The sequence below is a fragment of the Zingiber officinale genome, chromosome 1A (genome assembly GCF_018446385.1).
Source record: "Zingiber officinale cultivar Zhangliang chromosome 1A, Zo_v1.1, whole genome shotgun sequence".
NCBI classification, from domain to species: Eukaryota; Viridiplantae; Streptophyta; class Magnoliopsida; order Zingiberales; family Zingiberaceae; genus Zingiber; species Zingiber officinale.
Genome location: NC_055987.1, coordinates 165,445,737 through 165,517,825, shown reverse-complemented (window position 1 = coordinate 165,517,825; position 72,089 = coordinate 165,445,737). Strand labels below are relative to the sequence as shown.

The 72,089-nt window shown below is 43.0% G+C and overlaps 3 protein-coding genes across 4 annotated transcripts; 2 read left to right on the top strand and 1 right to left on the bottom strand.

Annotated features, from left to right (window-relative positions):
• The first annotated feature begins 51,884 nt into the window (after nt 1-51,884).
• Nucleotides 51,885-58,314, top strand: LOC122038287 (DNA cross-link repair protein pso2/snm1-like). Of its 2 annotated transcripts, none has more exons than XM_042597946.1 (10): nt 51,885-52,756; nt 53,354-53,512; nt 54,001-54,339; nt 55,529-55,592; nt 56,441-56,658; nt 56,751-56,864; nt 56,938-57,043; nt 57,108-57,319; nt 57,465-57,568; nt 57,819-58,314. In XM_042597946.1, the coding sequence occupies exons 1-10, from the start codon at nt 51,926-51,928 to the stop codon at nt 57,970-57,972; spliced, it is 2,301 nt and encodes a 766-aa protein (XP_042453880.1). In that variant the 5' UTR covers nt 51,885-51,925; the 3' UTR covers nt 57,973-58,314. The 2 variants fall into 2 exon arrangements, with proteins under 2 accessions (XP_042453880.1, XP_042453879.1); XM_042597945.1 differs by having other exon boundaries at nt 51,885-52,771.
• Nucleotides 58,315-60,096: 1,782 nt separating this feature from the next.
• On the top strand, nt 60,097-62,093 carry LOC122038286. The gene is made up of 4 exons (XM_042597944.1): nt 60,097-60,742; nt 60,823-61,660; nt 61,741-61,824; nt 61,912-62,093. The coding sequence occupies exons 1-4, from the start codon at nt 60,278-60,280 to the stop codon at nt 62,004-62,006; spliced, it is 1,482 nt and encodes a 493-aa protein (XP_042453878.1). The 5' UTR covers nt 60,097-60,277; the 3' UTR covers nt 62,007-62,093.
• A 234-nt stretch (nt 62,094-62,327) lies between these two features.
• Nucleotides 62,328-64,108, bottom strand: LOC122038284 (pectinesterase-like). Its single transcript, XM_042597943.1, has 3 exons — nt 63,240-64,108; nt 62,920-63,164; nt 62,328-62,832 (listed from the first exon to the last, which is right to left on the bottom strand). The coding sequence occupies exons 1-3, from the start codon at nt 64,075-64,077 to the stop codon at nt 62,377-62,379; spliced, it is 1,539 nt and encodes a 512-aa protein (XP_042453877.1). The 5' UTR covers nt 64,078-64,108; the 3' UTR covers nt 62,328-62,376.
• Nucleotides 64,109-72,089: the final 7,981 nt, after the last annotated feature.

Below are 72,089 nucleotides of genomic sequence, written 5' to 3'. Positions count from 1 at the left end.
ATACAATATGTATTAAAGATAAACAACTACATAGAGTGTTTAGCATCACTCAATTTTACAATGGATCATGAGTTAAGTATTGACTTAATTCCACATAGTTTACTGAAAAGTCATTCACAATTTATGATGAACTATCGGATGAATAATTTAGAATCGACCATTCCCGAGATGATTAAAGTCTTCTATTAAAGATGAATAGAAAATTATGATGTTAGTAAACTCCTCGAAGAAAGGTTATAAGAGGAAACAAAAATATCAAGCTAAAGGGAAAAGCAAAAAGGTAAAGACAATAGAACTGACACAAAAGGGCTCATGCTGTCATTGTGGCAAGATGGGACACTAGAGAAAAAACTGTAAGATCCATCTTGAGTCCTTGAAGAAGAATAAGGCATCCAATGTTCCATCCTCTTTAGGTATTTTTGTTATTGATTGTCATGCTATTTCCTCAGACTCTTGGATATTGGATATTGGGTGTGACTCACATATATGTAATGGCATACAGGGGCTAAGGAATAGCAGAAGACTTGTCAAGGGAGAAATAAGTCTGCGAGTTGGCAATGGAGCAAAGGTTGTTGCAGTCACCATCGGAACATATTTATTACAGCTTCCTAGTGGACTTGTCTTAGAACTACATAACTGTTATTTTGTTTCCGCATTAATAAAGAACATTATTACTATTTCTTGCTTAAATAGAAAAGGTTTTCATTTGACTTTCAATAACAATTGTTGTTATATAATGTTGAATGATGTTCTTTATGATACTGGAACTTTATGCAATGATATCTACGTGTTAGATATATCTAGTGACTCATTTAATATCAATACGAGTAATAAACGTGTCCGATTAAATAATCAATTAACCTCTTACTCGTGGCATTGTCACCTTGGCTATATAAGCAAGAAATGCATGTCCAAATTGCAAAAGATTACAGTTCTCGAATCATTTGAATTATATACATTTGATACATGCGATTTATGTTTAAAAGGCAAGATGACAAAGTTACCTTTTTTGGAAAGGGTGAACGAGTTGATAAGTTACTTGGGCTCGTACATACTGATGTATGTGGACCAATGTCAACTCATGCACCAGGAGATTATAGTTACTTCATTATTTTCATTGATGATTACTCTCGTTATGAATATGTGTATCTAATGAAACACAAGTCTGAAGTCTTTGAAATGTTTAGAGAATTCAAAAATAAAGTAGATAAACAACTTGGTAAAAATATCAAGATACTTCGATCCGATTGAGATGATGAGTATTTAAGCTAAGAGTTTCAAGATTATCTAAGGGACAATAGTATATTGTCTTAATGGGCTCCGCCATATATGCCACAACATAATAGTGTATCGGAAAGGTGTAACCAAATCTTATTGGACATGATTAGGTCAATGATGGATTATGCAAATCTTCCTAAAACCTTTTGGGGTTATACACTCATGATAGTTGTTTCTTGTTAAATAGAGTCCCGACGAAGGCAATCTCACCTACTCCATATGAGGTATGGACTAGTAAGAAACCCCTCGTATCTTATTTGAAGATATGGGGATTAGAGCCATCAATTTGGATTGGGTCCGTCAGGTTGGCCCACCCTGCCAAACAATTTAAGCGGGTTGGGTTGAAATTTTATCAACCCAAGTCCGCCGCGGGCTGACCCGCCTAGGCCCGCGACCCGCGCGGGTCGGCCCGCGATGGGCTTGGGTTGGCCTGCGGGTTGAGAAACACATGTAAACAGTTTAGATCAATAGTCAATGCTGCAACTGCGAGAGTACCAGGTGTTAAATTGTAGCATTTCATTATCTTCTTCGTAAAGAGGAATACTAATTAGGAAAAACTCATACTTGTGAAGTTGAGTATGATAGACAAAAGTTATAGAAATATATATGCACACTTTAAAGTGGATTAATCTAAAAGTAGATGACCTTCTTATTTGATTCATTTTGTTTATAGGATAAATCTGAAACATACATTATGCACAATGAAGAGCTTGGTGTGTGTACCCAAACTAGATGACCTTCTTAAAAGTAGATGACCTTCTTATTTGATTTGTTTATGCACGCATAGCCAGGGTATCACTGATCTACTCTGCTCGACGCATAGTCAGAAGTCCTAATTACTATTCCTCTTCATTGCATAATTTTATGTCAATTTATTATCTTTCTTTGTTATAATTTTAAAATAAAAATAGTACTTTTGATCCAATATAAGTACTTGTTTGTGTCCATTTATATTTAAAATACATGTTTATGAATACATTTGATTGATGAAACATTTCCGAAGTAAAATATTGAAGATATGAACTATTTTTTTAATTTAAAAAAAAATTGATAGGCCCGTGGGTTGGCCCACCAAACCCGCGACCCGCCTTGGATTGGGTTGGGTTGGAAATTTCTCAACCCGCCAAGTTGACGGGTTGGCCTACCCCGCCCCACTAAATGGTTGGCCCGCCAGGGCTAACCCGCTCCGCCATGGGTTGGCCCGTCTGACAGCTCTAATGGGGATGTCTTGCTTATACAAAGAGGACTATATCAGACAAGTTGGACGCTAAGTCTGATAAATGTTTATTTATTGGATACCCTAAGAAAACTAAGGGTTACCAATTCTATCACCTTTTGGAACAAAAGGTGTTTGTTTCAAGTATGCTACCTTCCTAGAGAAAGAATTTCTCTTACAAGGAGCAATTGGGAGTATGGTTGAACTTGATGAAGTTCAAGAGACTCCAATAAACACCAACGAGATACCTAGTCAAGAACCACAACCAATTATGACAACCTCCTAGTAGATCAGGTAGGACACGTAATATTCCTGAGAGATATGGATCTCTTGTAAGAGAATCGAATAATGTGTTACTCTTTAATGAGTTTGGAATTTGGTGGATCCACTTGAGGGCATTACGCCTATAGGGTGCAAGTGGGTTTTTAAGAAAAAAACCGACATGGGTGATAATGTAATTACCTACAATGCAAGGTTGGTAGCAAAAGACTATCATCAAAGGTAAGACATTGACTATGAATAACTTTTTCACATGTAGTCATGCTTAAATCCATTCGGATACTCCTGGCCATATCAGCTCATCATGATTATGAGACATGACAAATGGATGTAAAAATAACTTGCCTTAATGGAAATCTGCTCGAGGACGTATATATGATATAGCTCGAAGGTTTCACATCTATTGACAAAAATAAAATATGCAAACTTCAACGGTTCATTTATGGACTAAAGCAAGCATCCAGAAGTTGGAATATCTATTTTAATGAGGCAATTAAAGAATTTAATTTCTCACAAAATCCAGACGATCCTTGTGTGTATTAAAAGGTTAGTGGGAGTGTGGTCGTATTCCTGATATTATATGTTGATGACATATTGTTTATAGGAAACGATGTGTCAGTTCTACGTCAGTTAAAGTTTGGTTGTCCAAAACATTCTCCATGAAAGACATGGGAGAAGCAACTTACATCCTTGGGATGAAAATCTATAGAGATAGATCGAAAAGGTTATTTGGTCTTTCACAGTCGACATATATAGACAGAGTGCTAAAACGGTTTAGCATGTCTGAATCCAAGAAAGGTTTCATACCTATGAGGCATGGAATTCACCTTTCGAAGTCTATGTGCCCACGCACAGAAGACGAGAGGATTTTCATGGATAAGATACCTTATGCCTCCGCAATGGTATGCTATATTATTAACAAGACACGATGTATTGTATGCTCTGAGTGTTAAGAGCAGATACTAGTCTGATCCAGAAATGATCACTGGATGACTGTCAAGATGATCCTTAAGTATTTGAGAAGAACTAAGGATATGTTCTTGGTATATGGAGATTATGATATGATCATACGTGGATATACAGATGCAAGTTTCTAGACAGACAAGGATGACTCCAAGTCCCAGTCTATATTCATATTCATATTAAATGGAGGCACAGTTAGTTAGAAAAGTTCCAAGTAAGATAATATTACAGATTCTACCTGTGAGGTGGAATACATTGTAGCTTCGGAAGCAACAAAGGAAGAAATTTGGATCAAGAAGTTCGTTGCCGAACTTGGAGTAGTTTCGTCCGCTGTTGAAGCATTACTTGTTTACTGCGACAACACCGGAGCTATTGCGCAAGCAAAGAAACCTAGGTCTCATCAGTGATCAAAACACGTGCTTTGCCGCTATCATCTGATCAGGGAGATCATTAATAGGAAAGAAATACAGCTGAAGAAAATTTCCACTGAAAGGAACCTAGAGGATCCTTTGACAAAGACTCTACCACAAAGTAAATTTGAGAGTCACGTCCATGCTTACGGTTTAGGATACCGTGGTGATTAGTATTAGACCAAATGAGAGTGTTAAATTTTTAGAGATGTTCTAAGGCAATCATCGTACAGTTTTTACTAAATATAGATTTACTATTTGAGTGTATATTATATGTTCAATTGTCTTATACTCATTTACTGAATGTTTGCAATACAATTCATAGAATAAGAGAAATTGTGATTGGATCACAACTGGTGATTATCTCTACATGTGTAATTATGAACGTATTGAAATTTTCCTAGTCGTCGAATTGATGCATTCGAGCATCATCAATTCTGTAAGACTAGCATGGGTTATACTCCTTGGTTCGCCAAGTAGCTGTTTTCTCACTAGCTAGAGACATTAGAATGACGAGAGTTAAACGTGGATGCTAGTTATGGTAACTAGTTCATTGGAGTAACTCATTGTAAGATTTCATATGGTTATCTATATATATGGATATGTCTGTGAAGCTCTTACTGCAACTCAAGTGCAAGTTTCCTTCGATTTGAGGTATACAAGTCATCTTGGTTATAAAGACTTATACTTTAACATCTTAAGCAGACACCTATTGAGGAGTGAATCGGGATGATTGGGTATAAGTCGAAATGCCCGAAGATGTTTAGATAGCCCACAGAGGATTCATCGCTCCTTGCGAGGAGATGTATACCCTATGACCACTCGTTAGGATTATTACCTAAAGTCTTTGGCCAAAGCATCACATGTTAAGAGAATGAGACTCTTATACACATGTACGAGTAATTTGAATTCGTAGAACGAGGAAATATTACTTTGGTTAGGTGTGACATAGTCAATCTAGTGGGGGCAGACACATAGACCATGTCCTAAACCAAGTGGGTATAAAACGAGTGAAAGGAATAAGACAAGACTCATTGTAGTTGCTGAAGGATTTAGAATTAGTTCTAAAATCAACTATGATTTTCGGCTAATTGGGGATCATGATGTACTACTATAAGCTACTCATGATCGTTCTATAATTAAGTAATTAATTATGGACGACCAAAATAAATCAGGAACCTATTGGGTCACACGCACTAACAAGTCTCTAAAAGACGTAAAACAATTTAAAGAATAGAATTTTTAGATCAAGGGATAAATGTTTGGTTGGACCATACATAAGACAAATATAGAAATATTTGTCATGATGGAAACGCGGATGGGCTACATCTCTTATGGTAGAGTTGAACCATATTTAATTTAATCATGAATTAGTCATGAGCCAACTTGGTTTAGTTGTGAACAAACCAAGGGGTTAATGGACTAATTTTTGGTTAAGGGATAATGGATTGGATTTGAGTTTTCTAATCCAACTCATTAAAGAGGATTATATATAGATGTAATTAGGAGAGAATTAGACACAAGTTTTATTATTTGGTTAATTGGCTTTTGGAAATTCAATCCTCCTCTCCCTCCTATCTCTCTCCCGCCGCCAACAAGAGGGTGCTCCCTCTTGTTACCGTGACCACAACAAGGGAGAAAAACTCTCCCCTATATGTTTCTCTTCTTCTTCCTCTTGATCCCTCTTCTTCACTCGTGGTTAGTAACTTCCGAATGAGAGGCTTGTTCTCAAAGAGTTGTCTTGAAAAGCTCGGCGTGGATACGAATAGAGGTGAGGTTCGACAACGTCACTATGGTTGATGCTCTTCTCGTTACAGGTCATCCGTAAGATATACCTAGCGTAAATTTAGTTTTCGTAAAATTTTAGTTATGTGATCATGTTTGACATGTTATATCTTTGTATGCGTGTAGTGTGTGTGATGTAATAATTAAGAATTATTATTATTTTATTTTTTGCTGCGCATGTTTACGAACGTGTTCTAACATGCACCTGCATCAGGCATATCCCAACAGGACTTGGCTGCTAGCATCATCGACCAAGCTTTACGTCCGATCAAAGCAAGATAACCGCGGACAATCAGAAAGCAAGGAAAGAGACAAGTCGACATACCCTGAGAATACTGCCGAGGGAGGTAGCACAGCCGAGCGGACCCCAATCGACTGCGTATGCCCCCATCAAGTATCTTGTCATATCCTTTTGAGAGTTTGTGTCGCTGACAACAGGACATGTCAGCAGGCAATCGTATGTTAGAAGCTTCTAGACTGTCACATCAAAGGATTGCATGACTGCTTAAGGAATAGTATCAGAGACACTTTTTTACTTGTCTCTTCCTAGGACACCTAGGAAAATTTGTCTATACCTTGAGATGCGTGCACAAGCACCATGTTGATACTATAAAAGGCGTTCCTAGCTACAGGAAAAGGTATGTGCAACTTCATCTTCTATATTTACTTACTACAGTTCTCTATTTTTTGAGATCATCGGACACTAACTTAAGTGTTGGAGGGTCAACACTGAAAATCCCTTCCCGATCATGTATTGACGTTTTTTTCTTTTAAAACTATACGGAGTCTCCATCGATCAACTGCACACTCTATCACAAATTTACCATCTTTATTAATTTTAATTTTGGACAGGATCATGTCGATTAAGAACAACAAATTTTAAAGAAGGAAGCATGAACAAGATGCACGCACATCAGACCAATGGATAGTAATCATGAAAATAAAATATTCGTCGATCATTAAATATAATGGTCACTAAATATATGTGTATTCTGTAGCCTCAATGTATCCATACAAGATACGTGCCACAGCAACAAAGGAATTTCTCTCTGCTGTTAGCCTTAAAGTTATGCATAAAATTAAACAAGTTACATTTATAAAATTTTGAAGGACATGGAGAATATCTATAAAATATATGGAAAGAGATGCTAAGAGAGAATATTTAGAATGCATATTAGCGAAGAATATACTTTAATCGGTAATCTAACTTGTGATCTCTTTATAGATATGTTTGGATTCGCCACCGTTACTATATAATGTACATAGGTCTCTTGTTCATGCTCACAGTGAGTCCTATTTGAATCTCAGATAGTTTATACGAGTGCTATTTGATTCAAGTAGAAAAAAAAAATTCAATCATAATTTGAATTTTATATGTAATTCTCATTAATAAAAAATTTTATTTCAACTCTCTATAGGTAAAGTTTTATTTACTTCAACTCCCTCATACAAATATTATTACCTAATTACCCTTCGAATTTTTTAGATATAAAAGGTCCAAAAATGAATATAATTTCTCTTAAAGTCAATCATTTTATATTAGAATTGAGTATATTTAATATTAAATTGAGCATGGTTTCTTTCCTATTTTAATATAATTCCTCCTAAATTCAATACTATTTAAAGAAAAACTAGTATATTTTCTATCCAATTAAGTATCATTTAAAAAAAATCTAATAGATTTTCTATTCAATTGAGTATCATTTAAAGAAAATCTATTATATTCAAGTATATTTTCTATTAAAATTATCCTTCAGATTTTTTAGATATAAATATTAGTATAATTCCTATTAAATTCAGCACTTTAAACTAGAATCGAGTATATTTTCTATTTAATTGAGTACGACTTTTTTCCTAATTAATATAATTCCTCCTAAATCCAGCATCATTTAAAGAAAATCTAGTATATTTTCCATCCAATTGAGTATCATGTAAAGAAAATCTAGTATATTTTCCATTCAATTGAGATGGAAAAAGAATCATGCTCAATTTGATAGAAAATATATTAGATTATAGTTTAATATACTAAATTTAAAATGAATTATACTCATTTTTAAACTTTTTATACTTAAAACATCAGGGGTAATTAAGTAAATATATTTGACTAGGAAGTGGAAATAAAGATTTATTCCAATGAAGACTATATGTAAAATTATGTTTATCAATGAGGATTACATACAAATTTTTTTTTATTTAATTAAAGTAAAAAAAAATCTAGCTTGAATTTTACATGCAAATTTTTTAACATCAAGCCCTGAAGGTTTAAATAATAATTTGCCAGAAAAATCAAATAATAAAATAGTTTTAGCGAGAGCATTAATTATACAAGTGCACCGTGGATTTGTAAGCTTCTTTAATTAATTGGAAGATAGTGGCCAAAAGATGTATTAAAAAAACTGTGGAAATCATTTTTTAATAAAAGGTCCTACCGGGATTCGAACCGAGGTCGCTGGATTCAAAGTCCAAAGTGAAAACCACTACATCATAGAACCAACAATATACACCATAACTATTACGATATTTCAAAATTTGCTACAATAAAAGTGTACCTGTGCATTGAGCTGAGTAGAAGTAGAGAAGCTTGCAGGACGACGTACGACGAGTATGAGACACTATGCATGGCGAAGGTAATACTTCCGGACCATGCATGACCATAACAACTGATTCGGTCCGGAAGCTAAGTCAGACGGACTGTCGAGTGAGGTGACGAGAATATTGATGAAGTCACGACGTTCCGGAGGGGGTGTGCTGAGATGGCTCCCGTGTCGACCAAGTCTTCAAAAGTCCTCTGGTCAACGCTACCTGCAGCCAGTGACCGGGTTGACCCGACCCCTGGTACCCCGATACTCGAGGCAGATCCAACGAATATATGAGTACAAGACTAAGCCATGAAATAATGAAAATGCATATGAAATATGAACGAGGAGCGTACCCTGACTCAGGGGGGCGCCCTCGGATGGGACGCGGCTCGAGTTGTCGCGACCTGAAAGAGTGGATGACTCCGATCAGGATGGAGAGCTGGATTTGACGACGAGAAGCTGGACGTGGCACGGGGCCGGAAGACAAGTTGCAGGTCGGGGTAAGGCACCGGCACGTAGCCCGGGAGATATTAGCGGCACGCAGGCCGGGACACTAGGTCGGCACGCAGGCCGGGACATGATATCGGCACGCAGGCCGAGACATAGGTCGGCACGTAGGTCGGGAAACTAGATCGGCACATAGGCCGGGACATGAGATCGGCACGCAGGCCGAGACACTAGGTCGGCACGTGGACCGGGAAACTAGATCGGCACGCAGGCCGGGACACTAGGTCGGCACGTAAGCCGGGAAACTAGATCGGCACGCAGGCCGGGACACGACACACAGGCAGGATAAGCGCGCAGGACGGAATACAATACACAAGCCAGATCGGTACAAAAGCCAAAACACGATAAAACGGCACGAAGGCCGGGAACAACCACGGCTCACAAGCTGGAGATAGTCTAAATCAAAGGGTCATAGCGGAATGTTGGATCGTCGTCAGACGGATACGATCAGATGGATCGAAGAGGTATGCGCTAAGGAAGACGGTCCGGAGGACATCGCCATCCCCTGGAGACGGTGACGCCCGGCTGTGGACTTCGTTGACCGTCTGGGGCGACCTCAACCAGCTGTGGGCGGCGTCAACTGCAGAAGAAAATGCTGGCCGGCAGTGATATGAGGAGGTAGAAGGCGTACGGGCTGCCGACGAGTGTGAGAGATAGAGAGGGAGGCGGCGCTAAACAGGGGAGGGGCGGCGACAGCTGCTGTTGTCGCTGGCGGTACGCTCGAAGCTGGAGAAAACAGCGGCGATAATTGAGGCGAGGGTCGCACGGATGAGGAAGAGGGATGACCGAAGGCATTTTCCGGCGAGAGGAGGAGTCGGCGGTGATTTGCCCGGCGACGGCGCAGTGAGGAGGAGGAATAGCAGTGTTCGTCTTCGGTGTTGCGGGGAGAAGAAAGAGAGGAGCGAGGGTGATGGCCGGAAGCCGGCACCAGCGAGGCGCTCATGAGAAAGAGGAAGAAAGGGAAGTTGGCGGCGGAAGCAGCTCCACGAACGAACCCCCTCCTCTCGTTTCTGTGAACAGTGCCCTAAAAGGGCTTCTTCCATCCCCTTCACCAAAGTACCCCTCCCCTCTCCTCATAATTACCACTTTGCCATCAGGATTTAACCGTATCACAAGCCTCCCCTTCAAGTCTAGTCGAAGGAGACGCAAGTCCGACTGACTAGACCAAGCCCAAAACATAATCGCTACCGAATGCGGAATCAGATCGTTGGATTCGTCTTATTACGTCGAACGAGTAATTGTGGCGGTGCTGAGTAAGGGACCCAAATAGAATCGAGCGAGCGATGAAAAATCACAACCGGGCAATAGAGAGACTGATTGACGAGCGAAGCCGTGAGCGCAACCTGAAAAATGACGACCGAGCGGCCAAAAAGGTCAAGCGAGTCGAAAGATGATGGACGAGCGGGGTCGAGCGCGTGCTCGGACGAAAATAAATCACGACCGGGTGACCGAAAAGTGTCAACCGGGAAACCGAGAGAATGCCTATATGGCAAAATAAGACCGAGCGAGGATGTCGAGTGCGTAACCAAGGAAAAACATTAAGTGATAAGCTGACCGGCATAAAACGAGTAGCCTGTTGGTTGCTACTCGGAAAGCCTAGAGGTTCCACTGTACAAAAATTTTGTACAAAGGTCTGAACCTTTTCCTAGCTACCAGGTGTTCTTTTAAATTAAATTTTGGATCGCCTGCGGAACTTAACACGTTTGATCCAAAACTTAATCTATTCGTTCTTTTAGGTTTTGACTTGGGTCTCCTGCGGAACTTAACACGTTCGACCCAAATCACCTTAAGTTATTAATTCCATTAAATATTAATTTCCATAATTGGTTCCCAGTACTGACGTGGCGAGGCACACGGCCTTCTTGGATATGGGAGCAACCACCACCGACTAGACAAAACCTTTTATGGAAAGCTAATATTTAATTTCCTAAAATAACTTTAGGTTAACCGAAAAGAACAATCAAATCACAAGGGAAAGAAAAACAAAAGAACACTATATCGAAAACAAATTCGAAACTCTAGAATCGTATGCCTCTTGTATTTAGTATTATTTCCAAAAATAACTAGTATGATGCGGAAAGAAAAATTACTAGTTATACCTTTTAGAAAGACCTCTTGATCTTCTACCATATTCCTCTGCTAACCTCGGGACGTTGTGTGGGCAACGATCTTCGAGATGAGAACCACCAAGCACCTTCTTCTTCCTTGCAAGTTTCGCCATCAAAACTTCTTCTAGGATGAAGAGATTTGGCCACCACCACCACGCTCCAGGGATGCTAGAAAAGAGGCTTCTTTTCTCTCCTTCTTCTCCTTCTTGATCCGCCCACCAAAGCTAACTCCACCATGAGAAAGTTTCGGCCACACAAAGGAGAGGAAAGAAAAGAAAGGGCCGGCCACACCCAAAGAAGAAAAGAGGGAGAAAAATAAATAGAGACATTCACCTCTCTACCCCTCTTTTATAATCCTCGGTCTTGCAAATAAGGAAAATTTAAAACTTCTTAATTCTTTTGCCATTAAAAGGAAAATTTATTTAATTAAAATAATTTTTCTTTTCTATTTGTAATGGTGCCACCTTAATCCTTTTAATCAAGGAAATTTAATTCACACAAGAATTAAAACTTCCTAATTTGCTTTCGAAATTTATAAAAATTTCTCAAATAATTTTTCCTTCATGGTGGTTAATAAAAGGAAATTTAATAAATTAAAATCTTTCTTTTAAACATGTGGATAAAAGAAAGTTATCTCTAAAAATTAAAATCTCTTAATCTACAAATAAGGAAAGATATCAAATCTTTTCTTAATCTTTGTAGAAACTAATAAAAGAGAATTATTAATTTTAAACTTTTTTAAATCATGAACATGGTTAAAAGGAAAGTTTTCTTAAAATTTAAAATCCTCCTTTAATCAACAAATAAGGAAAGATTTCAAATTTTAAACTCTCTTTTAAACATGTAGATGATTTACAAATAAGGAAAGTTTACTAAAAATTAAAACCATCCTTTTAAACTACAAATAAGGAAAGAGATTAATCTCTTCTCTTAATCTTTGTAGAAAGCTATAAAAGGAAATTTTTAATTTTAAACTCTTTAAAACCATGATATCCACATAAGAAATAATTTTAATAAAAATCCTTTTAATATTCTAGTGGTCCCACCAAGCTTGGGACCCATGCTTCGCTACCATCTATACGGCTCATCCACTTGGTCTCGCCTACCTAGCTTGGGTTCCAAGCTAGCCACACCCACTGACGGGTAAGAAGGGGTATGCGGTGGGTATAAATCTCTATATACTAGAGGCTACGATAGGACCGAGAGGAGGAATTGGTTTTGTCTCCCGATTAAGCATCCCGTGTTCGCCCGAACACACAACTTAATTTCATCAATAATAATTCATTCCACTAAAGAACTATTATCGAACTATCGCACCAATCCCAAATTACATTTTGGGCTCCTTCTTATTATGAGTGTGTTAGTCTCCCTGTGTTTAAGATAACAAATGTCCACTAATTAAGTAAGTTACTGACAACTCACTTAATTAATATCTAGCTCCAAGAGTAGTACCACTCAACTTCATTGTCATGCCGGACTAAGTCCACCTGCAGGGTTTACATGACAATCCTTATGAGCTCCTCTTGGGGACATTCTCAACCTAGATTACTAGGACACGCTTCTTCTATAATCAACAACACACACTATAAGTGATATCATTTCCCAACTTATCGGGCTTATTGATTCATCGAACTAAATCTTACCCATTGATAAATTAAAGAAATAAATATCAAATATACGTGTTATTATATTAGGATTAAGAGCACACACTTCCATAATAACCGAGGTCTTTGCTTCTTTATAGTCAAGATAAAAGAAACGACCTTTAATGGTCCCACTCAATACACTCTAAGTGTACTAGTGTAATTATATAGTTAAGATAAACTAATACATAATTACACTACGACCTTCCAATGGTTTGTTCCTTTCCATTATGGTCGTGAGCTACCGTTTATAATTTATAAAGCACCGATAACATGATCCTCTGTGTGTGACACCACACACCATGTTATCTACAATATAAATTAATTGAACAACTACATGTATCATAAATGTAGACATTTGACCAACGTGATTCTTATTTCTAGATAAATGTTTATACCAAAAGCTAGGCTTTTAGTATACACTCTAACAATCTCCCACTTATACTAAAAGACTAAGTCATATATACTGCCATACATCCGATTCCCAACCCTTCAACATGTCCATCAAAAGCTCTCGCCTTAAGGACCTTAGTGAAAAGATCTATAGGTCATCATCCGATGCATTCTAGGCAAGAACAACTTCTCCTCGCTTATACAATTTCTCGTATTGGGTGGCTATCAGGTTTATCATTTTATGACTTATGGTTTCTTCGAGTTTGCTATCGTATCAACATTATTACAATAAATTGTAATAATCTTCGGACAAACCATAAATCATATCTAAGTCTATCTTGAGGTTATTGAGTCTTTCAACTTTTACGGCCTCCGAGGCTTACCATATACTAAGCTTCTATGATAGAGTCCAGAAAGACACATATGCTTATCACTCTTCCATAGTTATGACTTTACCTCCTAAAGTAAATACAAAACCCCGAGGTTGACTTATTATTGATTGGAAATCAAAATCCATGCAACCCACAGGGACCAAATTTGTAAGGCCAAAAGTAGCTATAGGGTCGGTATGAATATGCTTTCGCAATCGCTCCGTCTTTTCGTTACTTGATATTGCTAACTACGCCTGCAAAACAGATTGATCTCGCATAGTATACATTAGGCTTCCAACAATTGAATCATAAAGAATCGCCTTTAATTCCTTTATCTCCTTTGATGTCTACAGAGACATATCTTTAGATAAAGTTACTCCATCCCGAAAAGGTAAGAAACCTTTCTTGGAGTTTTCACGCTTAAAACGAGCAAGGATTTTTCTAATATATGAAGCTTGGGATAAGTAAAATTTCTTGCGATCACTTATTACTTTGATCTCAAGAATATATACATTCTCCCAAGTCCTTTATATCGAATTGTTTGGACAACCATACCTTACTTCCGACAACATTTCGATATTGTTTCCAACTACCAAAAATGTTATCTACGATAGTACAAGAAATACTACCACGCTTCCATCACACCTTTGTATACACAAGACTTATCCTGTTACTAAATAAATCCATCTGGATTACTTTGATAAATCGGATGTTCCAAGACCTGAAGCTTTGCCTCTCACCATGACCGATTGAGCTCAGACACAAGATGCTCTTACCTTCGCAACGAACCCTTCCGTTGCTTTATACGGATGCTTTCAAGACTTCCATTAAGGAACGTTGTCTTGACATCCACTTGCCAAATAGATAAAAGAATCGATAGACTTAAGCATGGCTACCTGTAAAAATTCCTTTTTCATCAAGCCTCGCTTTGAAAGTTACTACCTTCCTCTATCCTCTTTTCCTATTATAGACCTTTTACACCCAATGCTTTTACACTATTTGGTGATTCTACAAGCTTCCAGATTTTATTAGAATACATATATTCTAATTCTGTTATTCATTACTCTTTGCCAAGATGTTGCATCTTTATCTTGGAGTGCTTCATCATATGACAAGAGATCAGGTTCATGTCCTCCAGGGATCGAGTCCAAAAACTCTCCCAAAACATGAACCTATTTAGGTTGCCTAACAACCCTCCCACTACGACAAGGCACTTTCTGCAATTATGTATTATTTGTGATACGTGTTGCATTTTTCTTGTGGTATCTCATCTTGTACAGTTGGTACTAGGTTAGACATGTCCTTTATTATTTTCTTATGGGCACGTGGTTTATTACATAGTCCTTTTCTAAAAATCGGTCATTGATGCTAACAATGACCTTCTGATTTTTAAGACTATAAACCTACTTTCATTTCTCTAGGATAACCCACAAACAAGTGAATTCCTGTCCAACTTATCATTGTCTCTCTTCAACATATGTGCTGGACTACCCGAATCCGAATATGCTTCAAAATAGGCTTACGATATTCAAAGAATTTATATGAGTAGAGAGTTCGATTGAAGGTACTATGTTCACTCCGCTTCCAGAGTATATCCTTAAAATGAATTTGTGAAATAACTCATCATCAATCTACTTATTTCCACAAGAGTCCTATACCTTCTTCTACTACACCATTCCGTAGGTGTAGGTGTAGTTAGTTTGGATTTAATCCCTACTCGATAAGTGACTCCTAAATTCTCCCAAGAGGTACTGCCACTATGATCTCACCATAGTGTCTTTTACTTTGTCGTTTCTCCACATCCTAGTACTCTTTCAACTAATCAAAGTACTTAGTCTTGTGGCACATTAAGTAAATTTATTTGTATCTTGAATAGTTGTCTATAAAATAGATGAAATATTCAATACTACCTCTTATCCGGATAGTCATCACAAATCAGAATGAACCAATTTCAACATATCTTCGACTCCATACCTCTTAGACTTAAAAGCTTCTGGTTATTTTTCCTTCCAAGTAAAACTCGCAGGTTGAAAGATTTCCACCACTAATGAACCCAAAAGTTCATCACCTACCAATGAATCATACTTAAGTTAATATAACCTAGCCTTAGATGCCAAAGATATAATTGGTTCATTTCGAAAGTTACTTTCAAAGTTAAGATGTGTTACTAATTTTCTATTTGTTGTATCGAGAGTTATCGATTTATAAATTGCCAACCAACGTACTGCACAGATAACTTCCCTCTTTTCTTAATAACAACTTTGTTATTAAAAGAGGCGTAATATCAAGTTCTTTGAATAGTTTAGAAACCAAAACTAGTTCTTTCTAAACTTGGTGCGTAAAGACAATTACTCAAAATCCATGTTTTATTCTTATCAAAAGATAAACATCTCCCACCGCAACAGCTACCATTTTTACAAGAAGTGCCCATGTGGACGGTGTTTTAATTTCATTTAGTTGCGGGTTTCCTGGAACCCTACAATGAATTGCGGACATGATTGATGACATCTGTATCTACACTCCAGGTTCTAGTAGATAACACCACTAAACATGTTTCAACTAATGAATTAAATACACCTATATTGTTCTTATTTCTAAGAAGACATCTACCTTAATGTCCAAGTCCTATTTCCAATCATTACAATTGGGACTACTAAGTCTTTCTATAGTATGACTATTAGGGATCGACAAACATCCTAAGAATCACAAAAATATTTGGTCAAGATCAACTCCTTAAAATTTCCATGAATTTTGTGTATACAAAATCGAAGAGGAGATTTTATTCATTAATTTTATTATCTCGTCAACTTTACTTTACGATTTAATAAAATTAATAGTTGATCCGCTCGATCAAATATTCGTCAAAACTTTGAATTTTAAAATATTGATTCTCAAACAATATTATTTAAATTCACCAACGCCAAACACCGTGAATTTTGCATGCCACGTTAGTGGACGATACAAAGTCAACATTTGTAAAAGGAGGATTTTAACCCATCGACTATCTTGTCAATATAACTTTTGACAAATAAAATTACCTCAAACACCATAAATCTTGTATGCCACGTTAGTGTGGACAAATTCAAACATTTGTAAGAGGGGTTTATTAATTTTATTATATTGCCAATCTAGTTTTATGACAAATCAATAGTTGGTTTCCTTTAGTCACACAAGTGATAGTAGTGACTCCGTTGGGGAGGATACTATTAAATGTGTATACCATTACTCGACACTAAGTCCATTAATAAGATTATGCCCCTTCCGCTGGGGAAGATCACACGCCTAATTAACTTCCTATAGTCATCCAAAATGGAAGTGCTCTAGTGATCCACAAACAAGCTCATCCGCTATGGAGGAAGGCACTCGAGCCAACGCAAGCTTGTTGCATCACTTACAAACCAAGAATGGAGACCATGGATTTACTTAAAATCCTCTCCCACTTAGTTATTTATAAATGAGGAATTTTAACTACGCTAGCCTACTAAACTCACACACAGGACAATATAAAAGCAATAAATAAAATCTAATTTTCAACTATTATGGCTTTTATCTTGTCTCTTCGTAGGTTGTCATCCCAAGTTTGCCATATTTGGCCACCGCCATCGGGTCTAGCCGTCGCATCCATCTTGCTCCTAGTCCCGCTTCCGGTCCTTAGAAGGTTCCATGCTTGCAAGATTCGATCCATGACATAAATAGAATTTTACATTTTGATCCTATATTCCTCGAAGGAATGTACGTATCTAGATCAAAAATAAAATCTAATAAAACTAAATACAGTCCTGCTATATTTTAATACAATCACGCACACATATATAAATGCCCTTGATGTCCAAGGGTCCAATCACACACATAAAACTATAAGCCATAATAGTTGGATCCTGCATCCACAAAGTTAAGACATCCTACTATTATCCCGCCTAAATTATGTATTTACGTGCATAATTAAACTAATACCAAATACACAAGGCAAAACCCTAGCTCGATACCAATTGTTGCTACTCTGAAAGCCTAGAGGTTCCACTGCAACAAAAATTTTGGACAAAGGTCCGAACCTTTTCCTAGCTACCACGTGTTTTTAAATTAAATTTTGATCGCCTGCTTAACACGTTTGATCCAAAACTTAATCTATTCGCTCTTTTAGATTTTGACTTGGGTCTCCTGCGAACTTAACACGCTCGACCCAAATCACCTTAGTTATTAATTCCATTAAATATTAATTTCCATAATGGTTCCAGTACTGCATGGCGAGGCACACGGCCTTCTTGGATATGGGAGCAACCACCACCGACTAGACAAAACCTTTTATGGAAAGCTAATATTTAATTTCCTAAAATAACTTTAGGTTAACCGAAAAGAACAATCAAATCACAAGGGAAAGAAAACAAAAGAACACTATATCGAAACAAATTCGAAACTCTAGAATCGTATGCCTCTTGTATTTAGTATTATTTCCAAAATAACTAGTATGATGCGGAAAGAAAATTACTAGTTATACCTTTTAAAAGACCTCTTGATCTTCTACCGATTCTCTTCTAACCTCGGACGTTGTGTGGGCAACGATCTTCCGAGATGAGAACCACCAAGCACCTTCTTCTTCCTTGCAAGTTTCGCCATCAAAACTTCTTCTAGGATGAAGAGATTCGGCCACCACCACCACGCTCCAAGGGATGCTAGAAAGAGGCTTCTTTTCTCTCCTTCTCCTTCTTAGATCCGCCACCAAAGCTAACTCCACCATGAGAAAGTTTCGCCACACAAAGGAGAGGAAAGAAAAGAAAGGGTCGGCCACACCCAAAGAAGAAAAGAGGGAGAAAAATAAATAGAGACATTCACCTTGAAGCCTCCTCTACCCCTTTTATAATCCTTGGTCTTGGCAAATAAGGAAAATTTAAAACTTCCTTAATTCTTTTGCCATTAAAAAGGAAAATTTATTTAATTAAAAATAATTTTTCTTTTCTATTTGTAATGGCCCACCTTAATCCCTTTAATCAAGGAAATTTAATTCACATAAGAATTAAACTTCCTAATTTGCTTTCTAAATTTATAAAATTTCTCAAATAATTTTTCCTTCATGGTGGTTAAAAAAAGGAAATTTAATAAATTAAAATCTTTCTTTAAACATGTGGATAAAAGAAAGTTATCTCTAAAAATTAAAATCTCTTAATCTACAAATAAGGAAAGATATCAAATCTTTCTTAATCTTTCAGAGAAACTAATAAAAGAGAATTATTAATTTTAAACTTTTTAAATCATGAACATGGTTAAAAAGGAAAGTTTTCTTAAAATTTAAAATCCTCCTTTAATCAACAAATAAGGAAAGATTTCAAATTTTAAACTCTCTTTAAACATGTAGATGATTTACAAATAAGGAAAGTTTTACCAAAAATTAAAACCATCCTTTTAAACTACAAATAAGGAAAGAGATTAATCTCTTCTCTTAATCTTTTGTAGAAAGCTATAAAAGGAAATTTTAAATTTTTAAACTCTTTTAAAACCATGATATCCACATAAGAAATAATTTTAATAAAAATCCTTTTAATATTCTAGTGGCCACTAAGCTTGGGACCCATGCTTTGGCCGACCATCTACATGGCTCATCCCTTGGCCGGCCCTAGCTTGGGTTCCAAGCTAGCTTGGCCGACCCCATTAGGATGGGTAGAAGGTGGGTATGTGGTGGGTATAAATCTCTATATACTAGAGGCTACGATAGGGAGGAATTGGTTTTGGTCTCCCGATGAAATTAAGCATCCCGTGTTCGCCTTGAACACAACTTAATTTCATCAATAATAATTCATTCCACTAAAGAACTATTATTGAACTACCGCACCAATCCCAAATTACATTTTGGGCTCCTTCTTATTATGAGTGTTTTAGTCTCCCTGTGTTTAAGATAACAATGTCCACTAATTAAGTAAGTTACCGACAACTCACTTAATTAATATCTAGCTCCAAGAGTAGTACCACTCAACTTCATTGTCACGTTGGACTAAGTCCACCTGCAGGGTTTACATGACAATCCTTATGAGCTCTATCTGGGACATTCTACCTAGATTACTAGGACACGTTTCCTTCTATAATCAACAACACACACTATAAGTGATATCATTTCCAACTTATCGAGCTTATTGATTCATCGAACTAAATCTCACCCATCGATAAATTAAAGAAATAAATATCAAATATATGTTTGTTATTATATTAGGATTAAGAGCACACACTCCATAATAACCGAGGTCTTTGCTTCTATAAAGTCAAGATAAAAGAAACGACCTCTAATGGTCCTACTCAATACACTCTAAGTGTACTAGTGTAATTATATAGTTAAGATAAACTAATACCTAATTACACTACGACCTTCCAATGGTTTGTTCTTTCCATTACGGTCGTGAGCTATCGCTTATAATTTATAAGGTCGATAACATGATCCTCCGTGACAACACACACACCATGTTATCTACAATATAAATTAATTGAACAACTACATTTATCATAAATGTAGACATTTGACCAATGTGATTCTTATTTCTAGATAAATGTTTATACCAAAAGCTAGGCTTTTAGTATACACTCTAACATAGCCGAGTGGTATCAACGAGTGATCAAGCAAACGGCCAAGCAACAACGATGAGCGAAATACGAATGGCAAGCGTCGGGCAGAGCAGCGAGCGGGGCGAGTTTGTCGAGCAGAGCGACAAGTAAGCGATGAGTGTCGACCCAACCATAGCGGTAAGCGAAGCGCTAAGGATGAGTGCCGAGCAGAGCGGTGAGTGAAGCGATGAATGTCGACCAAGCAACAGCAATGAGCGGAACATGAGAGCTTAGTGCCGGGCAGAGCGGCGAGTAAAGCGATGAATGCCGACCGAGCAACAGCAGTGAGCGGAACGTGGGAGCTGAGTGTCAGCTACGCCCGAAGATGCCTGACCGCAGCTGGGATCTAGCCGCGTCCAGCACCGTCAAGAGCCTCTCCGGACAGAGCAACTACGTGTGATGTTGTTCCTTCAATCCGCACTCTAACATGATCTCGTCCGGCTCCTACGACGAGACTGTTCGGGGCTGGGAGTTCAAATCTGGCAAGGGCTACGCGACCTCAGGTCACTCGGAGCCCGTGACGCTCACTTTAATCGTGACGGGAGCCAGACTCAAGTCGCTGACGGGCTATGCGATGGACTCTCGACCGGGCAGTGCACCAACCGTTGGGCGTGGGCACAAGGCTCACTTTGATTCTCGACGGGAGCCGACCCGAAAGGTCGTGAGAGCAGAGCTCACTTATAATTCTCAAGACGGGAGCCGACCGGAAGGTCGTCACAGAGCAGAGCTCACTTATAACCTGACCGAGGCGAGAGTGGGCTACCCGACCGAAGGTCATCACGTGAACGAGCTCACTTTAATTCGACGGGAGCCGACCGAAGGTCGCAGTGAGAGCAGAGCTCACTTATAACTCGTGACCGAGGCGAGAGTTCGGGACAACCCACCTAAAGGTCGCGAAGCACAGTGGCTCACTTTTGATTCTCCCATGGGAGCCAACTCGAAGGTCATTGGGCGTGAGAACAGAGCTCACTTATAACTCGTGACCGAGGCGAGAGTTCTGGGACAACCGACCTGGTGGTTGGGCGTGAGCACGGGCTCACTTTAATTTCAGACGGGAGCCGACCGAAGGTCGCACGTGAGAACAGAGCTCACTTATAACTCAGACCGAGGCGAGAGTTCGGGACAACCGACCTGTAAAGGTCGCGGGCGAGCACAGGCTCACTTTGATTCTCGAATCAGAGCCGATCCGAAGGTCGCTACGTGAGAACAGAGCTCACTTATAATTTCGCGTGGGAGCCGACTGAAGGTCGCTGGGCGTGAGAACAGAGCTCACTTATAACCTGATCGAGGCGAGAGTCTGGGACAACCGACCTGTAAGGTCATTGGCATGTGCACAGCTCACTTTGATTCTCGGACGGGAGCCGACCGAAGGTCATCGGGCGGAGAGCAGAGCTCACTTATAACCTGCACCGAGGCGAGAGTCTGGGGCCACCGACCTAAAAGGTCGCTGACGTGAGCACAGGGCTCACTTTTAATTCTCGCATGGGAGCCAACCGTAGGTCGTGAGAACAAAGCTCACTTATAACTTCGTGACCGAGGCGAGAGTTCTGGGACAACCGACCCAGAGCCTGGACGCGAGCACAGGCTCACTTTTGATTCTCAGACGGAGCCGACCGAAGGTCGCTGGGCGTGAGAACAGAGCTCACTTATAACCGTGACGCGAGGCGAGTTCTGGGATGCTCCGGCCAGACCGGCAATGGCGCCGGTCCGAGACCAAGAATAATACTCCACCGAGACCGGTGGCGATCACTCGACCGAGACCAAGTAATCTAGTCCGAGACCGGTGGCGATGGCGCTGGTCCGAGACCAGTAATGATACTCCGGTCCGAGACCGATGGCGATGGCGCTGGTCCGAGACCAGTAATGATACTCTGGTCCGAGACCGGTGGCGAAAACTCGACCCCGAATGGGGGAGATAAGAAATCCGATAAGCTGGTCCAAGACCAGTGAAGACCGCTCAACCCCGAACGGGGGAGGATAAGCCCTGCAGCCCATAGAAGCAAAGCCTGTAGCAATATAAGGGAATAAAGCATTTATCATACTTGATCACGGAGTGGTGTCACCTGACTGAGGATCTATCTCGGTCCCTCAACTCCCAAATACCCATGGAGCGAGGGGAAAAGATAAAGAGCGTAAAGCTAATATAAGGGAGCAGAGTCCATAACCACAGAAAAAAGCAGAGCACTGTGGATGCAAGTAGCAGCCCATGTAGATGTAAGAGACTGCAAAACAGGTGAAGGATGCAGAGCATATAATAATAATAGAGTGTCTATAGCAGTAAGAGAATGCAGAGCCTCCTAGCGAAGGGTGCAAAGCTTGTAGCGATAAGAGGATGCAGAGCCTCATGGTAAAGGGTGCAGAGCCTGTAGCATTAAGAGGATGCAGAGCCTCATAGTGAAGGGTGCAGAGCCTGTAGCACACATGATTGAGGAACTGGGCCCTTGGCCCCTGATCGGAGAGTAAGGTCCCTAGCCTGTAATCAAAGAGCGAGGCCCCTAGATCCTGATCGGGGAGTGGTACTGCAAGTCTATGATCGGGGAGTGGTACTGCAAGTCTATGATCGGGGAGCTGTGTCCCAAGTATATGAGTGGGGAGCTGTGCCCCTAGAGTATGAGCGGGGAGTTGTGTCCCAAGTATATGAGCGGGGAGCTGGGTCCCTAATGTCCGATCAGAAATTGAAGGCTCTAGTCTTTGATCAAGGAACTAGGCTCTTACTCTTATCAGGGAAATATAGCAGTTCCTATAATCGTAAAAAGAGAGCAGAGCTTGTAATCTTACCTGATCGGGAAGCCATGCCAACCGGCTAAGGGTTTGTCTCGGTCCCTTAACTCCCGAATACCCGCGGAGTCAGGGAAAAAACATAACGGAAAAACTAACCTGTCAGCCAGCTAAAGCTCCACTCGATCCCTCGACTCCCGAATACCTGTGGAGTGAGGATAGAAAATAATATGTGCATCGAGATCCTCCGGGATTATGATAATAGCAGATAACCTCCCGACGTCGTTCATCTTCACGTTCCAGAACAGGCTGTTGTGTTCCCACAGACGGCGCCAAATTGATCCGGTCCGGAAGCTGAGTCAGACGGACCGTCGAGTGAGGTGGCGAGAATGTTGACGAAGTCACGACGTCCCGGAGGGGGTGTGCTGAGATGGCTCCCGTGTCGACCAAGTCTTCAAAAGTCCTCTGGTCAATGCTACCTGCAGCCAGTGACCGGGTTGACCCGGCCCCTGGTACCCCGATGTTAGAGGCACATCTAACGAATATATGAGTACAAGACTAAGCCATAAAATAATGAAAATGCATATGAAATATGAACGAGGAATGTACCCTAGCCCAGGGGGCGCCCTCAGATGGGACGCGGCTCGAGTTGTCGCGACCCGGAAGAGTGGATGACTCCGATCAGGATGGAGAGCTGGATCTGACGACGAGAAGTTGGACGTGGCACGGGGCCAGAAGACAAGTTGCAGGTCGGGGTAAGGCACCGACACGTAGCCCGGGAGATATTAGCGGCACGCAGGCCGGGACACTAGGTCGGTACGCAGGCCGGGACATGAGATCGGCACGCAGGCCGAGACATAGGTCGGCACGTAGGTCGGGAAACTAGATCGGCACACAGGCCGGGACATGAGATTGGCACGCAGGCCGAGACACTAGGTCGGCACGTGAGCCGGGAAACTAGATCGGCACGCAGGCCGGGACACTAGGTCGGCACGTAAGCCGGGAAACTAGATCGGCACGTAGGCCGGGACACGACACACAGGCAGGATAAGCGCGCAGGACGGAATACAATACACAAGCCAGATCGGCACAAAAGCCAAAACACGATAAAACGGCACAAAGGCCGGGAACAACCACGGCTCACAAGCTGGAGATAGTCTAAATCAAAGGGTCATAGCGGAATGTTGGATCGTCGTCAGACGAGTACGATCAGATGGATCGAAGAGGTATGCGCTAAGGAAGACGGTCCGGAGGACATCGCCATCCCCCGGAGACGGTGACGCCCGGCTGTGGACTTCGTTGACCGTCTGGGACGACCTCAACCAGCTGTGGGCGGCGTCAACTGCTGAAGACAATGCTGGCCGGCAGTGATATGAGGAGGTAGAAGGCGTACGGGCTGCCGGCGAGTGTGAGAGATAGAGAGGGAGGCGGCGCTGAACAGGGGAGGGGCGGCGACAGCTGCTGTCGTCGCCGGCGGTACGCTCGAAGGGGAGATGAGACGGCGGTAGAGGAGAAGGATGAAAAGTGGTTGCGGCCTCGCTGGAGAAAACAGCGGCGACATTTGAGGCGAGGGTCGCACGGATGAGGAAGAGGGATGACCGAAGGCATTTGCCGGCGAGAGGAGGAGGAGTCGGCGGTGATTTGCCCGACGACGGCGCAGTGAGGAGGAGGAATAGCAGTGTTCGTCTTCGGTGTTGCGGGGAGAAGAAAGAGAGGAGCGAGGGTGATGGCCGGAAGCCGGCACCGGCGAGGCACTCATGAGAAAGAGGAAGAAAGGGAAGTTGGCGGCGGAAGCAGCTCCACGAACGAACCCCCTCCTCTCGTTTCTGTGAACAGTGCCCTAAAAGAGCTTCTTCCATCCCCTTCACCAAAGTACCCCTCCCCTCTCCTCATAATTACCACTTTGCCATCAGGATTTAACCGTATCGGCAACCAACTTTAAATTAAAATCAGGTATCACTTTGATAGCACGAGTAAATTTGATGGTGGATTGACACTGTTGGTTGATTTCAAATTTTCAATATTTATTATCAAGCAATGATACGCACAATAAAAATTTTAAAAAAAATACTCAAACATAGGAGATTGGATCCTCCATCCCCGTGTCCCACTCGTTGTCCCAGATCATCGCCAGCGACCTCCGGCCACCGCCCCAATCAGCACTATCACCTTTGGAGAAGAGGAATCCAAGTGATCGCCATCGGCACGATCGACGTCGAAATTCGACCAGATCTGAGCAAACTTTTCATCACCGTCGATATGAGCTCCTCTCATATTTGACCGAATTTCGACATCGATCGTATTGATGACGATCCTCCTAGATTCACCTTTCCCAAGGATTTTAGTGTTGATCGGGAGAGGTCACTGACGATGGACTGGAATGACGAGTGAAACACGAAGACAGGTAATTTTGGAGACAGAGGATTCAATTTTCAAAAATAGACACATAAATTCATGATCCATCATTTCATTTTTGATGAATCCCATCATTTAATCTATCTTTAAATATTTCCTTAAAATTCTTTCCTAAGCATGCCATTTTTCTTTATTACCATAAATATACGTGAAAGACTTCCTTACAACTTGAACATAAAACGGAAAGATTGATGTTGCATCGCAACAGAACAGACAAAACTGCCTGCGGATACGAGTCCAACGAAATCTTGAACTAGTTAGCGACCAAACCTCCCCGATACAGCCTTAGGCACAAAGCTGATTGAGTTGGAAGATTTTTCAAGTCTGCGCAAGAGAAACCAATTAAATATATGGTACATTGATTGATCAGAGAAGAAAATATTATTTAATAGTGATCCCGTCCGAAGGCTGAGTCGGACGGAGGCTGGTCGCGGTGACCTGGTTGTTGACGGAAAAAATCGTAGGTGATCCGGCTCCCACGGGTGGCTGACGCTGCTGCAGGACCCTGCGCACAATCAGACAACCTCCCCCTCCTACGTTAGAGACCAGAACCCAGGGAAAAAGTCCCTGGATCAGGCCCTCCGACGCTCGAGTCAGGTCCTTTTTTCCCAGAAGAAAACAGAGAGACTCCAAAATGAAAAGTTGTGAAAGGAAAAAGTGACGAGAGTGCGCGCGTACCCGCGTACGAGGAATCTCCCCCTTTTTATGCCCCTGCCTTGCTTCCAGAACCTGCCATCCTGTCAGAAAACATTAGACGCTGGGCTTTGTCGTTGTCGTGTAGTCCTGGACACCTGTCGTGCTGCTATTGGTTGTGAAAGCATCTTCTTGTTTAGGAACCTCCGCCTTTACACATGGGTTTTGTCTTGTAGTGAAGGACACCTGTCAGGCCGCTATTGGTCATGAGAGCATCTTCTCCTCTAGAAACCTCCGCCTTCGCACATCTCGCTGGTATGTAATGATTACCCTTGACGGACAATTGTGATGCTTCAACTCCTGCCCAACTCGGCTCATCCTATTTATCGCTGTCGGCATCTACCTTACACCCCTCGACCAGATCTCGCCTCTAAGCGTTACTCGTTAATCGAGCTACCCCTGAACAGCCCTGCCGATCACGGTCTGTATTCTGCACCCTGTATTTGCTGGCCTTCGACTATAAACCCGTAGGTTGGGCTGTCTTTACACAGCCCTGACACTTCCGACCTATGAGTTGTGACTCGCACTTCCGGCTCCTCGAGTCGCAGACCTGCAAACTAAGCCATCTCTACACAGCTCTGACACTTCCGACCTATGAGTTGTGACTTGCACTTCCGGCTCCTTGAGTCGCAGACCTGCAGACCGAGCCATCTCTACACAGCTCTGACACTTCCGACCTATGAGTTGTGACTTGCACTTCCGGCTCCTCGAGTCGCAGACCTGCAGACCAAGCCATCTCTACACAGCTCTGACACTTCCGACCTATGAGTTGTGACTTGCACTTCCGGCTCCTCGAGTCGCAGACCTGCAGACCGAGACATCTCTACACAGCTCTGATACTTCCGACCTATGAGTTGTGACTTGCACTTCCGGCTCCTCGAGTCGCAGACCTGCAGACCGAGTTGACTTCGAACGGCTCTGCTACTTCCGACTTGTGCCCAGTGCTCCGCCTGTCGTCTCCCTTTGTCTTTCAACTACTTTGCCCCCTTGATCGATAAGCCTGCCTGACCCCTGCCTACCCCCTGTGCTTGCCTTTGACTGCCTAGTCAGCTTGACTATTGACTGCCACGTCTTCTTGACTTTTGACCGTCATATGGCCTTGACCCTTCTCACCCTTTCCTCTTGGGCCCCTCCGTTACCAACCGTATCACAAGCCTCCCCCGCAAGTCTAGTCGAAGGAGGACAACAGTCTGACTGACTAGACTTCAGCACATCTCTAAGATCTCAGCATATCTTGGTGACCTCAGTCTATCTCTGTGTCTCTGCTTCAGCATATCTCTGCGCGCCCTGATTCCCGCCTCACGCATCAATCTTTGTGTCGTGTCGCCTGGGATACCATGCCTCCTTAATTGCTTCGCCAGTCGCTTGGGGTACCGTGCCCACGTAGTTGCTTTGACTTGGCCACCCGCCTTCTTTATAAAGAGCCTCACGACCACCCCTTTACTCTATCCTTCTTCATTCTTGCTCTCCTACTTCCTTCTGCTAATCCACGTTCTGCCAGCTTCCTTCCCCCGAGATGCCTTCTCCTTCCTCTGACGAAGTTGATCAGCCGCCCTCCCAGATGCTGATAAATCAACTCACCTCGCTGCTTGCCGCGAGAGAACGCGAACTGGAGCGTGTGTCCCAGGATCGAGATTGTCAGCTAGCTGCCCTGCGCTCCATGGAAGCCCAGTATCGTGTTGCGAAGTCTTGCGTGCATTCTGAAAAGGCGAGGAAAGAGGAATGCCAAGCTAGCCTGCAGCGCCAAATCAGCCTCCAAGAACGTTTGCAGCGAGAGCATGAGGCGGAGTTATCTCTTCTCCGCACGTGCCTTAACGTCAAGCAAGACACGATCGCCCAGCAACAAGCAGTCATCGACTCCTTACATGCGGAGCTGGCTCGGGCTCTGAACGCCCCTGAGGCCCCTGAGTCCCCAGACATTTCTTCACACGGCAGTGCTCATTCTCCATGACCAATCCTTTCCCCGAGTTAAGGCTAGCTCGGGCCATAGTTGTCTCAGTGGCTCCTTCTCCGCAAAACGCTCCCTCTTGTAGCCTTAGCTGTATTGCCTGCTTATTGAACTGTGCTGCTGTACTTGTATGTCTGTCCCCTTCTAGCATAGTCTTTCCTGCTCAAATTTTAGAGTTGCTTCATGATTCCTTTTCATGGCTCCTGCTCAAATTTCAGAGTCTCAAGCATTTTTAGAAGCTGGCCCGTATGTGAGAGCCAAGAGTTGCTTCATGATTCCTTTTCATGTATGAATTTTGGATAATAAAACCGACAGGGTGCTTGAGCTTTAAAACTGTAATGAACGTGCAAAACCTGATTTCGTAGTTGATATTGACGCTCTAACGGTAGAGTAGACGACCTTCCGCATCCCTTGCCCTACGTATTTGCTGCATATTTGTAATTTGCGTAAAATAAAGCCAGATGTAGCTGACCTGATTATTGAAAACGCTCCGCTCAATGTGGGACATATCCCTCAGAAAGGTAGTCAAGCGTGGGCGCCGAGCTCGCTTATGATTTTCACAGGGGGTTTTTGATTCTCAAGATGGGGACCGACCCGAAGGTCGCTTGGGCGGAGGACAGGGCTCACTTTGATTCTCAGATGGGAGCCGACCGAAGGTCGTTGGAGAGTAGAGCTCACTTATAACTCCGACCGGGCGAGAGTCTCGACCACCGACCTGTAAGTCGCTGTGAGCAGTGGCTCACTTTGATTCTCAGATGGGAGCCGACCCGGAAGGTCGCTATGAGGACGAGCTCACTTATAACTCGACCGGGCGAGAGTTCTGACCACCGACCCAAAAGGTCGCTGAGCATGTGGCTCACTTTGATTCTCAGATGGGAGCCGACCCAAGGTCGCTGGAGAGCAGCTCACTTATAACTCGGGACTAGGCGAGAGTCTGGGACCACCGACCTGTAAGAATGCTGGTGAGCATGTGGCTCACTTTGATTCTCGATGGGAGCCGACCCGAAGGTCGCTGCGTGAGAGCAGAGCTCACTTATAACTCGTGACCGGGCGAGAGTTCTGGGACCACCGACCCAAAAGGTCGCTGGGCATGAGCACGTGGCTCACTTTGATTCTCAGATGGGAGCCGACTCGGAAGGTCGCTGGGCGTGAGAGCAGAGCTCACTTATAACTCACAATCGAGGCGAGAGTTCGGACCACCACCCAAGTCACTGGAGCATGTGGCTCACTTTGATTCTCAGATGGGAGCCGACCGAAGGTCAGCGTGAGAGCAGAGCTCACTTATAACTCGTGACCGGGTGAGAGTTCTGAACCACCGACCTAAGGTCGTTGGGCGTGAGCACAGGGCTCACTTTGATTCTCGGATGGGAGCCGACCGAAGGTCGCTACGTGAGGACAGAGCTCACTTATAACTCGCACTGAGGCGAGAGTCTGGGACTACCGACCTAAAAAGGTCGTTGGGCGTGAGCACAGGGCTCACTTTTGATTCTCGCATGGGAGCCAACCTGAAAGGTCGTTGGGCGTGAGGACAGAGCTCACTTATAACTCGCACTGAGGCGAGAGTCTGGGACTACCGACCTAAAAAAGGTCATTGGACGTGAGCACAGGGCTCACTTTTGATTCTCGCATGAGAGCCGACCTGAAAGGTCGTTGGGCGTGAGGACAGAGCTCACTTATAACTCGCACTGAGGTGAGAGTCTGGATCTACCGACCTAAAAAAGGTCGTTAGGCGTGAGCACAAGGCTCACTTTTGATTCTCGCATGGGAGCCGACCTGAAAGGTCGTTGGGCGTGAGCACAGGGCTCACTTTTGATTCTCGCATGGGAGCCGACCTGAAAGGTCGTTGGGCGTGAGAGCAGAGCTCACTTATAACTCGCACTGAGGCGAGAGTCTGGAGATACTCCGGTCCGAGACCGGTGGCGATGGCGCTGGTCCCTGACCAGTAAGAACCCCAAACCGCAAAGGCATAGATGCATTGCTTTTCTTCGCCTTCATTTGTCTCGCCTGTGTCGACCTGATTGCTTTAGTTGATCTAGTTGTTATCACTATCTTTGGGCTCATCCATTTGCATCACGTTTCTTCCTGCAATTGCATCATGTACGGTATAGAATTAAGAATAAAGGAGGGAGCATAAAAACCTTACTCAACCCCTGGGCCACAGTGCCCTTGCAGCTTATGACGACCCCGCAGTTCTCGCGATGCGCCTGGCTAGTTGCTCAGATCCGGGGTTGTCTGGGCAGAGCCACTTGCCCAGCCGGCCCGAGCAAGGAATAGCCCCACAAGCCTGCTTGCTACTTGTCTGACCTGGCCATCACTCCCGCTGATCTACCCTGTCTTATTTGCGACCTTTTTGAATTGCCTGGATTCTGGGGCTTAGTGAGACTTCCCACCTAGTCTTGAGCCTTTTACGAAGAATGCTTCTTTTTTTAGGCCACGCCCCTTCATGATTACCTTGCCTTGTCGATCTTTAATGCGTTTCTTCTCGCGATGACACCTGTCCGACGCCTTTATTGCGCACGCCTCCTGACGCCAGCCTCTGACCCTTTTTTGCACCCTTCAGCGATTATTTCCCATCAGACGGTGCTAGGGCTCGTTACCCCAAAAGATACTCAGCTCGACTCTCGATGTTTCCTAGGACTGAATGAGCTTTATAAACCCTAAAGGCAGTCTGCTTTCCATACTTCGACGCTTCGATATCCTCCTCCCTTCGTTTGCGGTCGTTCCTTGCAGTGCAACTCCTCGTTCTCCTTCTTGTGCCCGACCTGTGACCCCTCTCGTCTTCCTTCCCCTCGCCTGCTCACTCCTTGTGATCATGGACGGTAAGGAACCCTTCTGGTATTCCCGTTACATCTCTGATTTAGACCATCACGACCTGTCTTCACTGCAATCCAATCTGGGACTAGGCGCCGCATATGAGTTTCGTCTTCCCTCGCCAGATGAGCATCCTTCTTCTCCTCCCGAAGGGTTTATCACTGTTTTCAGGGACCAAATCTTAGGTGGTCTTCGCTTTCCTTTGCATCCTTTTTTCTCCGAGTTGAGTCAGTATTGCGGTATTGGTATCTCTCAGTTTGCCCCTAATGTATTCCGAGCGGTCTGCGAACCCATCATCCTATGCCGCATTTATCAAATCCCCTTGACCGCTAGACTATTCCATCACTTCTATTCCTTCCGGCGAGCCGAAGCAGGGGTATTCAACGTTCAGGCCAAGCCGGGCCATAAGTTTTTTGACGACCTACCTTCCTCCAATAAAGGTTGGAGGTCTCGCTTTTTCTTCCTCAAGCATCCCGTCCCCTTAGCCGGGCCTTCCCAATGGCGTCCCCTCCTCGCTTCGGACTTCCCTTCGCATCTCCATGAACCTGCCTGCTCCACTGCTATGGATAAGCTGAAAGGCGTCGTTGTTCGCCTGTCTGTGCTGATGCTGGAAGGCATCCTGCATGTTTTTGGCCTTAGTCTTGTCCCTACCGAAATTGGAGCTCCTTTCGGTAAGTCATTATCTTTTCGTATACTGCTCTTCGCTAACTGAGGTGCTTTTTCTTCTTATTTTTGCAGCGGCCGCAATCCTCCATTCCTTCGCCAGTCAAGAGACACCCGCGGTGGCCGTTCTACAAGCTCTGAATGAGGATCTAACACAGGGTTTACCTTCTGCTCCCGCCGTCGCCGCCGGTCCGCAACTTTCGGAACCCCGGCCTTCTGATGCGGAGGAGGCTCCGATGCTTGTTGAGCCAACTGCACTTAATCCAGCGGACTCAGCCCTGCCTTGCACCTCTGACCAGCCTTCTCTCCCTCCAACCATGAAGCTGCGCCTCACGCGCAAGGGCAAGAGAGCGGCCCCGGTTACCGCAACTTCTCCTCCACCTCCTCACCGTCAACGCGTAGTGATCACTTCCTCCCTTACCAGGTCCTCGGACACGGGCTCAACCCAGGAGACAAGCTTGGCACGGGAGAAGGCCTCTGATCTGGAGGTGGCAGACCCGCCATCGGACCTGACCGCTCCGCTGCCAATCTAGAGTGTATTACCTGCCCCACCTTCGTCCTCTGGCGATCAGCCCCCAGATTCGCTGGCTCGCTCAACTTCTCCTCCTCTCGTACCTATGAGCTCAGCCGAGCCAACTCTGGAGCTGCCATCCGCAGACCTGGCCTTTGAAGCTTCCTAGAGGCTCCCTTCAGAGACCGACCCGGCCCACGTGCCCGACGCCGACCTATCGCCTATCTTTGGTAGGGTCGACCTCTATGGGGACCTGGCCATCTCCTGGCAATCAACCCATCGACAGTTCTGGGAGAGCAATTCCCCTTTGGAGGAGTTCGATCAAATTGCTCGCTCCCTGGTTGCGGTAAGCTCTTTCTCTCCTTCTTCCTGGTATCCGTGTGTTTCTGTAACCTCCTTTCTCTTCTTCCGGCTACTGGCAGACCTGCTCCGCGAGTCTGAGCATCGTGCAACGAGTGACCGAACTTCAGCGCGAGAACGCGGCGCTCAAAGCACATCTTCGGGAACTAGAGCCCCCTGCGGCTTCCTCCGACCTTCCTGAGCCCTCCCTTGGAAGCCTGGATGCTTACCTACGCCGGGGAATCTGCGGCCTCCGCTCGGGCCATTTCCCACGCCGCCTTCGACAAACTTCAACAGTTGGAGGCGGCTTTGAAAACAAGCGAGTCTTCCTTGGCTTCGGAAGTGGAGCGCCATCAAGCGACCGTTTCCGAGCTGAAAACCAAAGAGGCAGAGCTGCTTTCCCAATCAGAGGAGTTGACGAGGCTACGGCGAAGTCAGGAGCTCTTGCAGGTGGGGCTGGCCGATGCCCAGGCCCTGGCTAGCGCTGCCGCTGCTCGGGAGGCCACCCTGCAGACTCAGTGGGAGGATTGCCAGACCCAGCCTCAATCGTTGCAAGCGGAGCTCTCGCAGGCCCAGGGAGCAGCGTCTCAGGGCCAGAGTGACCTAGCTGTAGCCCGCGCTGAGGCTGCTCAGAACAAGGGCCTCATGGAAGAGTATCAGGCGGGCGAACTCGGGCAGCTAAGGGCCTACAGACTGGCTTATGTCCACTCTTCCTTTTTCCTCCAGAAGTTGGGGCGCTGGATGGTCTCGATGTTGTGTCACGGGGCCGCTGGTGGGGTTAGGCAGGCCTTCGAGCAAGGTTATCTGTGCTCGGCGCCCCCCGCCACCTTTTTGGACACTGCTCGCCTGGTTCGGGAACTACCGCAGGAAACTTTCCCTTCCTTCAAAGTGGATGATGAGCTCTTCCTCCTGGATGCTCCTCCTTCGGCGGCCGATCAGACCCCCATGGATACGTCTGCTCAGGACCTTCCTGCTGCCATTCCCGAAGTGTCTGCTGCTCGCGCTTCTCCTTCTGTAGAGCTGGCCGACCCAGTGCCCCTTCTGTTGACCCCTGATGAACCGGTTTCCCCTTCTCCAAATGTAGTGTAGTCAGAACCGTGTTATGATGTTTAATTTTTTATGTGTTGATGTCGGCTCTTCTCTGATGGCACTTATTCGCGTAGTCATACTGAACTCGGAATGTCTGTTCTTAATTTCCCTCATATTCGGATAACTGTATTACGTCCCCTTCGTGTACCTTTAGCTTGCTTCTTTAGTAGGTTGTCCGTTGGCATCGGCCGATCTCTACTGATCGGCTCGTCTTCGTTTACTTTCCTTTGCTACGCAGCTCTTCCACGTAGCTCTTCCTCCAATGGTCGCTCTTATTCTGAGCCCAGCGGGGACTAAAAGCTCCTCGCGTGACCGTGAGGCTCGCTGGTTTGACCTATCCACCTTTCTAATGGCCCCTCCGTACACTTTTGTCCTGCTTGGAGTTATCACCTTGGGAGGCGCTTCGTATCTCGGGCCCCTGGCTTCCCTATAATACCCCCTGGTTATATTCTCGAGGCTCATCGCAGAGCGCTCCTTGTCCATTTCCACCCCTGTATCCACCATCCGTTGTTAACGTACGAAAATATCCTTCCTCCACCATACCTATAAGTATCTTCTTCCTCTTGTCTTCCCTTAGGATTCGCCGCCACCGCAGAGCACCCAAACGTCGCTGCTGCTGACTGGCTTCCTCCGAGACATTGCCGCGATCCTTCTTCTTCTCCAAGCCTCTTCTTTTCGTTTGTTCTTTCTATCACCTGAGAGAATCTCTTTTGCAATGACTTCTCCTTCTTGGATCTCTTTGTTGGTGGAGCACTTCCCAGACGCTTCGTCTTTCGCCGAGTTGGATTGGGATGACCTACGGTACACTTACGAGATCCCTACTAGCTTCCAACCCATCATCCCTACTGGTGTGAACCTGTACTTCGATCCTCCGCCTGGTTATTGCACTTTCTTTACTGAACAATTTGTATTTGGCCTCCGTTTACCCCCACATCCTTTTTTGTCTGGAGTGTGTCGCTACTTCAAAATCCCCCTAGGTCAGATAACTCCCAATTCCATAAAGACTTTATGTGGCTTCGTCATACTCTGCGAAGTTTGTGAGATTTCCTGGTCGGCCCCCCTTTTTCACTGCTTCTTTGCTCTTGCTCGGCACGCCGACGGTCTCTTTTACTTCCAAGCCCGCAGTCACACTGCTTTCTTCTCTCCTCTCCCTCCTCCCAGTGCTAACTGGAGGAAAAAGTTCTTTTTTCTACGATTTCCAGAGGAGACAGACTGGCCCATGTATTGGCAACCTGAGTTGCCTCTAACTCCGGCGCTGGACGAATTCCACATGGACCTTCACTATGCTACGGCTGCCACTCGAATGGAGGACTGGCGCTTGAATCTGACGAGGTTACTATCTAAAGACCTACTTTCTTTCTTCAGGCTGAGCCACTCTACCTCTGACACACCGCGCTCCTTAGGTAAGTTCGTGTTGAGTGCCTCCTTTCCGATCACTTTCCCTGTGAGAATGACTTCTCGTGTTGGCGCTTTCAGCTGAGGTTCTGCATCGTGCGTCGGAGGTTCTGCCTCTACCCCTCGATGATCTGGAAATAATGCGGCGCGATCGGGCAATCTTGGATAGGAGGCTACTCCCTCATCTTGGATCCGCCTCATTCGAGGCGGCGACTCAGCCTGCCCCCAGCCCTGCCTCACACGTCGCTTCTCCTTCGCCTGCCGCCTCGAGCCGAGCTCGGGGTCATGATCCAGCCGCTCGCCCGGCCAGACGTGTCTTCCGAGGAGCCCCCCGGGCTTCCAGACGTGGTCGTGCAACTCTTCATCGCGCAGGTCTAAGCTCATCCGGCCGGGGTGCCACGGACAGGGGTGCGGCAGCCTCTTCACAGGGTCAGCCTCACTCTGATGACTCTGATTCTGATAACCAGCCCCTGCTTCACAGGAGGCGCCGAAGACCAGGTCTGACTTTATTAACGCTTGATTCTGTTCCTTATACTACCACCTTGCCCCTTGCTGCCGTCGTGATTGGCTCTGACATCGCTTCCCTCTTTATTTTTGTTTTCTTTATCTGGCAGCCTCTCCCAACCCCTACAGAGGAAGACAGCCCGAGCAATCATCAAAACCCCACGCCAACTGAGCCCGTTGCCGAGCCACCTCCCGCTCCTCCTGGTGCTGACGCCGGCCCTTCTCAACCTTCTTCCTCCACCCGCCATCGTTACAGGACCACCATCCCCTCTGAAGCTGCTCTAGCTCGGCGGTCCGACGCCCCTACGAGCCTTCTGATGATGAAAGGCTGCCTTGGCAGTTTGTGGGCAGAGAGCATGGATCAAATGGGTAACGCACCACCGTTAGTCCAGATGGATAGGTTCTCGAAGTCCTGGGCCAAAGTACGTACTCCTCACCTTACCCTTGCTATTGTATTGCTTCAACTGAAGGTTATATCTTCCGCCCAGACTCACGCAGAATCTTTGGAGCTGAACCAATCCTTCCACACTCTCCAACATGAAAGCAAAGAACTCCGGGAGAGAGTCTCCGAATTAGAGCTGCAACTGAATGACCCTGCCCAAGCCAGTTATGCTTTGCGGGCGGAGATTCAAGCCCTAACCAATCAGACCGACCGTCAGAAACGGTCCCTGATACAGGTGAAAGATGAGCTCCGAGCTATAAGGGAGGAGAGAGCTGCATATGAGGCAGGGTATCAGCAACAGCTAGCCCTTCAGGCTCAGAAAATACAGTCCAAGGATACTCTTCTGCAGGAGAAGAACAATCAACTGGAGGTTCAGGCGGCACAATTGGAGACTCAGGGGGCTGAGCTGGAGGCCTTGAGGGTGGGACTATCCCAGTCTCGAGCGGCTTTGACGGGGGTATCCGCTGCTCTGCCGATCTATCAAGAAGGAGAGGCTGATCGTTGCCTGCGAAGTCGAAGGTCCTATCTAAGCTCTCCTGAATTTTTATCCCAGGCTGGGGCACGCTTTGCTGCGTCCGTGCCATACACTACGGTTGGAGTTATCAGGCAACTACATGCACAGGACTTCCTGAGGTCCATCCCCTCTGCAGACTTTTTGAATCACGCTCAAATCATTCAAGGCCTTCCGGATGAGATTTTTGCTCCTTTCAAATGATCTGTACCAGCCACTTAAACTGAGAAATTGTTACATGTACACATGTCTTTTCGAATGTTTACTTGACTATCCTACTGTCTCAATGCCCCTTGCCTGACCTGGCCTACGTCAACAGAGTTAGCCCCCTCAAACTCGATAGGGCTGTAAGTAGTTAGCACTCCAAGGTCGATCCAACGTCCTTCCTTGAGCGTCCTGCAAATAATAGGCCCCCGAGGCCAATTTCTTGATAACTTTGTATGGTCCGTCCCATCGAGGAGCCAACTTCGTCACTTCCCCTAAGGGCTTCATCTGCTTCCAGACGAGGTCTCCCTCTCCGAAGAATCGGGGGATCACCCTTCTATTATAGTTTTGCCTCATTCTTTGTCTATAGGCCTCCAACCTGGCAGCTGTTTGTTCGCGAATTTCGCTGATGAAATCTAGCTCAGCCAGCCGTCGCTCTGCGTTCCCTTCATCATACATCATTCTTCTCACGGACGGTATCCCGACCTCCAGAGGTACCACTGCTTCATTACCATATACTAAATGGAAAGGGGTCAGACCTGTACTTTCTCGGGGTGTCGTACGATAGGCCCACAAAATGCTCGGCAGCTCGTCCACCCAACTGCCTCCCGTGTGATCCAGCTTGACTTTGAGCCCCCACACTATTTCTCGATTGACTACTTCTGTCTGACCATTGCTTTGCGGGTGAGCCACCGAAGTGAAGGCCTGAGTTATGTCGAACTCCTTGCACCAATTTTGTATTTTGCGTCCTTGAAATTGTCTGCCATTGTCCGACACCAGCTTGTGAGGCAAACCGAATCTGCAAAAGATATTTTTTCATAAGAACTGGATCACCGCATCTTCAGTGATTTTGGCCAGAGCCTCCGTTTCCACCCACTTGGAGAAGTAATCTACTGCTACCAGCAAGAAACGTCTTTGCCCTGTAGCCATCGGGAAAGGTCCTACGATGTCCATACCCCACTAGTCGAAAGGGCAAGACACTATGGAAGTTCTCAGCAGCTCTGTAGGTCGGTGCGTCAGGTTCTGGTACCTTTGGCACGACAAACAAGTACTCACCAGCTTCTGTGCATCCCTCTGCAAGGTAGGCCAGAAATACCCGGCCAGTAGCACTTTCCGGGCCAGCGTTCTTCCACCTGTGTGATTGCCACAGCATCCCAAATGTATCTCCCGCAAGGCCTAATCTGCTTATTCCATATTCAAGCACTTGAGCAGAGGTCTGGAGAAAGACCTTTTGTACAGTTGATCTCCAATCATGACATAAGAATGAGCCTGTCTCCTGAGCATGCGCGCCTCTTCTAGGTTGTCGGGTGCAATCCCCTGCTGGAGGAAACTCATTATGGGCGCCCTCCAATCAATAACTCCTTCCCGGTTGTTTTGCAGATCAATCTGAGCTATAAGGAAGGTCTGCGCTATAGATCTGTCAAGTACCCAAGTAGTCAGGGAGCTGGCCATTTTAGCTAGTTCATCTGCCCTTTCATTTTCCGACCTGGGAATCTTGGTGACTGTGACTTCTTTAAAATCTTTCCTCATCTTCTCATAGGCTTCCTTGTAAACTTGCATCTTTTCGTTGTTTGCTTCAAAATGTCCGGTCACCTGCTGCGTTACTAGCTGCGAATCCGAGTATATTACGACTCTGCTTGCCCCCACGTGCCGAGCTGCTTGCAAACCTGCTAATAGGGCTTCATACTCTGCCTCATTGTTGGTAGCTCTGAAATTTAGCCGTACAGCTAGCTGCATAATGTCTCCTTGCGGAGATATTAGAAGTACACCTACACCACTTCCCCGCTGGGTAGCTGATCCGTCTACATAAATTTTCCAGACCTCCTCCGAGTCTGCTTGATAAACTTCTGTCAAGAAATCCGCCAGAGCCTGTGCTTTGATCGCGGTTCGGGGCTGATACTGTATATCATATTCCCCTAGCTCGGTCGCCCATTTGATAAGCCGACCCGCTACCTCCACCTTGGTGAGAGCTCGACCCATTGTACTGTTTGTCAGGACGGTGATGGGATGCGCCAAGAAATACGGTCGGAGGCGCCGAGCCATTAGAACAAGTCCGTAAACCAACTTTTCCAGGGCCGTGTACCGAGACTCAGCCCCCTTCAATAGATGACTGAAAAAATACACTGGCCGTTGTACACTGTCCTGTTCTTTAACCAGCACGGCCCCCATGGCCTCGGGGGTGGCTGACAAGTAGACCCAAAGGGGTTCTCCCACAACAGGCTTAAACAACGATGACAAAGACTCCAGGTATTGCTTTAGCTCCTCAAAGGCCTGTGTGCATTCTTCCGTCCACTGAAACTTGGTCGCTTTCCTGAGCACTTTGAAGAAGGGCACGGCTCGATCCGCAGATCTGGAGATGAATCGAGACAGCGTTGTTATCCTGCCGACCAGCTTCTGTGTTTCCTTCAGATTCTGAGGGATCTGTGTCACGCCCCCAAAGGAGTCCCTGTCAGACAAAAATATGACAGCATCTCCCCTGTACCGGTGACAATATGAAGCATCACTACAAACAAAATATACATCAGCCACATGCGGCTGGAATATTTATATACACAACCACGCAGTTATAATAACAGCCCACACGGCTGGAATGAAACAATCACAACCACGCAGTTATATATAAAACAGCCCACACGGCTGTACAAAACAAACCAACACAGCGGAAAAACGAAAACGGAAAGCCCAATACAACGCAATCAACACACTGCTAGCCGGCTAGGCTTTATACAACAACCACACAACACAAATAAATACAATGCATGCCGGCACAGCTTAAACACAAATACAACACCAGAACCATAAGATAGCCACATGGCCATACATAAATACAATGTCAAAAATAAGAAAAGAATATACCAAACGAAAAACAACCTTCGGATGTGACGTAGGACCCGGCAGACAGGATACTCCGAGCGACACCAACCATCTACAGGCTACCTGAAAACATAAATGTATACATGCGGTGGTGAGTATAGGTAACTCAGCGGGTAATAGAAAAGATAGTGCATGGTCCATAAACAACATGGAGATCACAAGTATACAGTCTCAGTAGGGAATAAAAATAGGATCATACTATCATAATCAATGCATCTGAACATCCCTGACATAATAACCTGACATAAACTGTACAAACCACAACTAGCATAATGACAGATACATACCCAATCTGGAATCGACACATGCTACAATGATCAGTAAACTCACCGGGTCTGCAACAGATATACCCGTGACACCTGTGCAATATAAGTACGACTGCATATACATGTAAAATAAATGACATGTATGCAGCATGGCAACCAAATGCAACAATCATATCGCAAACAAATGCAACATACCACAAACACATGCAACTAGTATCTAGTAGGCATGTATGCAAATATAACCCCCAGATGCACCGTGCATCATATGCAAAAGTGCATGCATGCTCCATGGTCACCCCCGCCACCTCTCCGAACACCACGACCCCTGTATGGCCGAGAGGCTTGGATCTGTGACGACTGTACTACCCTCCAGCCCACTATATAGTGGTCGAGGCGGACAGTCTGCTAATAGCTATCTAGCTAAATAGCATCAGGGTCCCTGACTGCTCACAACGCCGGATCTCACTAAACCTCGTGATCGGGTGGCACGACAGGACTAGCAGCAACTGCTCCAACTACCACTACCCATGAGTGGCCGAGTGTGCGGTGCTAAACCAAACCAACTGATGACTCTCTCACCACAAGGGAGACAATGGTCATCAGATGTAATGAATGATGAACATGATATATATATATATATAATCATCATCCATGCAACACCCCAAACCTCATAAATACCTCCAACATGAGTATAATCGTCATGATACCTCCACGTATCCCACCAAACATATGTACCCACTACACATGTATAATCAACCAAAACTCCAATAATCCCACCAGACACATGTACACAAAAATATAAGTACAATCAACATGTATCCTCCAATAAAAACACAACGGACATGTGTATATACTCCGAACATACAATCAACACAACTCCTCCAAAAGTACATGACAAATACATGTGTACATACAACATGCAAATGCACGGTCAACAAGATGACTCCTATAACACATACCCACCTATGTACAGTCCACATCATATACCCAATCAGCATGGTAATACCGACAACTCGACAATCCCTACAAGACATACTCTACACGTGTAATCACAACAGAGTAGATATCAAAAGTGAAGACTGTATATGAATTACATAGATCATCACAAGGGTCAAGCATAAGTATCATGCAGGAAAAAACAGCAACCGATCATGATATAAGATAAAGCAACCTAATTCATCCAATAATAACCATGCACTAAGTACAAGAAAATCTACATAGAGGTCAAGGAAGAAATACCCGCCTTAAAAAGTAGATCGAGTCAAATCATCCCATGTCGAGACGCTCGTCCCAAATCCAAGTCCTGCATCAATCAATATATATATTTTTATTTAGCTAAATTTATAAGAATTAAAATAGCTAAATAAAATCTCTACCCAATTCGGATAACTCCACTTAAACCTGATCACTATTTAATCCTCCAAATAATCCTTAATCCAACTCCTTCTAGATCCAAACAAAATCCATAATCTATTAATCAATCCAAAACTCAGTAATCAACACCTCTTGATTCCAACTCACATAATTCATCATCAAACAAATACTAATCCAAACTCATCATAAATCCTTCTAATCATAAACTAAACACCTCACATCTAATAATCAATCTAATGCTCCTAATGACAAACATGAAACCATGATATTCATCCAATCCCAATACAACTTAATCAATATATCACCTAAATGCAACCAAAACCCCATAGTTAGCTCCTCTTGATCCAAAACCAAATCCACACCCTATGAGGAAGAAATCCAAGGTTTGCTGTGGAGAAAAATGGAGCTTCTCCACCCATTTACAGCTGGTCCAACACAAATAGATACCCAAAATCAACACCTAGCATAAATCCAATACACAATCCTCAACCAATACATTCTCAATTAAGATTAAACCCAATAATTCATCCATCTCTTAGTTATCAATCCAATATATAGTCACTGCCATCCAAACAAAACACCCTAAATCAGTAGAAACCTAATCTAGCAATATACCAACGAAACCAACAGAATTACCTCATTGGAACATCACTTACCTTGAGAGGTTGCAGTTGATCCACACTCACAGCCCATAGAAATTCCAGCAACAGCATCCACTGATCAGCCAAGAAAGGGGAACAAGAAATTCAGCAACTCACCACCCAGCACCAATCCTTTCCAAGATCGGTTCAGGAAACAATTGCACAACAATGGATTTGCTGGAACTCTAACAAACCAGACCACACTTACCTCAGATGAACCTTAATTCTTCAGCCGAAACTCCAATCAACCACAAGGAGGAAGAAGGTCAAGATTTGCTCAAGGAAGATCTATCACCAGGCTGATCCGATGCATCCTCAAATCCAGATCAGGAAGAACACTAAATCAGAAACCAATTCCTATATAATCCTGGAATCTACAGCATTTCTCAACACTGCCTTACCTCCACCGATCACCTCCAGTTGGTGTCGCACAATCAATCTCATCTAGTGGAGATCTGGAATGCACTCCAGAAAACCCATTGAGAAAGAGAATCGGGCAGGACTCGATCCGTCAAGAACGATGAGAATCGACTCCTCACCGCCGTGCCCTAGCCCTGCTGGATTGCCGTCGATCGCCCACAAGAAACAGCCACCGAGACGCCTAATCAGCTGGTGATGATCGGTGCTGTCGAGATCCGGCAACGCCTTCCCTCCTACGACACGTGACGACGAGATCGGGGTGGAAGATATCTCTCCGTCGCCATTGGGGACCGTCTGCTCGCGCGAGAGAAAGGGAGGAAGGAAGAAGACTTGGGATCGGGGAAGAGGAAGCCCTCCGTCGATGTCAACGTCTAATGGCCGGCGATCGCGGGCTCGGCATCGGTGAGGCGAAAAATTGCCGGAGAAGGAAGTTTTCGGCAGAGGGGTTGTCGGGGAAGAAGAGGTCGCGAGAGAATAAGGGTTCGGGAGAGAAAATTGGGGATTTAGAGATTAGGTTTTAAATTAAATACTTAGGTTATATTTAATTAGGCCCTAAGTTAATTTCTCCATCAACTCCCAACTTAAATGGGGTATCCAAACAGGCCTCCACTGTATCCCGAATCCATCCTCTCAAAACGGGTCATACGGACTCCGTTTAAATCCTGAAAAATTTCTAAAAATTCTGGAAAAATCCCATAAGGTTTTTCGTCCAATAATATTTATTATTTAATTTTGTGATATCTTACAATCTGCATGTTCCGCAGTGCTTGGACCTTCTCAGGATTGGCTTCTATCCCTCGCTCAGTCACCAGGTAGCCCAGAAACTTCCCTCCTTTGGCTCCGAACAGACATTTCAGGGGATTCAGCTTTACCCCATATTGCCTCAGAGTCCCACAGGTTTCTTCTACATCTTTTATTAGACTGGACGCCAGGGGGGACTTGATCAGGATGTCATCAACATAGACCTCTACGTTCCGCCCGATCTGACCCCGAAAGACTTTGTCCATCATCCTTTGGTAGGTAGCTCCAGCGTTCCTGAGTCCAAATGGCATGACCGTATAGCAAAAAGTACCGTCGGCTGTTATGAAGCTGACTTTCTCCTGATCCTCTCTAGCCAAGGGTATCTGATGATATCCTTGATAAGCGTCCAACATGCATATCCTCTCACAACCAGCAACTGAATCCACCACCTGATCGATCCGTGGGAGAGGATAACAGTCTTTGGGGGTGGCCCTGTTGAGGTCGCGAAAGTCTATGCACACCCTCCACTTGTTGTTAGGCTTCTTCACCAATACAACGTTAGAAAGCCAGGACGGGAACTGCACCTCTCGAACATGTCCGGCCTTCCTGAGCTGATCCACTTCAGCTCGGATAATCTTATTCTGGTCGGCAGAGAAGTTTCTCTTCTTCTGCTTGACTGGCTTGGCCTCGGGTATAATATGCAGCTTGTGCTCAGCAACTTCAGGTTTGACCCCGGGCAGCTCTTCCGGTGACCAAGCAAAAACGACCCTATTGCGGATCAGACACTGTATCAGCTCTGATTTAAGCTCCGGCGGCAAGTCGCTGGCGATGCGAGTGACACTCTCTGCTCTGTCGGGGTGCAACTGGACCTCCTCCCAGGGGATCGGTTCTTCGGCAATGGGTAGAGGCTCCTCTTGGATAGCATGTACCCCACCATCCTGAGTCCTCCGGCTCTTACGCGCCTCCACCCGGACCATATCAATGTAGCAGCTGCGAGACACCTTTTGCTCTCCCTTGACTTCCCCGACCCGCTCGCCAACCGGGAATTTGATCTTCTGGTGGAAAGTTGAGACAGCAGCCCGGAACTCATGCAGAGCTGGCCTTCCCAGGATGACATTGTAGGAGGAAGGCGAATCTACCACAATAAAGGTGCTCCTTCTGGTGCGCACCAGTGGCTCCGTGCCCAGGGAGATGGCCAACTTGATCTGGCCTATGGGCTTGACCTCGTTACCTGTGAACCCGTACAAAGAAGTGATCACGGGTTGGAGCTCGGCGGCGTCAATCTGCATCTCCTCGAACGCAGCTCTGAACAGAATATTAACCGATCTCCCGGTATCCACAAAGACCCGAGCCACTCGGCTATTAGCGATGACAGCCTTGATTATGAGAGCGTCGTCATGGGGCAGTTCCAGACCCTCCAAGTCTTGGGGCCCGAAGCTGATAATAGGGTCAGATGCCTGCTCGTGGCTGCATCCCACGGCTCCCACATATAACCGCCGACCATGCGACTTACGAGCCCGGCCTGAGTCCCCATCGGTAGGTCCTCCGGAGATCATGCCGATCTCTCGCACAGCGGTGTTGCCCCGGTTCTCCAGCTCTCCGGCCTCTCTTTGATCTTCCCTCGGTCCGGCTTGATTAGAAGGACCGGCTAGGTCGGGCCGGGTCTGACGAGCACGTCTAGCCGCGACCCATTCCTCTTCCATTCTCTGTATTTGGGGCGCCAACTCCGGGGGGGGCAAGCCCTGCTCAGCAGCCCGCCTAGAATCACGAGCGAATTGGAAGCAGTTGCTGAGATCGTGCGTACGGGACCGATGATATGTGCAATATGGCGCTCGCCTTGGCCCAGGTCGGGGCGCGTGTACAGCAGCAACTCGCGGGGCTGATCTGGCTCCCTGAGCGGGCTGAGGGGCAGGTCTGGGCTGGACGCGCTGGAAGGGCTGAGCTGGCTGTGGTGCTCTCCTTTCAGGTCGGTTGGCAGGAGTCACCGTCTTTTCAGCCTTCCGCCTGGCGGCCTGAGCTTCCTCCACCTTGATGTAGCAAGAAGCTTTCTCCACCATATCGTCAAAGCTCCGGGCAGGGTTCTTGATAAGGTCCCTAAAGAACTCCCCTTCTCGCAATCCGTGAGAGAAGGCGCTCATCAATATTTCTGAGGTGGCGGAAGGGACGTCATTGGCCACCTGACTGAACCGGTTGATGTAGCTTCGCAAGAGCTCGGTCGATTCCTGCTTGAGAGCAAAAAGACAGTGGTCGGTTTTTTGATACTTACGGCTACTGGCGAAACGGCGTAGGAAGGCCGTTTTGAAATCCATGAAGCGATTGATGGACTCTGGGGGCAATCCATCGAACCATTTCTGCGCCGACCCGGACAGGGTGTGTAGGAATACTCGGCATTTGACAACATCGCTGTATTGGTACAAGATAGCCGCGTTCTTGAACTTCCGCAGGTGCTCTTCCGGGTCCTTGCTCCCATCGTATTCTCCAATGTTCGGGGCTCGATAACCCCTGGGCAGGCTTTCCCTCAGGATCTGAGCCAAGAAGGGTACCCTATCATCCGGGTCTTCCAATAGATCTCTGGCAGAGATTATGGCCTTCCCCTTTCCTGAATCCCGGGGTGGGTGTAGAGAGCTTTCCACCACCGACGCCGGCGGCTCCTCTTTCTTCGGACTACGCTCGCGAGGTCCGGATTGATGATGGTAGCGGCGAGGCTCTCGGAATGAAGCGCGAGGGAGTTCTTCCGGCTGCTTCCTCTTTGAGCTCCTATCGGAAGCAGGAGCTGGTTCTTTGGACGCTTCAGGGGCGAGGCGAGGACGTGAAACTGTCCCTTGTTTTTTGGAGGCGGCTTGCTTTCTAACCTCCTTGAAGAGCTCGTACTCCCCCGCGGTCATGGTAACGTTAATTCTCCTGCTGTAGCTTCACCAGAGTCCTCCATCTTCACGCTTCGGATCAGGCTGTTATGTTTCCCACAGACGGCGCCAAATTTGATCCCGTCCGAAGGCTGAGTCGGACGGAGGCTGGTCGCGGTGGCCTGGTTGTTGACGGAAAAAATCGTAGGTGATCCGGCTCCCACGGGTGGCTGACGCTGCTGCAGGACCCTGCGCACAATCAGACAACCTCCCCCTCCCACGTTAGAGACCAGAACCCAGGGAAAAAGTCCCTGGATCAGGCCCTCCGACGCTCAAGTCAGATCCTTTTTCCCTAGAAGAAAACAGAGACACTCCAAAATGAAAAGTTGTGAAAGGAAAAAGTGACGAGAGTGCGCGCGTACCCGCGTACGAGGAATCTCCCCCTTTTTATGCCCCCGCCTTGCTTCCAGAACCTGTCATCCTGTCAGAAAATGTTAGACGCTGGGCTTTGTCGTTGTCGTGTAGTCCTGGACACCTGTCGTGCTGCTATTGGTTGTGAAAGCATCTTCTTGTTTAGGAATCTCCGCCTTTACACATGGGTTTTATCTTGTAGTGAAGGACACCTGTCAGGCCGCTATTGGTCATGAGAGCATCTTCTCCTCTAGAAACCTCCGCCTTCGCACATCTCGTTGGTATGTAATGATTACCCTTGACGGACAATTGTGATGCTTCAACTCCTGCCCAACTCGGCTCATCCTATTTATCGCTGTCGGCATCTACCTTACACCCCTCGACCAGATCTCGCCTCTAAGCGTTACTCGTTAATCGAGCTACCCCTGAACAGCCCTGCCGATCACGGTCTGTATTCTGCACCCTGTATTTGCTGGCCTTTGACTGTAAGCCCGTAGGTTGGGCTGTCTTTACACAGCCCTGACACTTCCGACCTATGAGTTGTGACTCGCACTTCCGGCTCCTCGAGTCGCAGACCTGCAAACCAAGCCATCTCTACACAGCTCTGACACTTCCTACCTATGAGTTGTGACTTGCACTTCCGGATCCTCGAGTCGCAGACCTGTAGACCGAGTCATCTCTACACAGCTCTGACACTTCCGACCTATGAGTTGTGACTTGCACTTCCGGCTCCTCGAGTCGCAGACCGAGCCATCTCTACACAGCTCTGACACTTCCGACCTATGAGTTGTGACTTGCACTTCCGGCTCCTCGAGTCGCAGACCTGCAGACCGAGCCATCTCTACACAGCTCTGATACTTCCGACCTATGAGTTGTGACTTGCACTTCCGGCTCCTCGAGTCGCAAACCGAGCTGACTTCGAACGGCTCTGCTACTTCCGACTTGTGCCCAGTGCTCCGCCTGTCGTCTCCCTTTGTCTTTAAACTACTTTGCCCCCTTGATCGATAAGCCTGCCTGACTCCTGCCTACCCCCTGTGCTTGCCTTTGACTGCCTAGTCAGCTTGACTATTGACTGTCACGTCTTCTTGACTTTTGACCGCCATATGGCCTTGACCCTTCTCACCCTTTCCTCTTGGGCCCCTCCGTTACCAACCGTATCAAATAGAAATGAGAAGAACAAAAAAAGAGCAAAGAAAAATCATATGCGTGCGCCTAGCAATCTCCTCAACAGCCTTGAACTAGTTTCCAGCACCTGCCCTCCAAATATGATTTCATCAACAATGGCATGCATCTGCAAATCACAGCACATACTAATTTAAAATCATGAAATTTACAGATTATCTTACAACAACTTCAAGTCAAATGAACACATGGAGTGAGAAATTGTATGGGTTTATAGTTCATAAACCACAAATATGTGTGTTGCCATCAATAAGGTCTGGAGTTCGAATCTCGACAAAGCCAAGGTAAATGTCTCCTTTATGTGCTAGTCACTATTCCAAAGGCTAATGGCCGCTCGTGATTTACCTCCTCCGTGTTGGCCCTGAGACGGATTGACGGGGGTGTTGGGGGCGAGCGTATTCGCCTTTTTGCCACCAATAAACCACAAATATGTAAGCAATTTATAATTTGGGCTCGAGTTCGGTTCGAAAAAAAGTTCGAACATATTCGAGTTCGGCTTGAATTTGATAAATTCGAATACGAATCGAATATTTTTCGAGTTGGCTCGAAAAGCTCGCGAGCCGGCTTGATTCATTTGCAGCCCTAAGCGGAGGTGACTCTTCTCCACTAACTCCTCTCCTTCTTCTTCGTTTTCTTCTAGCTTTCATATTTTCTACGAACCCTAGATCTCTTCCACCACTTGAGCATTGGAGTAACTACATCGATAAAGTCGGTCAAGCCCTAACTTGTGTTCACTTAGGTTAACGAATCTTGTAAGTTAGGAAGGCGATATTGCTTTCTTGAGAGGAGGAGTATGAGCGAGTAGAAAATAGCACCATTTATAAATATTATTACATTACATAAAAATATTAAATTAATTATGGATGATTGTATCATACAAGAATAATAATCAAACCTTATTTCACTAGGTGGATCAATTATATAGATCATACGTTATTGAACTCTATCCCCCACTATATCATTATTTATATTTAATAAATTTTATCTTATTTTATAATTGCTAACTAAATCTTTTTTTTCTTTCTCTTCCTTATTTTATGTGTAAATTTGTCATAGTTTCACATTACTTAATTGGAGTATTTATTAGTTGTCTATATACATGTATGTAACATCTTAAACACGCATCTTGAAATGTTCTCTCAATAGATACAACTTCAATTTTCTCTTTAATATTTTTATTTCTTATTTTATTTGTCTTTATATGTTCATACACCCACCTTAACGTCTTCATCCTTATAAGTCTTATTTTTTACTCATGTGCTCGAGTCATATCTCAATATCCAGCTCTATATAACATAGCAAGTCTAATCATTATTTTATAAAAATTTTCTTTTAGTTTTATGATTACAAAAAATATTTGACGCTCTTCTTCATTTCAACTATTCTACTTATATTTTATGTAAGACATATCTCAATCCCTTTATCTTAAAAAAAAAAAAATCTAAATACTTAAAGTTCTCACTTAAAGTTACAAACAACGTATCAATTTTTATCTTAATAATTATCTCATTACGTTTAATATTATTTAACTTAAATTGTTTATATTATGTCTTACTATACTAAACTTAAAATATTTCACTTGTAATATTTCCCGTCATGTTTTGAATTTAATATTTACTTTTTTATATATCTCATCTATCAAATTAAAATAATATCATTTGTAAATAACAAACATCACTGTATTATATATTGGATATGTTTAATGAGTTTATCCATGATTCCTATAAAGATAGGAATTTAAAGGTGATAGTACAAATAGACTAGAGGGACGGACCAATACCACGAATAATTTGATCGCTACGTGTATTTATTTACGCTACGTGGGATCAAACTTTTTCATTGTTTACCATCGCACTAGATCTCAGGGCAGTGTTGTCTGCACACTTGATTGTAGCATAAGTATTATCATTTTTTAAAATTCTATAAAATTATATATAGAGAGAGGGGGAAATGATCTGATGCACGTCATATGCTGTGCGGCGATCGTTGCCAAGGGAACAAGGACCACATGGGTTGACCGCCATGTGATATATATATATATATATATATATATGCACCTGCAAGACTAAGGTGGCATTTGGTTCTCTCTTAGGAATCGAAATGGGAATGAGTATCATAGTATTGTGAATGAGAATGGATATGAGCTTGGGTATCATTCCTAAAAATAATGTTTGGTTAGTTGAATATTTTCAATCGGAATGAACTTGAATTTTCTTTTTTACCCTTAGAGGAAAATAAGAAAAAAAAAATAAATGGAAGATATAGTTGAATGTGAGAGAAACATATGATGAGAGAAAAAGTATGATGGGAAAAAATGAAGAGAGGGAAAGTGTGATGAGAGAAAATGAGGAGAAAGAGCGTGATAGGAGATATTGAGAAGAGAAAAAGTATTATAAGAGAGAAAGTGTGTTTAGAGAGAAAGAGTGATGGGAAAAATTAAAGAAAGAAAAAGTGTGATGAGTGAAAATGAGAGATTGAGAAGAGAAAGTATTATGAGAAAATGTGACGAGAGAGAAAGTGTGATAGGAAAAAATGAAGAGAGGGAAAGTGTGATGAGCGAAAATGAGATAAAGAGTGATAGAAGGGAATAAAGAGAGAGAAAGTGTGATGAGAGAAAATATGAAGAAAGAGTATGGTAAGAGAGATTGAGGAGAGAGAAAGTATGATGAATAAATGATGAGAGAATGAAGAGAGAGAGAGAAAGTCTGATGAAAGGAAATATGGAGAGAGAGTATGGTAAGAGAGATTGAGGAGAGAGAAAGTATGATGAGAGAGAAAGTATGATGAGTAAATGAGGAGAGAATGAAGAGAGAGAAATGTTGGGACCTTGACGTCGCTAGAGGGGGGGGTGAATAGCGTCTCACCCAAATCGTCGCTTCCTACAATGGTTAGTGTGCACAGCGGAAATACAAGATAAACACTAACAATAGAAAGCAAACCTAACACGTTGATTTAACGTGGTTCGGAGATAAAGTTCCTACTCCACGGCTGTCCGTAAGGTGGACGATCCCGATCCGTCGGTGGATGATTCCCCGGAGAACTTCCGGCTAGCTCGCGTAGCTCCTTGTGGGTGGAGAAACCTCGCCACAACCTCGTACAAGCACGCTAGATCACTTGGGCACTTGGAGACTCTAATTAGGGTTAACCACCACTAATTACGTCAACTTCAATCAAGCTTCCAATGCTTGGTTATATAGGCCACGGGTTAGAAAACCCCGCCTACCAGTCGACTGCCAAAACATGCAGTCGACTGCCCTTCGTGGAAATTCGACCGTTGCAGCCCAACAACTCGATACCAACCCTCTGTTCGCTACCAGTCGACTGCACCAATCGACTGATGAAACCACCAGTCGACTGCTACAGTAACGCTACAGTAACCCCTGATTTTGAGATTTTACCCCGAGTACATTCACTCAGCACTCGTTCTCGCCCGACCAACCTAGACCTAGCCTTCTAGTCTCCTCCATCAGCCTTGCGTCCCTCGGATGCCTCCCCATCCTTCACGTCTTGCCTTCTGGAGCTTCCGTAGTCCTTGTCATTGTTATCGGGTCTTCCTTTACCAAGAGGTCGCGCCTCCGGGACTTCATCCATTGCCAAGTCACACTTGGACTTACGTTGCCAAGACTACATGCTTGGACTTACACCGCCAAGACTCATCCTTGGACTTTCCTCCTTTGCCAAGATCACACTTGGACTTACGTTGCCAAGACTACATGCTTGGACTTACACCGCCAAGACTCACTTTTGGACTTTCCTTGTTGTACCTGTATCCTGCACACTCACAATACATATCAAACACAACAATAACCCTAACTTAAACCTTTGTCCAAACATCAAAACCTAGGGTACCCAGATTGCTCCAACAAGAAAGAGTGTGATGAGAGAGAATACAGAGATAAAATGGTAGAGAATGTGTGATGAGAGAGAACGAGGAGAGAGAGAGTGATAAAAGAGAAAGTGTGATGAGATAAAATATAGACAGAGTATGGTAAAAGAGATTAAGGAGAGAGAAAGAATGATGAGAGAGAAAGTATGATGAAAAATGAGGAAAGAAGGAAGAGAGAGAAAATAATGAGAGAGTGTGTGTGATGAGAGAGAATACAGAGACAAAATGGTAGACAATATGTGATGAGAGAAAATTAAATAATGAGAGAGAAAGTATGTTGAGAGAGGAAATGTGATGATAGAATGAGGAGAGAGAAAGTATGATGAGAGAGAACAAGGAGAGAAAGTGAAATGAAAGAAAAATTGAACAAATATACAAGGGTATTTTCGTCCAAAACTTAATTCTTATTCTCATTCCATCAAAACCCAAGGGAGGGGGTGAGTTTCATCGATACCCAAATTTTTTGGTTTCATTCCAAAATCTTGATTCCATTCCCATTAACCAAACACAAGGTTTGAGAATGAATTTATTCCCTCATTCCCAAACCTCTAAATCAAACGTCATCTAAATAATACAAGAACCATAAAATATAAATAGAAATGAAAGTATAAATCTCTTCTATTTTGACACAAAATGCACTTAATATTGCTCATATAATAAAACATTATTGATTTTAGAGGATTTTTAAAAATGACATAATATACTAATATATATGATAGTAGCGCGCTAATAATAGATTTTAGCAAAATTAATTTGAAAAGACAGAGTCGTTTTGGGCTTATTTAGTTTTACGAAATCCTGGCTGTCCATCCTTGGATGAACGGTCCACCGTTGCAATCTACTCTCTTTTCAGGCCGCCCTGTTTGCTCGCTTTTCCTCCGTTTGAAATCTCCTCGCAGAAAGGCGCGTCTTTTGGATCGCTCACCCATGTCGTCCAAGACCCAGCTCGGAACCCTAACCCTAGCCTGCGTGATGTCAGAGGACGACGACGATGATTTCCAGAATCCTAGCGAGGCCTTCTCCGTCGCCCAGAGCCGGATCCTATCATCACTTAATGATCCGTGCTTGCGCGCACGGAAACCCGCCGATGCTTCCCGCCCCAGGAAGCGGCCACGAAAGGCCGCCGCAACAGCAGCCGAAGGTAAAGAAAATCGAGAAAATTCAAGAGGTCTTCAAGTAGCTGCTCCGTTTTTCAGCATTTTGGCCAAGGATGAGGAGCGAGTAAAGCTGGGAAGGGGGGATTGTTCTTCGATTGGAAGCTCTTTGATTTCTTCATCTGATTCTTGTATTCCCCTCGTGGCGTCCGGGACCGTGATGCAATTTGATTGTAGAAATGAACTCCAAAATGAGGAGTATTCACTTTTCCAATCTGCTGATTCGAAGGCTGCGGAAGGTGGGAAATATGAAGACGGAGGCTTTAGAAATTTCAAGGCGGCTTACTCTTCCAGATCCATTGAGTCAAGGTTGTTGGCGTCGAAAGAAAAATCAGTTGCTAACATCAATATCGGTGGCCACTTGGTTGAGGACGATTGTGAGGTTTTAGAGGTTGGCACACAGCTAAATGAATTGATAAATCTCTGCTGCGGCATGGATGAAGGAGGTTCCTCACATGGTGGAGTCTTTGAAGGAAATGAGGTCTTCTGCGAAACAATTGACTCAGAACAATTTACTTCAGTAGCGTGTCCACTATGTGGGGAAGATATTACTGATTTTAGTAACGAGCTGCGAGAGATTCACACAAATGATTGCCTCGACAAGGTTGGAACTACGGAGGTATAAGTAATATGACACTTCAGCTTGTTTTTCTCTTTTGTTTTAGTTGGCTGAAAACAGACAAACGGAGTTTACAATGGGATTTTTTTTTTTTACTGATTTATGACTTAATAATTGTGCTGTCTTTTTAGGTTTATTTTATTAAAATGTTTAAGCGTATAAGATCTTTTTGATTTTAACTAATTGGTTTTTACTCCTTTCAGCCGTGGCAATCAATTAGCAATTGCCCATGTATTAACTATGTTAAACGGTAATTTAATATGAAAGGAGCTTAAGAAAGCTATTATCTTTTTTCCCTTTGTTCTATGTTACTTATTAATTTGCAAATTCTACTAACACCACTTTTCAGTGGATTTACAATTCCTGTGCTGTGATTTTTAATAAGGCATATAAAAAAGCTAGATCTGAATTTGGAGTTACCAATCTTTCCTTTTATATTATTCATTTTGGTATTAATTCTATGAATGGTGGATCTAAAACCATGGAAATAATTTTATGTTCTACAATAGCTCTCTTCATTTCTTTTTCATGCTGTAAGGTGGATTGGAAGGTTTTGCCAGTAATCAACAAATCATGATGTAGGTAGCTAGTCACACTGATGAGGCAAAATCAAGTTCACCTGATGTGGTTGATACCGGCCCTGTCATCCAATGGTTACAATCTTTGGGCCTCTCCAAGTACAAAGACGTTATTGTAAAGGAAGAGATTGATTGGGAAACACTCCAGTCATTAACAGAAGAGGTACGAGATGTATATTTATTTTATTTTTAATTTTCTCTCTGTATGATCTTCAAAACGTCCTTGGGGTTCATTCAAATATACAACACACTCTTATTGTATGAGGGCAATGATTTTACCATAACAATAAACTTGCTTATTTTTCTATGTTGGCGTAACTATTATCTCACTGAATTGAGTCAGATGTTTGCCTTCAGCCAAGTTAACCAAGCCATTTGAATGTTTTAAACTAGCTAGGTGATTTGTGATTGCACTAAAGTCTAATCCTGTCTGCTACAGCTCTTCTTTACATTTCAATTCTAAGTAATATCTTCAGTCCAACAAGCCTTAGTACGATTTAAAAAAATAATAATAATAATAAAATCAGATTTAACCTAGCTATAGCCTCTCGATTGCTCCAGCTATTGAGTGCGCTACTGAAACTCTGATGCTAATATTCTCTTGTCCTGATTGAAATGAAACACTTAACATTGTCAATCCTTACATTGCAGGATCTGCTGAACATAGGTATAGATGCCCTTGGACCAAGAAAAAAGATTATCCATGCGCTCAATGAGCTTCGGCAGAATAAACTTGTCCAATACATGGATAAAAATACTTCTGCAGCAAGTAATGAGAAGATAAAACTACAAGTACCTGGAAATAAATTGATCACAGAGTACTTTCATGGTTCTTCTGTTGATGGGCAGAGAGTTCATAAGACCAGCAAGCCACTTAGTGAAAAAGCATCCAAGGCTCCAATTCCTAAGAGAGCTTCTACCGCTACTAGAAGGGCAAAATTTAGAGACACACCACAATGGTGTTGCATAGCTGGGACTCCATTTCGAGTGGTATCATATGCTTGCCTTTTGAAGTGTTCTTTTTCTTAAACATCAACTTTGATGGTCTATGTGTTCTCTTTTCTGGGTTGCTTGTTTATCGCTTGCAACAAAAAGCAATTATATAATACCATTATAGTACAAATTGAGGAATGTGGATTCTAGTCCTAGAAAAGACACTTATGCTGAATTCATCCAATCATCATTGACACCAGTTTCAGAATTTAGAGCACGTAAGATAGTAGCAAAATAACTGAATTACTTCAAAGAAATTTAACTTTAGTGACAAATAAGAGAGGTTAGTTTTGTTAAAGCTGTTTCTCTTGGCTACTCTTTCACGTGTTTATTGGCTTCATTAAACATCTGTTGGTGAATTTTGAAGACACGACAAGAAGCATAATTCTATCCTACTTTTATGGCCTATGATCTACTTGTCCTTTAGGCTGCTATTGTACTCTCTACTTAGAGAATGTGATATATCTCTGATTTCCTATTGAGTCTCACAGGACGGCAATGAGACTGCGGAAAGATTTCAAAAATTTCTAATGATAGGGAACTTGATTTTCTAATATTCGAGATGTTTTTTTTTTTGCCTACAAATGGTGAAGAAAATGAAACTTTAATAGTGGTTTGATAGTTTAAAAATTAAGCTGGTTGTTAGGATTTAGTTTTTTTAGGATGTCAGCGATAGTTGAAGTACTTAACTTTGGATTGTTTTCTTACCTCTAATTGAATATCATGTAAATAGAGTCTTAACTAACTGGAGTTACTTCTCATTATTGTTCCTTAATTCTGTTCCAGCGTATAGTATGAGTGGCTCTAGATAGAAGAACATGTTGAGGGTATGGCGTAAATTCTTATCATAGTCTTGTTTTTTTTTTGTCTACCAGATTGTTTCATATATGTCATGTTCCTATGATAATGAACCTGTGTTTCTCTTTGCTATTTATTGCTCTCTATCGCATCGGTTTCCATTTCATTATTGAATCCATCAATTGTATGAGCTACTACTATTGGCTAGAATTTTTTGTGTTTTAAAATTAATATAAGCAAGTTATAAGGTTGTTATATTCACAAAAGAATGAACAACTTAAGATTCAACTATTTTCTGATTTCTAAGGAGAGTTTGAATTTTCTTCCACTTCTTTTATTCATGCTTTCATCAAATTGAACGTCATCTATTTGACAATTTCATTTGCAGGATGCATTTCGCTATTTAAGAGGAGATTGCTCTCATTGGTTTCTAACACATTTCCATATGGATCGTAAGTCATTCATTATCCTCAGGCTTGTAGTGTAACTAATACACGTCCATATGACATCAACTAAACAATTAAAGTACGAGGGACTTATTTTCTTGTGGGCTCTTGTTTGCTCATTTACAGTCCCCACGAGAGTACCAATTGACTAGGAGATGGGGGTAGGGATCAATTTCTGACGGACGCATGCCCTTAAGGAAAAAAGTTCCTTTCACTCTTTAGTCATTTGGCGGTTGGTTATGAGCTAATTATGTGATTTACCCCCTTTCACATAACTCGAGAATAGAATGTGAGGGACGTCTGGGGTGAACGTAATCATCCTTTTGCTACAATTATCTGCTCATTTACGACTTTCAATTCCTTGAGTTTTCAGTTATTGTCTTCTGTTTTTTTTAGTAGCAGTCAACTAGAACTTTGGTGGCGCGCTCTTTATTTTTTTTTTTGGTGATAGTGGAATTGTAAAAATAGGTGTAACTAACAGTATGAAATGTTTGCTTATTCATCTGTCAGGCTCACCTCGTGTGCTGGTTGAATATTCATGACTTCTTGCTTTAGATTGATAGATTTTGATTTTGGAATAATGTTTCAAATATGGTAAATGCTCAACTAGGATGGGTTATAATGTATAGGTGATAAGTGATGTTTTATTATGATCATTAATTTCTTGGCGACGGTGTAATGTATTATTATGCATTCTGTATGAGGTTACTAGCAGTCTGCTTATTATGCATTCAATCTGAGGTTACTAGCAAGTTTTTTTTTTTTTTTTTGGCTAATGAAATATCAAATTTTAAAGCAGATACTAAACTGTAATATTGTGAATTCCAAATACCTGTTCCTAACTTTTGAAACAGATTACCAAGGTCTTACAAAAAATTTCTGCCATGGGAAGATTTTTTGCTCCTCAATCACAGCGAACTTGGTAAATATGAAGATTGGTGTGCCATGGGATAGATTGCAGATTTTACCCTTGAACCAAAAAATTACTATCGCAGGTGTCAGTTTGACATGTTTTGATGCAAACCACTGCCCTGGAGCTATAATTATTCTTTTTGAACCACCTAATGGCAAGGTATTAAATCTCAACTCCTTGAGGATACCTCGATTGAAGCTTTGTAAGTTTGGATACTTTTCCCGAAATGATTTATATGCAACCTTGATTAGGTAGTTTTACACACAGGAGACTTCCGCTTTTCTGAAGAGATGACGAACAACGCTCTGTTGCAGTCATGTCATATACACACACTTATTCTTGATACAACCTATTGTAACCCTCAAGTACGACTGAGTTTCATGTTCATTATCTGACGTCTTACAGTAGGCTCTCAACTTCATTTTTTTAATGGTGCAGTATGATTTTCCTAAACAAGAAGCAGTTATACAATTTGTAATTGAGGCAATTCAAGCTGAAGCCTTCAATCCAAAAACTCTCTTCTTGATTGGAAGTTACACAATTGGTAATCTCTCATTCTCAACTTCAATTATTAGTTAATGCTACGCTAATGGAACGCATGTTTACAGGAAAAGAGAGGCTGTATCTGGAGGTTGCTCGGATTTTGAAAAAGAAAGTCTATATTGGAGCTGCAAAGCTAAGATTGTTGAGGCATTTGGAACTTCCCGAGGAGGACATGAAATGGTTGACTGCAAATGAAATGGAGAGCCACGTTCATGTGGTTCCCATGTGGACACTCGCAAGTTTCAAAAGAATGAAATATGCAGCTAGTCAATACTCTGTAAGGCAAATATCATTCAGCTGTCTTTTGCCAAATCTTTTCATCTGCGCCTTTCGGAATAAGGAAGAAATATTGTTAAAATATAGCCATAAAACATGAGACGTGCAATCTTGATTGTGATACATTATTCCATGTTGCTGGCCAGGCTCGCTACGATCTTATTGTTGCTATCTCACCTACTGGCTGGGCGTATGGAAAAGGCAAAAAGAAGACTCCTGGGAGAAGGTGGCAGCAGGGCACCATTATCAGGTAATGTTTGTTCAACAATCATGAATGCTCAATTAAATCAGTTGTCGATTTGTCTAGTAGTAAATAAGATTTTTTTAAGCAAAACGTTGGCATGAATTAATTGGGCTGACGAAGGAATATGAATATATTTAGTACAAATATCTCTGCAATTGTACTAGCTAATTGACATCCCTTCCGATTATATATATATATAATTTTTTTTTTTTTTTTACAATTTCCATAAAACTGTGGTATTGTTGCCTCTTTCCAGGTACGAAGTTCCATACAGTGAACACAGCAGCTTCACAGAGCTGAAAGAGTTTGTTCGATTCATCTCCCCGCAACAAATAATCCCAAGTGTAAATAATGATGGCCCACAGTCTGCTGACGCCATGATTTCCCTTCTTGCGGGTGCGGCAGATTAAAGTTTGTTCTCTGTTCAAACTCGAATCAAGCTCTCCTCTCAGGATCAGATTTCTGGGCTCAAGAAAAACTAGCCTGATTAATATCTTCAACTTTCTTCAAGCGTTGCTGAAGTGGTAAGGAAAATGCCAACATGAAATAAATTCTTTATAGGCATTCGTTGTTCCACTTGGAATGTAATCTCTTGTTTAATCATTGAGTTATCTGATAGCACGAAAGGACTCTATTTTATATGTGAAACAGTATATGGAGGCCCATGTTTCATTTAGTAGTTCAACGACGAAGCTTTTTGGTTCCCAAGAAAATTGTCACATAAAAAATAATGAAACATTGTGTTTTGTTTATAAGTGATGAGGATTGAAATAGTGAAAAATGATCCATTGGCTAAGAAAATCATAAATATATCTAGGGAATTGTATCAGCAGGATGTTAGGGGGCGTTTGATTCATTTTTAGGAATAGGAATCGGAATGAGAATCATTGTATTGTAGAATAGAAATGGGTATGAGCATGGATATCACTCTTAAAAGTAATGTTTGGTTAGTTGTATATTTTTTATCGGAATAAATCAAATTTTTTTTTTTACCCTTAAAAGAAAATAAGAGAAAAAATTATATATGAGAAAAAGATGAATGTGAGAGAAAAATATGATGAAAGAGAATGATGAGAGAGAAAGTGTGATGAAAAAAAATGAGAAAAAAGAATGTGATAGGAGAGAGCATGATGAGAGAAGATGAGAGAGAAAATATGATGTGAGAGAAAGTATGATGAGTGAGGATAAAGAGAGAAAATGTAATGAGAAAAAAATGAGGAGAGAGAGTGTGATGAGAAAGATTGAGGAGAGAGAAAGTACGGTGAGAGAGAAAGTGTGATGAGAAAAAAAAGAGAACAGTGAGTGTGATAGGAGAGATTAAGGAGAGAGAAAGTATGATGAGAGAGAAAGTGTGTTGAGGAAAAAAAGGAGGGAGCGTGACAAGAGAGATTGAGGAGAGAGAAAATGTAATGAGAATGAAAGTGTGATAAGAAAAAAAGAGAAAAGAGAATGTGATGGGAGAGATTGAGGAGTGAGAAAGTATGATGAGAGAGAAAGTATGATGAGAAAAAAAGAAGGAAGAGAGTGCGATAGAAGAGATTGAGGAGAGAGAAACTATGATGAGAGAGAAAGTGTAATGAGAAAAAAAAATGTGTGATAGAAGAGATTAAGGAGAGAGAAAGTGTGTGATAAAATGACGAGAGAAAAAATATGATGAGAGAGAACAAGGAGAGAGAAGTGATACGAAAGAAAAAATAAATAAATATATTTTGATATTTGATATTAAGGGAAAAAAATTTTAATTTTAGGTTAAATGTATTTTTGGAATAAGGGAATATTTTAATTGATAAAAATGGGATAATGGCTCATTGAAAAGGAGGTACATGAGAATGAGCTATTACTCAATTTTAAGGATTCATTCTCTTATTTATATTTCTATTCCCATAATCTAAATATTAATAATGACAATCAATTATTCATATTTTTATTTCTCATTTTTATTCCCCTAAATCAAACATCCCCTTAAGATCATTTTACCATCATGACGTGTACGATTTCAGATGTACAATGTGAATGACACATGATCAATAGTTGTAACACATAACTCCGATCCCTTGTTTTAATTCCGTAAATCATTATCCAACACTTGGAGATTACTCGCCGCACGCAACCATGTATATATTAAATAAATGAACCTTATTTCGCCACCTGGCTTCGCCCCAATTCCCATTCAATGGTTTGCGTCTTTCACAGACCAAACAGTTGACATCGGGCCCACGAACTAACGTCCAACAACGGGAGTTTAAATGTTAGGCCGGGATCCCCTCCAAGACCGACATTTCAACAGGGACAACCTGATCTTTAAATACTTAGTAATGATTTGGATAGTTCGTCTTTGATAGGTCATTTATTTAATGATTTTTATAAAAAAAAAATTAAATTGGTTTGACAATTCATTAAAGTTGGAATGTCTTTTTTATTTTTGCCCAAAAAAAATTCCTCCGAATGGCTTTGGTTCAGAGATTAGGATCAGATCCGACAGAAGTTTAAAATCACAAATGGAGCGGATCCCCCCTCAACTGTCAATAACCTCCTCCTGTGTTTCGGACTTGTCTTCCAAAGCTGGACTGGAAGAAACAGAGTGCAATCCACGCACGTAGTTGTCCAGTTGGTGTCAACTTCAAGAGCGAAGAAAATCCATAGAATTGACGATCCTTGCAAAGCCTTTATCCACATCTGTCGCCGGCGATCGGATTTTAATCCATCGCGGCATCGATGAAGCTAAACGTCCCGCCCGACCAGCTCGAAGTCCGGCCGTCCATGGAGATTTTCCGTTTCCGATCGGCCTGCGAAGACGACCGCCAGTGGATGAACCGAGAGATGCATGCGAAGCTCGAGGAATTGGAGAGCTTTTACGCTGCTTACGAGCAGAGCAGAGCGAGGAGAAGCGGAAGCCAAGCGGACGATTTTGGCGATTCGGTGGAGTTCGACGGGGACCTGCTGCTCAAGATGGTGGACGAATTGGAGCGCAACATGAGGCTGAGCCGGTCCGAGGTTGCCAAAGGAAGGGCTTACGAGGAATACGCGGCGAGACGTGGCGCGAAGCTGAGGGAGGAGGAGGTGGGATGGAAGGGGAAGCAGAGGAGGAGGGAGATGGAGACGATGGAGAACAGATTCGAGAAGAATTGGGTGGAACTGAAGGCGAGAAGAAGAGACGCTCCTAAAACAGAGCACAAAGAGGTATTCATTGATCAATCTTTTCGATATCTCTTCTCTTTTTCTTATATCAATGATCTATGGCGACGAATTTGTTCTGGCAGGAACCAGTTGACAATTCAATCAAGAAGCACAAAGAAAAACCACCTCCTAAATCTTCTTCCAAGAACAAGAATCTCGTTTCCTCAGCTGAGTCCGCGCGATCTCTTCCGAGCTTTTCCAGCCTCAGAAAGGAAAACTTGAAGCCAACTGCGAGGCCCGACATTAAGGCTGCTAATCACTACACTCCTTCGCGAACTGGCAGGATTCCTGCAAGAAGCAAGAGCACTGCTAATCTCGGCGAATTGAAGAATCTCGCATCCTCCAAGGTTTCCAAGGATCAAAAGCGAAAAACTTTTGCTCGAGGAATGGAGCGTTGCAAGTCGAGTGCAGTCCTCGAGGAGGCTACGATCCAGAATTCCATAGAAGTCGAAGAACTCCGGGGACGAGCCGCCGCAGAAGAGACATCCATTTTCCACATCGAGTTGGACGGAGAAGAACCGAGGCCGAGCCAAGAGTCAGAGATTTGTGACGATAACTTGGAAAAGCATGAGATCTCAAAGGGCGAAGCGGAAGCCGGCGATGGACTGGTCGACGTTTCCAAGTCGAATTCTGCTTTGGACAGCGAGAAGGAGCCACCGGAAGAGAAACGAGCAGAGGAGGCTGCTGCTGCTGCTGCTGATGGTGATGCTTCAAGGGCGAGGAAGAAGTGGGCGATCGCTGAAAAACCAAGCATAGCTACAAGTAATTCCTCCGATAATCTGCTGAAGGACGTCGCGAAACAGTTCAAGAAGCTAATAAAGATAGGGAGGAAAGACAGAATCGCGAGTAACGTAGCATCTGCTTCATCAGATTCTGGCGTCGCCGGCGGCCTGAAAGAGGACAAGATCTTCCCTAGACAAGGTAATACTTCATCGTAGAAGCTTCTTAAACAATGTTTCAACGCGAAATCTCTCACCGAACGCATATTAAACTGTGAGCAGATCAATCACTGAGCTTTTCCTTTTCTGCTTCCCCTGCAAATATAAAGTTAATGGAGGATGATCAATCGGAAAGATTTCCGAAATGTAAGTTCAACATCTATTCTACAGGTTGACAAATGCCTTGAATTAGTCACTCATTTCTCATACTTTTCGCTTTTGCCTGCCGTGCAGCGCCATGTTTTGTGTTTCCGTTCCTGCCACTCCATGGAAGAAATGAAGCAAGGTTCAATGGCAAACCGAGAGTTCCAGCCAGTAGGGTTCTGTAAGGTTTTGGTGACCAAATTTGTGATGGTATGGGTTCATATAGTTATAAGATGCATAAGGGCATGGAAGTTTTCTTGTGTTTCCATTTTTTTTTTTGTCTGGTGCTCCTTGCAACATATTCATTAAGAAGAGGTTATTTGATCTTCAAACTTGTTTGATAAATTAATGAGTCAAATTAAGTTTATGGTGTTCAAATTAAAGTAATTGAATCAAACTAAAATGATTGCTAAAATTTGATTCGATTTTTTTTATGAGCTTGGCTCGAACGAGCTCTTTTTTTAAAAAATAAAAAATAAAAATAATGACTAATTTTCACAAGTCCGCGCGAAAATTTAGCTTAATTAAGCAAATCACATGTGTCACGGTAAATATTTAAACAGTCAAACCGGCGGTGTACTTGACTCCGGTCGCCGGTATCCACAAGTTGCCGTCGATGAACTCCGCCACGGTGAAGTTCGCCGCCTCCACCTTGTCGCGCATCGCGTGGAAACCCGGCCATTTGACTCGGCCTGCCAACCCTGACCCCGGCCCGGTGTTCATGTATTCGCCGTAGAACAACGTCTCGATCGCGAAGTCGCCGGCCCACGGCAGCCACCCCTCCTCCCGTATCACCGGGCCAATGTACGACTCCATGAACACGGCCCGGGAGTACTGCTTCCACGGCCGGCCCAAGTACGTCGCCGTCGAGTTGGTCCCCGCCCAGACGAGGTCAGCGGCGGCGGAGACGTTGCATAGGTGGAAGGAGAAGCCAGTGTTCTGGTTGGGGTCCTTCCGGCCTTGGGCGGTGATCGTGTTCTTCTGCTCCTGCAGCGGCCGCCGGGATATAATCTACGCGAATCAATTTAAGTTAATGAGTATTAATATTTATAAAGATGATAATTTGGAGCGATTAACTGATTGGATTTAATTGGTTACTTGGGAGTTTTGGAAGACGGCGGCGGCGTTGCCGAAGATGAAATCGACGGTGCCGGAGATATAGCAGTCGCGGAAGAACTGGCGGAGGGAGTGGGCGTAGAGGGTGTCTTGGTAGCCGGCGAACTCGCAGCGGTAGAAAACAGAGAGATCGGAGTCGGAGCGGAGAGCCACGGCCTGGTGCTTCACCTGGCCGGCGGTGTTCTCCACCGTCAGGTCCCGGCAGATGAACCCCTTTCCGGTCACCGCTGCATGGATGAGCCGATTGATTAATGATCCATGTACAAAGCAGCAATCAAATAACTAATTGAATGGTAACTCGCCCAAGGTGGCGCTCCTGTAGGTGGTCCAGCCGTCGACGAAGCTCCGGTTGCTGGAGATCACGGTCTGCCCCATGCCGTCGCCGATCAGCATCAGATTCCACTTCCTCTTCTTAATCTCCACGTTCTCCCTATAAACCCCCTTCGTCACATATATCACGTACCTCCTCCCGCTCTCCGTCGGCGCCGCCTCCACCGCTGCCGCCACCGTCGTGTAGTTCCCTGTCCCGTCCTGCGCCACCACCACATCGGCCGCCTGTTGCTGACCAGCCAGAAGCAGTCTCTTGTCCTGCGCCGATACCCAATCCGGGATACCGGGTCCCATCAGCCTCCTCTGTTTTCCTCCGGCGCCAGCGATCTCACGGAGGCCGTCGGAGACGAGGGACGTGACTCTGTCGAGCCCACTGAAGACGAGCCTCGCGATGAATCGGCCGGCGCCGGCGTCGGAGAGGCTTTCCTTGCAGGTGTCCTGGTTGCCGAGGGCAGCGCTCATCCAGGAATGGAGGTCGGAAGGCTGTCCCTTGCCGCCGACTGAGAGGGTCCAGGTGAGCTCGTCGAATGAGAGGTCGAGCAGTTCGAGGCAGTCGTCAACTGCGAAGGAGAGACGGCCGCTGCCTACGTGGCGGGAGAAGGAGGAGACTAGCGAGGTCAATTTACTAATCTGTTCAAGTGTAGACTTGATGGAGGAGACGAAGGACGGCGAGGGGACAAAGTAGCTGCCTGCCTGCGACGGCTTACCACGGTGGCCGGGATCCTTCGTCGGCGTAGTGCACTGTGGCTCTAGGCACATCGCCGGCGTGGAGAGGAGGAGAAGGAGGAGCAGAGGAGGAGTAGTAGCCATGCAAAGAGCTCACAACTCCATGCAATGTGAGCCTCCGAGCCTTAAAAGTCCAGCGGAGACGCGTGCCAGCTATTTGCATGGAAATCTTTTTTTGGTGGAAATGAATATCTTTAGTGGAGCAAGACAGTCACGAACGTTTACACTTGTCCGTGCAATTTCCATGTACACCTCCAATTCCGGTTATAAATTGACGTAGTAATTTGTCACTCTTGTATAATTTAAAGGACTACAAAGAAAAATGAAGGTAATTACCTTTTACTACTCCATTTCATTTCATGTAAATAAAATCTTTATCATTCTCAATGACATGAATCTTAAGACTATAAGTCTAGCACCCCTAACCACTTATCAACATGATTTATCTTTCTTCATATAATTTTAAAATAAATTATACGGGATGTTTAGGATAAGTATAATCATCTTTTTTTTAAAGTTATTAATTTCATGGATTAACGTTAATCCTATCCAGAAGCTGAGTCAGATGAGGGACCAATTACGGAGGCGAAGATGTTAATGGGGAGAAGACTGAGATCTAGGACCCGAAGATGAATTGTAGGCTTTCAATCATTATGCGGAGTAGGGGGGTTGTTGAAGATGGTACCCACGACCTGCGCACACCACAGAGAGATCCCATAGGAGCGTTAGGGCGAGAACCAGTGAAGAAGTCCCTAGCTCAGGCACTCCGATGCTCAAGTTAGAAGCAGGACAAAGCGAAAGAAGCAGATGAATAATATTGCAGTAGATGGGTGTGTGCGTGTGTACCTGGCCAACAGAGATGCCCCCTTTTTATATTACCTATCATAACCTCCGTAATAATGAGACGTTAAAGAATGTCAGATGTTAGGTTATGTCGGATGAGGGAAGATGTACAACGAACTTCCATTGAGTGAAGGAAGGTTCAGTGACATGCAAATAACAAAGTATCAAAATATTCCCTAACAAATAGTCGTTAGTCTCTAACAAGTTGTTACGATTTTCTAGCAAGGTTGTTCCCTAACGATAGTTCGATCGGCACAGAGGCCAATTGAGAGCATACTGAGAGTCATGCCCATGAAATGGAGGGACTAAGCCCTTGGGGTTTGATCGACACTTTAGTCGGTCAGAAGTAGACTGGGCTAGAACTCAGGAAAAATGAGGGGGCTGAGCCCTAGGGGTTCAACTGGTGCTTGGCCCTGCCGAGAGTAGATTAGGACAATGCCTATGAAAAGTAAAGGGACTGAGCCCTGGGGTCCGACCAACACTTGGGCAGGTCGGGAGTTGATTAGGGTGGCACCTAGTAAAAGTGAGGAGATTAAATCCTAGAGGTCTGACCGACACTTGGGACTACCGGGAGTAGACTAGGGTAGTGCCCCTAAAGCTAAGTCTTGAAGGAAATCGTTGATTTAGACACATACTCCTCAATTTTGACTATCATCTCCTCTTAACTTTCAACCGTCATGTCACTTTGATTATTGGTCTCCCACTAAGCCCGAGGCCATCAATTATATGTCATATCAATTGGTATTTATATGTGATGCGGCGATAAAGGGGAGTCCACCTGTCACGGGTCAATTGACACGGTGTCGGTCAAAGTCAAGGCGTTCAACATCGGAGCTTACGGAAAGAGCCTTAGCCAAAGGTGGTTGTATGATTATTCCGGTCGGCAAAGGAGTGGCTGAGTGGATCACTCGACCGTCAGACAAATGGACATCATGGGTCGGTCAGACGAATGGACAACCCGTAGTTGGTTGTTTCGATCGGCAGGAAAACGAGCCACTCTAACTGCTCGTTCGGCCCAAGAATGACACTACATAGGAGGAGATGAGAAAATAAAAGAGAACAGTCCACCTATCATCATTAAATATGAAAAAGCTAAGACCAAGAACAACACTCCATTTATCATTAATGCACAGAAGTTAAGACAAAGAAGTCTTCCTCTGGCAATTAATATCATTAAATAAGGGCAGATGAACGATCACAAAGAAAAGTATAAAAGGGTATGTCAGGTATGAGGAAAGGCAAGATTTATCTATTTCTCGACTACTCATTCTCTCTTCCTGATTCTAACTTGAGCGTCAGAGGGCCAATGCCAGGGAACCCTTCCTTGGTTTGGTTTTGTTTTGCAGGATTGAGGTCTTCATCCCATCAGTAGTCACCCCATCTCCATCTTTCCAGCTTCCTTCATTCAGACATGATCATTTTGACGTCGTCTGTGGGAACGCGACCTGTATCCAAATAAGAAGATGGAAGACGCTGGACGACTCACAACAATGACGCTGACGCAAGAGGATCTCGATGCACTAATACAAAGCTCAAGTGACGAAGATATTGGAGTAACAGCAATAGGCATTGGCCGATCGGCCAACGCATGAGCCTGTTGCCTCTGTCGCAGGTCGACGGACTGAAAGAGAAAGAGAAGATCGAGCGAATTAACTTTCCGCTCGGGAATCAAATAGGAGACCAATCGGCTCTTATGGGGACGTTTGTAATGCACCAATCTCCTTCAACCGAGCGCTATCATAGGCTCCCCCAGAAGAAAGAGGCCGAGCGGATAGAGATTGGGGATTTTCTTCGAATGAGGCGCCCGTCCAGGATGCACGAAAGAAAAAAGTGCCGAGGGAAGACGACTCACCCGAGCGGGTCAATCAACAATTTTTGGAGGGGATCCTAAATAACCCTCTGCCGAATCCTTACACCCCGCTGACGATCGAGGAGTACAATGGAGCAACCGATACCAACGACCATTTGGCCAAGTTTAACAACGTAGCCACCCTTCACCAGTATATGAACGGGATGAAATGTCGAGTCTTCCTTACTACTTTATCTAGATCTGCGCAATGATGGTTCAAACGGTTGTCGAACAGCTCGATCCACAGCTTCAAGGATTTCCGAGCGGCATTCCTACATCACTTTTCTAGTAGTCGCCGCCACTAGAAGACGAGCGTAAAATCTGTTCTCACTGAAGCAAGGGCCCCGAGAAGCCCTGAGGGCCTATATCCACTGCTTCAATCAGATGGCGATGAACATTTCAGCAGTCTCCTCAGATGTGTTAGTGAACGCCTTCACTGAGGGAGAGTTCTTCTGATCGCTCATTCGATGGCCTCTGAAGGACTTTGGTCATCTCCAAAAGAAGGCCAATGAATACATTAATATGGAAGAAGCTCGGGTGGCAAGGAAGAAGGAGACGGCTGTCGAACCCATATGAGCATCCGAGCGGCGTCAATCGAGCAATCATCAACCACCTAAAGGGTCTCGATTGGGAGCCACTCCACACCAGGAGACTAGGACACATGTCGTACAACAAGTGGCGGTCATTCATCCAAGAAGCAAGAGGTGGGCACCGATGTTTTACACCTTCCACTAGTCGATGATGCACAACACTAGGGACTGCTATGACCTGGCAGCTAGCAGGTCGATTCCGCGCGGATACCGTCGATGATCGCTACTTTCGGATCAGTGTCACCGAAGCCAATCTACGAAATGAAGGAATTCGGAAAGGACGACCGGGCCACGCCACCACCTACCACAAAGGGACCGAATCCCTACCCGAGCCTCCTCCGAGCAGACTAGATCGTCTGCAAGGGAAGAAGAGAATCGGAGTAACGCCGCTTAGGGGGAGATAGGAATGATCGTCGGTGGGTGGACCGATGTCGATTCTAATCAAGCAAGGAAGTTGCATGCGCGACGGCTCGAGATCCACGCCGTTGGCTGTAGCAAAGAGAAAGTTGAGGGACCCGAGATTAGCTTTGGGCTTAAGGATTTGGAGGGAGTGGAGGTTGTTGGTGCGGTTAGCACTAACGGTCTAACTCAGGTTTTGATGAATGACAAATCATGTTAAGTTAGGTTTGTCGTGATCTAACACTCTGCCCGAGCGTGCAGGCGAAGTCCAGACAGGTCGACGGGCTGACCGGATGTCTGGCACGAAATCCAAGCGGGTCGACGGGCTGACCAGACGCTTGGCGAGAAGTCCAGCTAGGTCAACGGGCTGACCGGATAGTTGGCGAGAAGTCCAAGCAGGTCGACGGGTTGACCGAACACTTGGCGAGAAGTCGAAACGGGTCGAAGGGCTGACCGAACGTCTGGCAGGTGAGTAAAGGTAAGTCACTGGAAGGGAGTGACTATGAGGACGCATTCCCGGGAAGGGAACATTAGGCGTCGATCTGGCTTAGACCCATTTCAGATATTTAAGTCGAGATCGTGACTAGATTCCAGTCTCGAAAAGACGGAATCTAAGTCATACTCTTTTTTGTTAAACTTATGAATTGTGCTAACACTCTGTTTTGCAGGATATATATTATCTATTTGCCTCGGACTAACTTTGTTTTGCAGGAAAGGTGTTCCCTGGAAAAGGTGGTCCGGGCGCCCAGAGGTCCGGGCGCCCGGAAGGGATCCGAGCGCCCGGGAGGTGATTTTTATCCAAACACGTCGTCGCCACGTGGAGCTCACTGGTTGGACCTACCACGTTCCACTAGGGCGCCCGGAAGGGATCCGGGGCGCCCCGAGCTTCATATAAAAGAAGGGGCAGGGGTTGAGCTTCAACAACAACTCCAATTTGACGATCGGCTCTTCTGTGCTCCTGCGACGCTGCAAAGCTCTGACAACGCGCTCTTTCTTTTTGATTTCTTCCTCTATCGGTACTGCTTTATTTTTCATTAGCAACTGTACTTTCAATTGTAAAACGATTATTCGAATTGCTAGTGAATTGTCCAACGAAAGCACCCTCGTGTGCGGGCCTTGGAGTAGGAGTCGCCAAAGGCTCCGAACCAAGTAAAATTGGTTATTGTGTTTGCATTGTTTTAATTTCGTCTTTTCCGCTGTGCTTGCTCTTGTCGAAATTTTTATAATCGCTATTCATCCCCCCCCCCTCTAGCGAAACTTCACGATCCAGCAAGTGGTATCAGAGCAGGTACCGCTCTGATTTGGTGCAACCACCGCCTTTCATTTTTTTCCTCCAAAATTATTTTTGAAAAATACATCGTCATCTCTTCACCATTGTTTAGTATTGACAAAATATTACATTTTCAAAATTTTGAAATAATATTTTGTTTCAAATATTTTATTAATATTTTAATAATATTTTATTTTATTTTATCGAAAATAGTGAAATATTATTTTTTCCAGCACTGCTAATCCAAGACCAAGTCTTGGGATTTTTTGTCTGTTTCTCTGTGTGCAAGAATAATGCCTCTTCAAGAAGGATGGAACCCCAACGAACGACCACCGTACGATCAAGATTTCAACTACTGGAGGCGAAAAATGGAATGTTTCTTAGGAAGTCTAAACTTTGACTATTGGATGATATTGAGAAAACCTTCTCAGAACTCAGAACTAAACACAAATGTAAGTAAAATTATTTGTAACGTTTTACCTAACAATGTTTTATGCAGACTATAAAAGTACAAAGATGCACATGAGCTTTGGACCCAATTGATCAAACTTCACGATGAGCTGATGGAGCTCGAGGATCAAGTAAAAATCGAATCTGAACTCGGGTCAGATCCAATCGAAAAGCCTACTGAATTAGAGGATGCGGTTAAGGTGAGTAATATTTATCAAAATACCCCTGCTAATAGTAGTTTAACAAATATACATGTTAATTTGGATATTTCTGAAAATATCTGTGAAAATAGTGTAGCTGGCAATACTTGCAAAAATACCCCTAGGATATTTTCTGATAAAATAAATCTAATTAATTTAGAAAATTTAGAAAATCTGAAAAAAAAATTAATAACCCTAAAAATTCAAATTTAAACCTAAACAAATCTGAAAGTTCAAATAATAATGATGATAAGGTCAATATTAATCTAGACACAATTAATAAATTATTTAATAATCTAGACAATATTAATCTAAAAAATTCTATCCAAACCCAAGACAATTTAATTAACAAAAAATTAAATTTTAATGATAAGAATAATCTAATAAATTCCACTAATTATATCAACTTAAAAGACAAAAAAATACGAAGATAAAATCAAACACTTTGATAAAATCAAAACTAAATTTAACAAAATTAAAATTAATCCGAGTGGCTCACCATAGCCCAGAAGTTTATCCAGAGAACGTCTATTTGTTGAACCCAAAGTCAAACCTGAATCTAACACAAGTTAAAAACAAATCCTAAAATTTATCCTAATTCATCTCATAAAATTATAGAATTCTCTAATTGAAAACATAGATCGGGTGAGATGACTAAGAACCTAAAATGAACTGAAATTAATTAAAATTAAATTAACTAAATTTAAATTAATTAAAATTAAATTAAATTAAATTAATTAAATTAAATTTAATTTAAATTAAATTTAAATTAAATCTAAATTAAATTAAATAAATTTAATTAAATTAATTAAATTAAATTAAATTAAATTAAATTAAGTTAAATTAAATTAAATTAAATTAATTTAAGTTAAATTAAATTAAATCAAATTACAATTAAAATTAAATTTTTTATAACTTAAAAATTTTATTAAACTTAATTAAAAAAAAAAAAAAACCTTTTAAAAATCATTTTAAAAATTCTTTAAAAAATTATTTTAAAACTATTTAAAAAAAACTTTTAAAACTATTTTAAAATTATTTAAAAATTATTTTAAAAGTTTTTTGAAAAATTATTTTAAAAATAAAAAAATACTTTAAAAATTATTTAAAAAATACTTTAAAAACTATTTTAAAAATACTTTTAAAACTATTTTAGAAATTCTTTAAAAACTATTCTAAAAATTACTTTAAAAATTCTTTAAAAATTATTTTAAAGATTCTTTAACAATTCTTTAAAACTTATTTTAAAAATACTTTAAAAACTATTTTCAAAATACTTTAAAAACTATTTTAAAAATTCTTTAAAAACTATTCTAAAAACTCTTTAAAAATTATTTTAAAAATTCTTTAAAAACTATTTTAAATTCTTTAAAAACTATTTTAAAAATTAAAAAATTACTTTCAAAATTATTTTAAAAATTCTTTAAAAACTATTTTAAAATACTTTAAAAACTATTTTAAAAATACTTTTAAAACTATTTTAAAAATTCTTTAAAAACTATTCTAAAAATTACTTTAAAATTTTTTTTTAATTATTTTAAATATTCTTTAAAAACTATTTTGGAAATTACTTTAAAAATTATTTAAAAATAATTTTAAACATTTTTTAAAACTCTTTTAAAAATTATCTAAAAACTATTTTAAAAAATTCTTTAAAAATTCTTTTAAAAGTATTTTAAAAATTCTTTTAAAAAGTATTTAAAAATTATTTTAAAAATCATTTAAAATTCTTTAAAATACTTTCAAAAATTCTTTCCAAAATTATTTTAAAAATTATTTTAAAAACTTTTAAAACTCATTTTAAAAATTCTTTTAAAAACTTTTAAAACTTATTTTAAAAATTCTTTTAAAAATTATTTTAAAAACTTTTAATACTCATTTTAAAATTTATTTTAAAAAATTTTAAAACTCATTTTAAAAATTATTTTAAAAATTTCTTTTAAAAATTATTTTAAAAACTTTTAATACTCATTTTAAAAATTTATTTTAAAAAATTATTTTAAAAACTTTTAAAACTCATTTTAAAAAATTCTTTTAAAAATTATTTTAAAAACTTTTAAAACTCATTTTAAAAATTCTTTCAAAAATTATTTAAAAAAAAATTAAAACTCATTTTAAAAATTCTTTTAAAAATTCTTTTAAAAACTTATAAAAATCATTTTAAAAATTCCTTTTATTTTTAACTTTTAAAAGTCATTTTATAAGTTCTTTTTATCATCCATTTAAAGTCATGTTAAAACTAAGACATTTAAGTTAATTAAAATTTTAAAACTTAAATTTAAAACTACTTAAATTATAACTTAGAATTAAAACTTTCAATTTATACCTAAGATAAAACTTAAAACTTAAAATTTTGACTTTAAACTTATTCAAGTAATTGTTTAAGTCTAACTTTATTCGAGAACTAAGTTTGATTTGATTAAAACTTAGATTTAACCTGATTAAAAATATTAAAATCATTTTAAATCATTTTTAATCAACCTTTAAAATATTAA

Excerpts from the sequence above, each read along its gene's own strand:
- LOC122038284 (XM_042597943.1), bottom strand. The coding sequence starts at position 64,077 with ATGGCTACTACTCCTCCTCTGCTCCTCCTTCTCCTCCTCTCCACGCCG. Across the intron at positions 63,165-63,239 it reads CTACAGGAGCGCCACCTTGG|CGGTGACCGGAAAGGGGTTC; the intron begins GCGAGTTACCAT and ends TCATCCATGCAG. Across the intron at positions 62,833-62,919 it reads CCGTCTTCCAAAACTCCCAA|ATTATATCCCGGCGGCCGCT; the intron begins GTAACCAATTAA and ends TGATTCGCGTAG.
- LOC122038286 (XM_042597944.1), top strand. The coding sequence starts at position 60,278 with ATGAAGCTAAACGTCCCGCCCGACCAGCTCGAAGTCCGGCCGTCCATG. Across the intron at positions 61,661-61,740 it reads CAAGATCTTCCCTAGACAAG|ATCAATCACTGAGCTTTTCC; the intron begins GTAATACTTCAT and ends AACTGTGAGCAG. Across the intron at positions 61,825-61,911 it reads ATCGGAAAGATTTCCGAAAT|CGCCATGTTTTGTGTTTCCG; the intron begins GTAAGTTCAACA and ends CCTGCCGTGCAG.
- LOC122038287 (XM_042597945.1), top strand. The coding sequence starts at position 51,926 with ATGTCGTCCAAGACCCAGCTCGGAACCCTAACCCTAGCCTGCGTGATG. Across the intron at positions 56,865-56,937 it reads CAACCTATTGTAACCCTCAA|TATGATTTTCCTAAACAAGA; the intron begins GTACGACTGAGT and ends TTAATGGTGCAG. Across the intron at positions 57,569-57,818 it reads CAGCAGGGCACCATTATCAG|GTACGAAGTTCCATACAGTG; the intron begins GTAATGTTTGTT and ends GCCTCTTTCCAG.